The sequence below is a fragment of the Salmo salar genome, chromosome ssa17 (assembly GCF_905237065.1).
Source record: "Salmo salar chromosome ssa17, Ssal_v3.1, whole genome shotgun sequence".
Lineage (NCBI taxonomy): Eukaryota > Metazoa > Chordata > Actinopteri > Salmoniformes > Salmonidae > Salmo > Salmo salar.
This window is the reverse complement of record NC_059458.1, coordinates 33,883,783-33,955,871: the sequence shown is the minus strand read 5'-3', so window position 1 is coordinate 33,955,871 and position 72,089 is coordinate 33,883,783. Positions and strand designations below refer to the sequence as shown.

Genomic DNA, 72,089 nt, shown 5'->3' with positions numbered 1-72,089 from the left:
TGTGCAGTTCTATTATCCGTTTTGTTCTCTGTGACTCCTACTCTTTTAAAACGGCAGAGGAATGGGTCAGTCTCTGGTGTTTTGGATTTTAGTTTAAGTCAAATTCCAGGGGTTGTTGTAGCTTGTCTCCTTCGGTACACTTCATGCGATGAGTCATTCTCAGGATGTGTCCCAAATAGCACCCTATGCCCTACCCTAACCCATAGCGCCCTGGTCAAAAGTAGTGCACTATATAGGGTGTAATTTGGGTGGCACACAGTTCTCTCTCAAACTGTTATTTATTCATCAAGTCAGAGCGGCCTTCTGTGTCACGCACAGAGAAACACTTTAATGTCCCTGCCTGCCTGACAGCTACCATCCAAATTGGCCTGTTGTCTCTCTTCTCTCTCTCTCTCTTTCTCTCTCTCTCTCTCTCTCTCTCTCTCTCTCTCTCTCTGTGTCTCTCTTCTCTCTCTCTCTTTCCCCATCTGTGAGCAGAGAGAGACAGAGCAAATCCACCCTCAAAGATGTCAAACATGACCCCCAGCCAGCATGGTTCCCCCCGGGCGGGCGGCAGCGTGGCAGAGAGTGTGTGCAGACATCACCAGGCTTTTCTCTATGAGGTGGTAATTATGATTAATACTCTGGTCATTTCCCTCAGAGGCAGCTTGGACGCCTGCCACCAATCAGCCACTGCTGTTGTTCTGGAGACAAAAGGAGGGATGAATGGCTAGTTGCCAGGCACTGGTAGGGAGAGAGGGAAGGATCATTTCTTTAAAAGTTCTGTTCTCTCCTCTCTATCTACACTCTGTGACCCTGTCCTCTCCATGTCCTCTCCTCTGGCTGTGACCCCGTCCTCTCCATGTCCTCTCCTCTGGCTGTGACCCCGTCCTCTCCATGTCCTCTCCTCTGGCTGTGACCCCGTCCTCTCCATGTCCTCTCCTCTGGCTGTGACCCTGTCCTCTCCATGTCCTCTCCTCTGGCTGTGACCCCGTCCTCTCCATGTCCTCTCCTCTGGCTGTGACCCCGTCCTCTCCATGTCCTCTCCTCTGGCTGTGACCCTGTCCTCTCCATGTCCTCTCCATGTCCTCTCCTCTGGCTGTGACCCTGTCCTCTCCATGTCCTCTCCATGTCCTCTCCTCTGGCTGTGACCCCGTCCTCTCCATGTCCTCTCCTCTGGCTGTGACCCTGTCCTCTCCATGTCCTCTCCTCTGGCTGTGACCCTGTCCTCTCCATGTCCTCTCCTCTGGCTGTGACCCCGTCCTCTCCTCTGGCTGTGACCCCGTCCTCTCCATGTCCTCTCCATATCCTCTCCTCTGGCTGTGACCCTGTCCTCTCCATGTCCTCTCCATGTCCTCTCCTCTGGCTGTGACCCTGTCCTCTCCATGTCCTCTCCTCTGGCTGTGACCCCGTCCTCTCCTCTGGCTGTGACCCCGTCCTCTCCTCTGGCTGTGACCCCGTCCTCTCCATGTCCTCTCCATGTCCTCTCCTCTGGCTGTGACCCTGTCCTCTCCATGTCCTCTCCTCTGGCTGTGACCCTGTCCTCTCCATGTCCTCTCCTCTGGCTGTGACCCCGTCCTCTCCATGTCCTCTCCTCTGGCTGTGACCCCGTCCTCTCCATGTCCTCTCCTCTGGCTGTGACCCTGTCCTCTCCATGTCCTCTCCTCTGGCTGTGACCCCGTCCTCTCCATGTCCTCTCCTCTGGCTGTGACCCTGTCCTCTCCATGTCCTCTCCTCTGGCTGTGACCCCGTCCTCTCCATGTCCTCTCCTCTGGCTGTGACCCTGTCCTCTCCATGTCCTCTCCTCTGGCTGTGACCCTGTCCTCTCCATGTCCTCTCCTCTGGCTGTGACCCTGTCCTCTCCATGTCCTCTCCTCTGGCTGTGACCCTGTCCTCTCCATGTCCTCTCCTCTGGCTGTGGAGAGAGTGATCTCTGGGATGGAGGTGACATGTTCTGTCCATTAGGGCTGGTATGACAGTCTGTCACAGCATCAAAATTGTCATGACTGTCTTGTGAGGATCCAAATACAGTAGGTCAGATCAGCTTTGCAGAGGGGGATGAGGGAACTGGTTGGGGTTAACACCTCACACCCTGTTGTATATCAAGGACAGAACATTCAGCATCTCCCTCCAATGTTCACCAGACGAATGTGCCTTTGTTTTAAAACCTCTTAAGGATCCGCCACTTTTTTTCCCAATTTTCTCCTAAAATAACATACCCAAATCTAATGGCCTATAGCTCAGGCCCTGAAGCAAGGATATGCATATTCTTGGTATCATTTGAAAGGAAACACTTTGATGTTTGTGGAAATGTGAAAGGAATGTAGGAGAATATAACACAATAGATCTGGTAAAAGACAATACAAAGAAAAAAACAATCTTTCTTTTGTATTTTTTTGAACCATCTTTTAAAGAGAGAGGCCATAATGTTTTATTCCAGCCCAGCTGCAATTTAGATTTTGGCTACTAGATGGCAGCAGTGTAGGTGCAAAGTTTTAGACTGATCCTATGAACCATTGCATTACCGTTCAAAATGTTGTATCAAGACTGCCCAAATGTGCCTAATTTGTTTATTAATAACTGTTCGTTTTCAAAACTGTGCACTGTCTACCATGAAACAATGGAAGAATGTATCTCTCAACAGGAGAATGAGACTGTCTACCATGAAACAATGGAAGAATGTATCTCTCAACAGGAGAATGAGACTGTCTACCATGAAACAATGGAAGAATGTATCTCTCAACAGGAGAATGAGACTGTCTACCATGAAACAATGGAAGAATGTATCTCTCAACAGGATAATGAGACTGTCTACCATGAAACAATGGAAGAATGTATCTCTCAACAGGATAATGAGACTGTCTACCATGAAACAATGGAAGAATTCACCTCTCAACAGGAGAATGAGACTGTCTACCATGAAACAATGGAAGAATGTACCTCTCAACAGGAGAATGAGACTGTCTACCATGAAACAATGGAAGAATGTATCTCTCAACAGGAGAATGAGACTGTCTACCATGAAACAATGGAAGAATGTATCTCTCAACAGGAGAATGAGACTGTCTACCATGAAACAATGGAAGAATGTATCTCTCAACAGGAGAATGAGACTGTCTACCATGAAACAATGGAAGAATGTATCTCTCAACAGGATAATGAGACTGTCTACCATGAAACAATGGAAGAATGTATCTCTCAACAGGATAATGAGACTGTCTACCATGAAACAATGGAAGAATTCACCTCTCAACAGGAGAATGAGACTGTCTACCATGAAACAATGGAAGAATGTATCTCTCAACAGGAGAATGAGACTGTCTACCATGAAACAATGGAAGAATGTATCTCTCAACAGGAGAATGAGACTGTCTACCATGAAACAATGGAAGAATGTATCTCTCAACAGGAGAATGAGACTGTCTACCATGAAACAATGGAAGAATGTATCTCTCAACAGGATAATGAGACTGTCTACCATGAAACAATGGAAGAATGTATCTCTCAACAGGATAATGAGACTGTCTACCATGAAACAATGGAAGAATGTATCTCTCAACAGGAGAATGAGACTGTCTACCATGAAACAATGGAAGAATGTATCTCTCAACAGGAGAATGAGACTGTCTACCATGAAACAATGGAAGAATGTATCTCTCAACAGGAGAATGAGACTGTCTACCATGAAACAATGGAAGAATGTATCTCTCAACAGGAGAATGAGACTGTCTACCATGAAACAATGGAAGAATGTATCTCTCAACAGGAGAATGAGACTGTCTACCATGAAACAATGGAAGAATGTATCTCTCAACAGGAGAATGAGACTGTCTACCATGAAACAATGGAAGAATGTATCTCTCAACAGGAGAATGAGACTGTCTACCATGAAACAATGGAAGAATGTATCTCTCAACAGGATAATGAGACTGTCTACCATGAAACAATGGAAGAATGTATCTCTCAACAGGATAATGAGACTGTCTACCATGAAACAATGGAAGAATTCACCTCTCAACAGGAGAATGAGACTGTCTACCATGAAACAATGGAAGAATGTATCTCTCAACAGGAGAATGAGACTGTCTACCATGAAACAATGGAAGAATGTATCTCTCAACAGGAGAATGAGACTGTCTACCATGAAACAATGGAAGAATGTATCTCTCAACAGGAGAATGAGACTGTCTACCATGAAACAATGGAAGAATGTATCTCTCAACAGGATAATGAGACTGTCTACCATGAAACAATGGAAGAATGTATCTCTCAACAGGATAATGAGACTGTCTACCATGAAACAATGGAAGAATGTATCTCTCAACAGGAGAATGAGACTGTCTACCATGAAACAATGGAAGAATGTATCTCTCAACAGGAGAATGAGACTGTCTACCATGAAACAATGGAAGAATGTATCTCTCAACAGGAGAATGAGACTCTCTACCATGAAACAATGGAAGAATGTATCTCTCAACAGGAGAATGAGACTGTCTACCATGAAACAATGGAAGAATGTATCTCTCAACAGGAGAATGAGACTGTCTACCATGAAGCAATGGAAGAATTCACCTCTTAACAGGAGAATGCTCAGTGTTTAGAAACAGGCTTGAAGTGGTATGAGGTGGCTGGTTGAGTGGAGTGGTGTCAGGTAAATGATACTTGTCTGTCTGGAGTAGTCTGAGTGGTTTGTGGATTGATTGCTTAAAAGCATTTTTTCCGGGGGAATAATGCTATGCATTATATGGAACAATACCCCATCCCTCTAAAGGGCAGACAGAATGTGATGCTCAGTGGTTAGAAACAGGATTGCAGTGGTAACTGATGGTGTCAGTGTGTGTGATGGTGTGTGGATGGATAGATAACACTGAAGCCTGCTGGACCCTACTGTCAGGGTGGTGTGTGGATGGATAGATAACACTGAAGCCTGCTGGACCCTACTGTCAGGGTGGTGTGTGGATGGATAGATAACACTGAAGCCTGCTGGACCCTACTGTCAGGGTGGTGTGTGGATGGATAGATAACACTGAAGCCTGCTGGACCCTACTGTCAGGGTGGTGTGTGGATGGATAGATAACACTGAAGCCTGCTGGACCCTACTGTCAGGGTGGTGTGTGGATGGATAGATAACACTGAAGCCTGCTGGACCCTACTGTCAGGGTGGTGTGTGGATGGATAGATAACACTGAAGCCTGCTGGACCCTACTGTCAGGGTGGTGTGTGGATGGATAGATAACACTGAAGCCTGCTGGACTCTACTGTCAGGGTGGTGTGTGGATGGATAGATAACACTGAAGCCTGCTGGACCCTACTGTCAGGGTGGTGTGTGGATGGATAGATAAGAGCTAAACACTGTATTGAACTGGATAGATCTCTGTCTGAGTGTATGGAACTAAACACTGTATTGAACTGGATAGATCTCTGTCTGAGTGTATGGAACTAAACACTGTATTGAACTGGATAGATCTATTTCTGAGTCTATGGAACTAAACACTGTATTGAACTGGATAGATCTCTGTCTGAGTGTATGGAACTAAACACTGTATTGAACTGGATAGATCTCTCTGTCTGAGTGTATGGAACTAAACACTGTATTGAACTGGATAGATCTCTCTGTCTGAGTGTATGGAACTAAACACTGTATTGAACTGGATAGATCTCTGTCTGAGTGTATGGAACTAAACACTGTATTGAACTGGATAGATCTCTCTGTCTGAGTGTATGGAACTAAACACTGTATTGAACTGGATAGATCTCTGTCTGAGTGTATGGAACTAAACACTGTATTGAACTGGATAGATCTCTCTGTCTGAGTGTATGGAACTAAACACTATTGAACTGGATAGATCTCTCTGTCTGAGTGTATGGAACTAAACACTGTATTGAACTGGATAGATCTCTGTCTGAGTGTATGGAACTAAACACTGTATTGAACTGGATAGATCTCTCTGTCTGAGTGTATGGAACTAAACACTGTATTGAACTGGATAGATCTCTCTGTCTGAGTGTATGGAACTAAACACTGTATTGAACTGGATAGATCTCTGTCTGAGTGTATGGAACTAAACACTGTATTGAACTGGATAGATCTCTGTCTGAGTGTATGGAACTAAACACTGTATTGAACTGGATAGATCTCTCTGTCTGAGTGTATGGAACTAAACACTGTATTGAACTGGATAGATCTCTCTGTCTGAGTGTATGGAACTAAACACTGTATTGAACTGGATAGATCTCTCTGTCTGAGTGTATGGAACTAAACACTGTATTGAACTGGATAGATCTCTCTGTCTGAGTGTATGGAACTAAACACTGTATTGAACTGGATAGATCTCTCTGTCTGAGTGTATGGAACTAAACACTGTATTGAACTGGATAGATCTCTCTGTCTGAGTGTATGGAACTAAACACTGTATTGAACTGGATAGATCTCTCTGTCTGAGTGTATGGAACTAAACACTGTTTAGTTCCATACAATGAGAACATTTCCTCTTCTCAAAAGGGTGTTTATTTCTGTAAGTATTTACACATAACTTGACGCAAGTCCTGGATGCAGTGTGTGTGTGTGTGTGTGTGTGTGTGTGTGTGTGTGTGTGTGTGTGTGTGTGTGTGTGTGTGTGTGTGTGTGTGTGTGTGTGTGTGTGTGTGTGTGTGTGTGTGTTTTATTTATATATATATATATATATCCAGAAAAAGAACAAGGTCCAAAGCTAACACAGTTCTTTAGAAGGGCATCTGGTTTGTTTTTCCAAATGTGTTATTCTGCCTAAAGGAGAGCCAGGATGAAAGAGGGAGAGAGAGATATACAGTGAAGAGAGAGATAGAGTAAAGAGAGAGCAAACAGAGAGATATACTGTAAAGAGAGAGGGGGAAAGAGAGAGAAAACAGAGAGAGATACAGTAAAGAGAGAGAAAACAGAGAGATACAGTAAAGAGAGAGAAAACAGAGAGAGATACAGTAAAGTGAGATATACTGTAAAGAGAGAGGGGGAAAGAGAGAGAAAACAGAGAGATATACAGTAAAGAGAGAGAAAACAGAGAGAGATACAGTAAAGAGAGAGAAAACAGAGAGATACAGTAAAGAGAGAGAAAACAGAGAGAGATACAGTAAAGTGAGATATACTGTAAAGAGAGAGAGGGAAAGAGAGAGAAAACAGAGAGATATACAGTAAAGAGAGAGAAAACAGAGAGAGAAACAGTAAAGAGAGAGAAAACAGAGAGATATACAGTAAAGAGAGAGAAAACAGAGAGATATACAGTAAAGAGAGAGAAAACAGAGAGAGATACAGTAAAGAGAGAGAAAACAGAGAGATACAGTAAAGAGAGAGAAAACAGAGAGAGATACAGTAAAGAGAGAGAAAACAGAGAGAGATACAGTAAAGAGAGATATACTTTAAAGAGAGAGGGGGAAAGAGAGAGAAAACAGAGAGAGATACAGTAAAGAGAGAGAAAACAGAGAGAGATACAGTAAAGAGAGAGAAAACAGAGAGAGATACAGTAAAGAGAGAGAAAACAGAGAGATACAGTAAAGAGATAGAAAACAGAGAGAGATACAGTAAAGAGAGAGAAAACAGAGAGAGATACAGTAAAGTGAGAGAAAACAGAGCGAGATACAGTAAAGTGAGAGAAAACAGAGAGAGATACAGTAAAGAGAGATATACTGTAAAGAGAGAGGGGGAAAGAGAGAGAAAACAGAGAGAGATACAGTAAAGAGAGATATACTGTAAAGAGAGAGGGGGAAAGAGAGAGAAAACAGAGAGAGATACAGTAAAGAGAGAGAAAACAGAGAGAGATACAGTAAAGAGAGAGAAAACAGAGAGAGATACAGTAAAGAGAGAGAAAACAGAGAGATACAGTAAAGAGAGAGAAAACAGAGAGAGATACAGTAAAGAGAGAGAAAACAGAGAGAGATACAGTAAAGAGAGAGAAAACAGAGAGATACAGTAAAGAGAGAGAAAACAGAGAGAGATACAGTAAAGTGAGAGAAAACAGAGAGAGATACAGTAAAGAGAGAGAAAACAGAGAGATATACAGTAAAGAGAGAGAAAACAGAGAGAGATACAGTAAAGAGAGAGAAAACAGAGAGAGATACAGTAAAGAGAGAGAAAACAGAGAGAGATACAGTAAAGAGAGAGAAAACAGAGAGATACAGTAAAGAGAGAGGGGGAAAGAGAGAGAAAACAGAGAGAGATACAGTAAAGAGAGAGAAAACAGAGAGAGATACAGTAAAGAGAGAGAAAACAGAGAGATACAGTAAAGAGAGAGAAAACAGAGAGATATACAGTAAAGTGAGAGAAAACAGAGAGAGATACAGTAAAGAGAGAGAAAACAGAGAGATATACAGTAAAGAGAGAGAAAACAGAGAGAGATACAGTAAAGAGAGAGAAAACAGAGAGAGATACAGTAAAGAGAGAGAAAACAGAGAGAGATACAGTAAAGAGAGAGAAAACAGAGAGATACAGTAAAGAGAGAGGGGGAAAGAGAGAGAAAACAGAGAGAGATACAGTAAAGAGAGAGAAAACAGAGAGAGATACAGTAAAGAGAGAGAAAACAGAGAGATACAGTAAAGAGAGAGAAAACAGAGAGATATACAGTAAAGTGAGAGAAAACAGAGAGAGATACAGTAAAGAGAGATATACTGTAAAGAGAGAGGGGGAAAGAGAGAGAAAACAGAGAGAGATACAGTAAAGAGAGATATACTGTAAAGAGAGAGGGGGAAAGAGAGAGAAAACAGAGAGAGATACAGTAAAGAGAGAGAAAACAGAGAGAGATACAGTAAAGAGAGAGAAAACAGAGAGAGATACAGTAAAGAGAGAGAAAACAGAGAGATACAGTAAAGAGATAGAAAACAGAGAGAGATACAGTAAAGAGAGAGAAAACAGAGAGAGATACAGTAAAGAGAGAGAAAACAGAGAGAGATACAGTAAAGAGAGAGAAAACAGAGAGATACAGTAAAGAGAGAGAAAACAGAGAGAGATACAGTAAAGTGAGAGAAAACAGAGAGAGATACAGTAAAGAGAGAGAAAACAGAGAGATATACAGTAAAGAGAGAGAAAACAGAGAGATACAGTAAAGAGAGAGGGGGAAAGAGAGAGAAAACAGAGAGAGATACAGTAAAGAGAGATATACTGTAAAGAGAGAGGGGGAAAGAGAGAGAAAACAGAGAGAGATACAGTAAAGTGAGAGAAAACAGAGAGAGATACAGTAAAGTGAGAGAAAACAGAGAGAGATACAGTAAAGAGAGAGAAAACAGAGAGATATACAGTAAAGAGAGAGAAAACAGAGAGAGATACAGTAAAGAGAGAGAAAACAGAGAGAGATACAGTAAAGAGAGAGAAAACAGAGAGAGATACAGTAAAGAGAGAGAAAACAGAGAGATACAGTAAAGAGAGAGAAAACAGAGAGATATACAGTAAAGTGAGAGAAAACAGAGGGAGATACAGTAAAGAGAGATATACTGTAAAGAGAGAGGGGGAAAGAGAGAGAAAACAGAGAGAGATACAGTAAAGAGAGAGAAAACAGAGAGAGATACAGTAAAGAGAGAGAAAACAGAGAGAGATACAGTAAAGAGAGAGAAAACAGAGAGATACAGTAAAGAGAGAGAAAACAGAGAGATACAGTAAAGAGAGATATACTTTAAAGAGAGAGGGGGAAAGAGAGAGAAAACAGAGAGAGATACAGTAAAGAGAGAGAAAACAGAGAGAGATACAGTAAAGAGAGATATACTGTAAAGAGAGAGGGGGAAAGAGAGAGAAAACAGAGAGAGATACAGTAAAGTGAGAGAAAACAGAGAGAGATACAGTAAAGAGAGATATACTGTAAAGAGAGAGGGGGAAAGAGAGAGAAAACAGAGAGAGATACAGTAAAGTGAGAGAAAACAGAGAGATATACAGTAAAGAGAGATAAAACAGAGAGAGATACAGTAAAGAGAGAGAAAACAGAGAGATACACTAAAGAGAGAGAAAACAGAGAGATACAGTAAAGAGAGAGAAAACAGAGAGATACAGTAAAGAGAGAGAAAACAGAGAGAGATACAGTAAAGTGAGAGAAAACAGAGAGATACAGTAAAGAGAGAGAAAACAGAGAGAGATACAGTAAAGAGAGAGAAAACAGAGAGAGATACAGTAAAGAGAGAGAAAACAGAGAGAGATACAGTAAAGAGAGAGAAAACAGAGAGATACAGTAAAGAGAGAGAAAACAGAGAGATATACAGTAAAGTGAGAGAAAACAGAGAGAGATACAGTAAAGAGAGAGAAAACAGAGAGATACAGTAAAGAGAGAGAAAACAGAGAGAGATACAGTAAAGAGAGAGGAAACAGAGAGATACAGTAAAGAGAGAGAAAACAGAGAGATATACAGTAAAGAGAGAGAAAACAGAGAGATACAGTAAAGAGAGAGAAAACAGAGAGAGATACAGTAAAGAGAGAGAAAACAGAGAGATACAGTAAAGACAGAGAAAACAGAGAGAGATACAGTAAAGAGAGAGAAAACAGAGAGATACAGTAAAGAGAGAGAAAACAGAGAGATACAGTAAAGAGAGAGAAAACAGAGAGAGATACAGTAAAGAGAGAGAAAACAGAGAGATATACACTCCCCGAGGCTTTCCATGCAGGAGGCTGCTACTGTAACATTGGGGGGGGGGGGTGCGTGCGTGCATCTGTTGATCATTATATTCCTTCCCCCTCTCCTCCTCCCTCCATCATCAGCATCTTTCCCTCTTACCTCCAGACAATCCACCACACACACACAGAGAGAGAACCACTTCATTTCACTTCCATTAGGGAGAATATTCATGAGCACATTAACAATTACTGTTTCCTTATTTTTCTCTCATTTTCCCCGCCTGAGGTAGATTTTGATAGGTTGAGAAAACCGGGAAAATAATGTATTTCATTCTCCTGTGTGCGAAGCGTGTCGGCGGACCAATTAAATGGAAATCGGTTGAAATAATTGTTGTGGGTTTGAGTTGGGAAGCAGGAGTCTGATAACAGGGTGTTTTTCTGGGTGTTTCACCAAGCCTTCTGGACTGACACCATTTGGGCACCTATTATGATTGACAAGTGATGTGAATGGCTTTCTCCCCTCTAGGGAGAAACTCTATCTCTCTCCTGTCTCCCAGGCACTCTCTCTCTCATTCTATTTCTCCCTCTCGTTCTTTCTCTCCAGAAGATAAAAGGAGAGAGGTGTCTTTTGAGAGAGAGGTCACACAAGTGATAAGAGGATAGAATATGATGGAAATGTTTTGTGCTGTTCTAATAACCAATTTCTGTGTTCATGCAAGTTACTGATTGAAGGAATCCTCACTTATCACTATCTGCAATTTGGCAGTACGCACAGACCTTGTTTTGAGAAGGAAAGATATCTCTGTTTATAATCTCACTGCAGAGTTACAGGTCAGAGAGTCAGAGGGCTAATCCTCAGGGAGAAATCCCAGCATCCAGCAGACCCAATCTGGGGACATTTGTTATTGAAGCAGGACAAAAACAAAGACAAGAAAACAACAGCAATACACATCTATCACTGGAGGTGGGAAAACTTCAATTCATTTGGAATAATTGTCATCCATTACCAGCATATTTTATTCCTTTTACTGGCAGGCATGTGAAGAAAACAATTAGCATATTTACCAAAGGGCCCCAGGGGACCGGTAATTCCCCCTTTGGACACATGATTCACATCATGATGGGTGGAGAGAGAGAGAGAGATAGAAAGAGAGGTGTCTTTGTAGAGCAGATGTCTCTATCGCCTATCTCCTGGTGGTTCTGGCTGCTATCTCCTGGTAGTTCTGGCTGATATCTCCTGGTGGTTCTGGCTGCTATCTCCTGGTGGTTCTGGCTCCTATCTCCTGGTGGTTCTGGCTCCTATCTCCTGGTGGTTCTGGCTGCTATCTCCTGGTGGTTCTGGCTGCTATCTCCTGGTGGTTCTGGCTGCTATCTCCTGGTGGTTCTGGCTGCTATCTCCTGGTAGTTCTGGCTGCTATCTCCTGGTGGTTCTGGCTGCTATCTCCTGGTGGTTCTGGCTGCTATCTCCTGGTGGTTCTGGCTGCTATCTCCTGATGGTTCTGGCTCCTATCTCCTGTATGGTGGTTCTGGCTGATATCTCCTGTATGGTGGTTCTAGCTGCTATCTCCTGGTGGTTCTGGCTGCTATCTCCTGGTAGTTCTGGCTGCTATCTCCTGGTGGTTCTGGCTGCTATCTCCTGGTGGTTCTGGCTGCTATCTCCTGGTGGTTCTGGCTCCTATCTCCTGGTAGTTCTGGCTGATATCTCCTGTATGGTGGTTCTGGCTGCTATCTCCTGGTGGTTCTGGCTCCTATCTCCTGGTGGTTCTGGCTGCTATCTCCTGGTGGTTCTGGCTCCTATCTCCTTGTGGTTCTGGCTGCTATCTCCTGGTGGTTCTGGCTCCTATCTCCTGGTAGTTCTGGCTGATATCTCCTGTATGGTGGTTCTGGCTGCTATCTCCTGGTGGTTCTGGCTCCTATCTCCTGGTGGTTCTGGCTGCTATCTCCTGGTGGTTCTGGCTGCTATCTCCTGGTGGTTCTGGCTGCTATCTCCTGGTAGTTCTGGCTGCTATCTCCTGGTGGTTCTGGCTGCTATCTCCTGGTGGTTCTGGCTCCTATCTCCTGGTAGTTCTGGCTGATATCTCCTGTATGGTGGTTCTGGCTGCTATCTCATGGTGGTTCTGGCTCCTATCTCCTGGTGGTTCTGGCTGCTATCTCCTGGTGGTTCTGGCTGCTATCTCCTGGTGGTTCTGGCTGCTATCTCCTGGTAGTTCTGGCTGCTATCTCCTGGTGGTTCTGGCTGCTATCTCCTGGTGGTTCTGGCTGCTACCCCCTTGGTGGTTCTTGCTCCTTTCTCCTGGTAGTTCTGGCTGATATCTCCTGTATGGTGGTTCTGGCTGCTATCTCCTGGTGGTTCTGGCTCCTATCTCCTGGTGGTTCTGGCTGCTATCTCCTGGTGGTTCTGGCTGCTATCTCCTGGTGGTTCTGGCTGCTATCTCCTGGTGGTTCTGGCTCCAATCTCCTGGTAGTTCTGGCTGATATCTCCTGTATGGTGGTTCTGGCTGCTATCTCCTGGTGGTTCTGGCTCCTATCTCCTGGTGGTTCTGGCTGCTATCTCCTGGTGGTTCTGGCTGCTATCTCCTGGTGGTTCTGGCTGCTATCTCCTGGTGGTTCTGGCTGCTATCTCCTGTATGGTGGTTCTGGCTGCTATCTCCTGGTGGTTCTGGCTGCCATCTCATTCATGGTGGTGAGAAACACACTAGAGTGGAAAGGATGAATGCTTCATGGGAGCAGAGAGGAAAACAGAGAGAGATACAGTAAAGTGAGAGAAAAGTAAAGAGAGAGAAAACAGAGGGAGGGAGGGGGAGTAGAGGGGAAGGAGGGGGGAATAGAGGGCAAGGAGGGGGGAGGGGAGTAGAGGGCAAGGAGGGGGAGGGGAGTAGAGGGCAAGGAGGGACGGGAGTAGAGGGGAAGGAGGGAGGGGAGTAGAGGGGAAGGAGGGAGGGGGAGGGGAGTAGAGGGGAGGGGGGAGTAGAGGGGAAGGAGGTAGGGGAGTGGAGGGGGAGGGGAGTAGAGAGGAAGGAGGGAGGGGAGTAGAGGGGAAAGGGGAGGGGAGTAGAGGGGGGAGGGGAGTAGAGGGGAAGGAGGGAGGGGAGGGGCATAGAGGAGAAGGAGGGAGGGAGGGGGAGGGGAGTAGAGTAGAGTAGAGGGGAAGGAGGGAGGGGAGGGGAGTAGAGGGGAAGGAGGTAGGGGAGTGGAGGGGAGGGGAGTAGAGAGGAAGGAGGGAGGGGAGTAGAGGGGAAAGGGGAGGGGAGTAGAGGGGGGAGGGGAGTAGAGGGGAAGGAGGGAGGGGAGGGGCATAGAGGAGAAGGAGGGAGGGAGGGGGAGGGGAGTAGAGTAGAGTAGAGGGGATGGAGGGAGGGGGAGGGGAGTAGAGGGGAAGGAGGGAGGGAGGGGGAGGGGAGTAGAGTAGGGGGGAGGGGAGTAGAGGGGAAGGAGGGAGGGAGGGGGAGTAGAGTAGAGAGGAAGGATGGAGGGGGAGGGGAGTAGAGTAGAGAGGGAGGAGGGAGGGGGAGCGGAGTAGAGGGGAAGGAAGAGAAGAGAGGTGTGAATGGGGAAAAGGCGGGAAGGGGAGTGGAGAGAGAGGGTGAGGGAAGGAGGAAGTGGTGGATGGGAGGGAAGAGAGAGGGGTGGCAAGGTCACTCTACTGTTGACAGTGAGGGAATATTGTACTGTATTAATCCTATGTCTACTGTTAACAGTAAGGTAATATTGTACTGTATTAATCCTGTCTACTGTTGACAGTGAGGGAATATTGTACTGTATTAATCCTATGTCTACTGTTGACAGTGTGGGAATATTGTACTGTATTAATCCTGTCTACTGTTGACAGTGAGGGAATATTGTACTGTATTAATCCTATGTCTACTGTTGACAGTGTGGGAATATTGTACTGTATTAATCCTGTCTACTGTTGACAGTGAGGTAATATTGTACTGTATTAATCCTATGTCTACTGTTGACAGTGAGGTAATATTGTACTGTATTAATCCTATGTCTACTGTTGACAGTGAGGTAATATTGTACTGTATTAATCCTATGTCTACTGTTGACAGTGAGGTAATATTGTACTGTATTAATCCTATGTCTACTGTTGACAGTGAGGTAATATTGTACTGTATTAATCCTATGTCTACTGTTGACAGTGAGGTAATATTGTACTGTATTAATCCTATGTCTCTACTGTAGCTGATGGATGTATTGTAATGCTGTTTTAGAGATAGATACCGTTTCTAATGCTGATAGAAATGTTAATATTACAAACTCACTTCTTGGGACTCAATCACCACACAAAACAGTCTCTTTTTAGTGAAATCCTTTATTCAAAAAATCAGAATAGCAACAATATACTGAAGACATCAGAAAACAATGGTGTGCTTTATATACCCTCTATAATATGTGATCATTTGACTGTACGTGTACAGATGTAGGATCTTCATTTGAGCCAGTTTGCTACAGTATGAAATGAACCCTGCATCAACAGGAAATGTGAATTATTATGTGGATTATAATGAATTGACATTTTTGTAGGGGTTGATAGATGTTTTGTAAGGGAAAATCAAGTCTGAAATTTCAAAGTGGAAATTACAAACTTCAGAAGCCTTTTTAAACCTCAAATACACTACAAGTTGTACATTTCCTGCATTGCAGGAAAGTTGTCCTGCAACAGGGTGATCAAATTAAGATCTTACATCTGTATTTACAGTGATGTTTTAAAGCGTATATATTTTTTTATCCCTGATGTTACAATTCTCTTTCAATCAGAGAGGAATAGAAATTCACCCACAAAGCGTGTGTGTGTGTGTGTGTGTGTGTGTGTGTGTGTGTGTGTGTGTGTGTGTGTGTGTGTGTGTGTGTGTGTGTGTGTGTGTGTGTGTATGCGTGTTTGTGTGTGTGTGTGTATGCGTGTTTGTGTGTGTGTCTATAGTTTCTGTGTGTTAATAGATCAGAAAGGTGTGCTTTGTTCAAGACCCTCAACATGTGATTGGAGCAATCATTTAGAGACAGACAAGACAGTCTTCTTCTCCTTGTTGTTTTGTGGTGGTCAGAACAATGTCCTCGAGCCACTGCTACTGCTCTGCATTGTGTGTAATACACTGAGACCCCTGTCCTGGGCTGTGACTCCTCAAGCTCTGAAGCTCCATGTACAGGGCTATGTTCACATTTCAGCTGGGTGATTGTAGTCAGATGATTGTCAGAAAGCCTTGGCAGGACCCTGGGTGTGTCTGTACGCTGTAACGCTCCATCCACCTGTGTAGATAAGTCCTGTAACAGGTCATCCATGTTGTCTGGGTTGTTTGTGGGCGTGGCCTGTAAACATGTGCAGTGTTGTAAAAGACTTCAGATGTTAATATGCTCATGATGTCACAGATTCATCACACATGTCCCCTTCCTCCTCTCTCCTCTCCTCTCCTCTCCTCTCCTCTCTCCTCTCCTCTCCTCTCCTCTCCTCTCCTCTCCTCTCCTCTCCTCTCTCTCCTCTCCTCTCCTCTCCTCTCCTCTCCTCTCCTCTCCTCTCCTCTCCTCTCCTCTCCTCTCCTCTCCTGTGTTTGTGATGTAAGCTTGTGAAGATACTTCTTAGTACACTAGTGATGTAACACGTGGAATGTGGGCCAAATGGCACCCTTTTTTCTACATATTCCCTACTATCCCCTATGGGCCATAGTCAAAAGTAGTGCACAATCCCCTATGGCCCTGGTCTAAAGTAGTGCACTATCCCCTATGGGCCCTGGTCTAAACTAGTGCACTATCCCCTATGGGCCCTGGTCAAAAGTAGTGCACTATCCCCGATGGGCCATAGTCAAAAGTAGCGCACTATCCCCTATGGGCCCTGGTCTAAAGTAGTGCACTACATAGGGAATAGGGTGCCATTTGGGTTTGGCCCTGGATTGTTATAAAAAGTAGTAGCCTCATGATGTAGAATCTGTTTGGTCACATCGTGCTCTTCTGTCTTTAAGTGTGTTGGGTCATGGACTAGATTAGATTCACTTATTCCTACATTTGTGCTCTTGTTCATTTGTGGGTTCTTTCAGCTGACTACTGGTTTGGAAAGATAAGTGAAATCCCTCCAGAGTAGAGTAGAATGGGGTAGGTACACCATGCTATAAAAGGGTGAAAGGTCATAGGTAACCATGCTATAACAGGGTGAAAGGTGGTAGGTAACCATGCTATAACAGGGTGAAAGGTCAAAGTTCATAGGTAACAGGTCACTGTTTTGGCGTTAGAAGATTAGTATACTGTAGTTAGAGGAACGTTGACAGGCTAGTGTGTGTGTGTGTGGCTCTAAGATGAACCGGCTAGGTCGCTGTCTCAACGTGACACTGCAAGTTGTCTCACACAGTTGTCTCTATCTTCTCGATAATCTCCACCATAGACTTGGACGGAGAGAGCAGAGAACACTCATCTTGAGTCCACATACTTATTGGACTAGACTCTCCATCACTACTTAACTCTTCTTCCACTTCCTCCTCCTCCTCCTCGTCTTCCTCCTCTTCCTCAGAACCCTCGTCACATGACTCCATGTAATGGCCGCCCAGTGCATTTATCCCAGAATCCTCAGAGCTGGACGGGGAGGAGCAGTGGTCTATTTTGGGGGTGGTGACCTTGTCCCCCAGGGCACTGGGCTTGGTGCCCTGGGGGTGTGGGTGGTGTCTGGGGGTCCGTTGGGGATGGGGGTTACGGGGGTGAGGAGCATGTGATTGAGGCGGGCTGGGCATGGTCGAAGGTTGAGGTCTCTGAACATAGCACATCTTCCCATTGATGCGTTTGACCATGTAGTCGTCCACAAAGAGGTCTGAGATGATGCAGAACTTGGGCGACTCCAGGCAGGGCGGGGCTTGGAAGGCGGGGGCGGTCATGAGGAAACGTTCGGCCAATGAGACTGTCAGGTCCATGGTGTGGGTGTGGTCTGTGGGCGTGGCAGGCACTGGGGTGCTGGGGAGGCGGCACACGTTGGTCATCGGCTGGTACACGTATTTACCTAGAGAAGGAGACAGAGAAGGAGAGACAGGTACAGAGACAGGGTTACTTTATGTAACCCAACAAATACATTACTGAAATACATGGGTATTCAATCACAAAGATAGAAGGCATTACAAGGGAAACGGTTAGAATGACAAGCAAGATACACTATATATACAGCAGTATGTGGACACCCCTTCAAATGAATGGATTCGATCATTTCAGCCACACCCGTTGCTTACAGGTGTATAAAATCAAGCACACAGCCATGCAATCTCCATAGACAATCAGTGGCAGTAGAAAGGCTTTACTGAACAGCTTAGTGACTTTCAACGTGGCACCGTCATAGGATGCCACCTTTCCAACAAGTCAGTTTGTCAAATTTCTGCTCTGCTAGAGCTGCCCCGGTCAACTGTAAGTGCTGTTATTATGAAAACATCTAGGAGCAAGAACGGCTCAGCCACGAAGTGGTAGGCCGCTGAAGCGTGTAGCGCATAAAAATTGTCTGTCCTCGGTTGCAACACTCACTACCAAGTTCCAAACTGCCTCTGGAAGCAACATCAGCACAAGAACTGTTCGTCGGGAGCTTAATGAAATGGGTTTCCATGGCCGAGCAGCCGCACACAAGCCTAACGATCATCATACGCAATGCCAAGCGTTGGCTGCAGTGGTGTAAAGCTCGCCACCACTGGACTCTGGAGCAGTGGAAACGCGTTCTCTGCAGTGATGAATCACGCTTCATCATCTGGAAGTCCGACGGACAAATCTGGGTTTGGCAGATGCAAGGATAACGCTACCTGCCCCAATGCATAATGCCAACTGTAAAGTTTGGTGGAGGAGGTCTGGGGCTGTTGTTCATGGTTCGGGCTACGCTCCCCCTTTAGTTCCAGTGAAGGGAAATCTTAATGCTACAGCATACAATGACATTCTAGATGATTCTGTGCTTCCAACTTTGTTGCAACAGCTTGGGGAAGGCCTTTTCCTGTTTCAGCATGACAATGCCCAAATGGGGAAGGCCCTTTCCGGTTTCAGCATGACAATGCAGAAATGGGGAAGGCACTTTCCTGTTTCAGCATGACAATGCCCCTGTGCACAAAGTGGAAGAACTTGACTGGCCTGCAAAGAGCCCTGACCTCAACCCCATCGAACACCTTTGGGATGAATTGGAACGCCGACTGCGAGCCAGGTCTAATCGCCCAACATCAGTGCTCGACCACACTAATACTCTTGTGGTTGAATGGAAGCAAGTCCCTGCAGCAATGTTCCAACATCTAGTGGAAAGCCTTCCCAGAAGAGTGGAGGCTGTTCTAGCAGCAAAGGGGGGACCAACTCCATATTAATGCCCATGATTTTGGAATGAGATGTTCGATGAGCAGGTGTCCACATACTTTTGGTCATGTAGTGTATGTATACTTAAGCAATAAGGCCCGAGGAGGTGTGGTATATGGTCAATATACCACGGCTAAGGGTTGTCCTTAGGCACGACGCAACGCAGAGTGGAACCATGTAAAGGGTTTCAGTGCAGAAATACTCACTCTATCGCTCTCTCTCACTGTCAGCTGTGGGACCTTATATTGACAGGTGTGTGTCTTTCCAAATCATGTCCAATCAATTGAATTTACCACAGGTGGACTCCAATCAAGTTGTAGAAACATCTCAAAGATGATCAATGGAAACAGGATGCACCTGAGCTCAATTTTGAGTCTCATAGCAAAGTGTCTGAATACTTATGTAAATAAGGTATTTCTGTTTTTGTCATTATGGGGTATTGTGTGTAGATTGATGAGGATTTTTTTCATTTATTTAATCCATTTTAGAATAAGGCTGTAAAATATCAAAATGTGGAAAAAGTGAAGGGGTCTGAATACTTTCAGAATATCTCTCTCCCTCATTCGTTCCACCCTACTGTGTGTTACCATGGGCATCTCCAGTATAACATGTTCTCTTCTCTCTCTCTCTCTCTCTCTCTCTCTCTCTCTCTCTCTCTCTCTCTCTCTCTCTCTCTCTCTCTCTCTCTCTCTCTCTCTCTCTCTCTCTCTCTCTCTCTCTCTCCCCACCTCCACTGAGAACTGGAGCATCACAAACACACAAGAGGGTGAGATGTTTGGTAGAATGACTTTGTGCTTTCTCTCTCTCTCGTGCTCTCTCTCTCTCTCTCTCTCTCTCTCTCTCTCTCTCTGGAGCAAGATATTCTACAAGAGGAGGATATTCTACAGGAGGAGGAGGAGATTCTACAGGAGGAGGAGGAGATTCTACAGGAGGAGGAGGAGGGGATTCTACAGGAGGAGGAGGGGATTCTAACAGGAGGAGGAGGGGATTCTACAGGAGGAGGAGGGGATTCTAACAGGAGGAGGAGGAGATTCTACAGGAGGAGGGGGGGATTCTAACAGGAGGAGGAGGAGATTCTACAGGAGGAGGAGGAGATTCTACAGGAGGAGGAGGAGATTCTACAGGAGGAGGAGGGGATTCTACAGGAGGAGGGGGGGATTCTACAGGAGGAGGAGGATATTCTACAGGAGGAGGAGGGGATTCTACAGGAGGAGGAGGGGGGGATTCTACAGGAGGAGGAGGAGATTCTACAGGAGGAGGGGGGGATTCTACAGGAGGAGGAGGAGATTCTACAGGAGGAGGAGGGGATTCTACAGGAGGAGGAGGGGATTCTACAGGAGGAGGAGGAGATTCTACAGGAGGAGGAGGAGATTCTACAGGAGGAGGAGGAGATTCTACAGGAGGAGGAGGGGATTCTACAGGAGGAGGGGGGGATTCTACAGGAGGAGGAGGATATTCTACAGGAGGAGGAGGGGATTCTACAGGAGGAGGAGGGGGGATTCTACAGGAGGAGGAGGAGATTCTACAGGAGGAGGGGGGGATTCTACAGGAGGAGGAGGAGATTCTACAGGAGGAGGAGGGGATTCTACAGGAGGAGGAGGGGATTCTACAGGAGGAGGAGGGGATTCTACAGGAGGAGGAGGGGATTCTACAGGAGGAGGAGGGGATTCTACAGGAGGAGGAGGATGATTCTACAGGAGGAGGAGGATTTCTACAGGAGGAGGAGGGGATTCTACAGGAGGAGGAGGGGATTCTACAGGAGGAGGAGGGGATTCTACAGGAGGAGGAGGAGATTCTACAGGAGGAGGAGGGGATTCTAACAGGAGGAGGAGGGGATTCTACAGGAGGAGGAGGGGATTCTAACAGGAGGAGGAGGAGATTCTACAGGAGGAGGAGGAGATTCTACAGGAGGAGGAGGAGATTCTACAGGAGGAGGAGGGGATTCTACAGGAGGAGGGGGGGGATTCTACAGGAGGAGGAGGATATTCTACAGGAGGAGGAGGGGATTCTACAGGAGGAGGAGGGGGGATTCTACAGGAGGAGGAGGAGATTCTACAGGAGGAGGGGGGGATTCTACAGGAGGAGGAGGAGATTCTACAGGAGGAGGAGGGGATTCTACAGGAGGAGGAGGGGATTCTACAGGAGGAGGAGGGGATTCTACAGGAGGAGGAGGGGATTCTACAGGAGGAGGAGGGGATTCTACAGGAGGAGGAGGGGATTCTACAGGAGGAGGAGGGGATTCTAACAGGAGGAGGAGGGGGATTCTAACAGGAGGAGGAGGGGGGATTCTACAGGAGGAGGAGGGGGGGATTCTACAGGAGGAGGAGGAGATTCTACAGGAGGAGGGGGGGATTCTACAGGAGGAGGAGGAGATTCTACAGGAGGAGGAGGGGATTCTACAGGAGGAGGAGGGGATTCTACAGGAGGAGGAGGGGATTCTACAGGAGGAGGAGGGGATTCTACAGGAGGAGGAGGGGATTCTACAGGAGGAGGAGGATATTCTACAGGAGGAGGAGGGGATTCTACAGGAGGAGGAGGGGATTCTACAGGAGGAGGAGGGGATTCTACAGGAGGAGGGGGGGATTCTACAGGAGGAGGAGGAGATTCTACAGGAGGAGGAGGGGATTCTAACAGGAGGAGGAGGGGATTCTACAGGAGGAGGAGGGGATTCTAACAGGAGGAGGAGGAGATTCTACAGGAGGAGGAGGAGATTCTACAGGAGGAGGAGGAGATTCTACAGGAGGAGGAGGGGATTCTACAGGAGGAGGAGGGGGATTCTACAGGAGGAGGAGGATATTCTACAGGAGGAGGAGGGGATTCTACAGGAGGAGGAGGGGGGGATTCTACAGGAGGAGGAGGAGATTCTACAGGAGGAGGGAGGGGGGATTCTACAGGAGGAGGAGGGGATTCTACAGGAGGAGGAGGGGATTCTACAGGAGGAGGAGGGGATTCTACAGGAGGAGGAGGGGATTCTACAGGAGGAGGAGGGGGATTCTACAGGAGGAGGAGGGGATTCTACAGGAGGAGGAGGGGATTCTAACAGGAGGAGGAGGGGATTCTACAGGAGGAGGAGGGGGGGATTCTACAGGAGGAGGAGGAGATTCTACAGGAGGAGGAGGGGGGGATTCTACAGGAGGAGAAGGAGATTCTACAGGAGGAGGAGGAGGGGATTCTAACAGGAGGAGGAGGGGATTCTACAGGAGGAGGAGGGGGGGATTCTACAGGAGGAGGAGGGGATAAAAGAGGGTAGAAAATATAGACTATATCCAAGATCAAGGTCACTGTGATGTAGTTGGTACAGAAATGAAATGAAACATGGGTACAGAGAACAGACAGGGGAAGTGGTGAAATGAAGGTTACAACATGACATAATGACTCTTTCTCTCAGTATTTTCTTTAGTTATGTGGCACTCCTGGAGAGCTGTGCCTGTTTCAAGATTTATGTCCTTAAGAGAGATCAGACTAGAAAAGAGAGGGGAGGAGAGGAGGGGAGGATAAGGGGAGAGGGGCAGTGGGTAAGATTCTGCCTTCTAAAGATGTCAGGATAAGAACATTTGAGAGCTTTAGCTTTTAGTCTCTGTAGCTAGAGAGAGAGAGAGGGCGAGAGAGAGACCGAGAGAGAGATAGAGACACAGAGAGAGAGACAGAGAGTTGGAGACAGAGAAAGATACAGAGCTTTGTCCTTTAGTCTCTGTAGCTAGAGAGAGAGAGACAGAGAGTTGGAGACAGAGAGAGAGAGACAGAGAGAGATTTGGAGACACAGAGAGACAGAGCTTTGTCCTTTAGTCTCTGTAGCTAGAGAGAGAGAGAGAGAGAGACAGAGAGTTGGAGACAGAGACAGAGAGAGATTTGGAGACACAGAGAGACAGAGCTTTGTCCTTTTGTCTCTGTAGCTAGTGCCTGGTGGAGGGAATGCAGTTCATCCCTGCATCATCATGGTGAAGGGAGAGTGTGATTTTATCTAGTGTAATTTTGATTCCACTAGGAGAGATAGATAGAGCTTTGTAGTTACTGTATCTTAGTAGTTACTGTATTTTTGCAATATTAAATCGGTATTTTTTAAATATTTTTTTATCAGTTATCAGTTAGCATGTGGGACATTCAGGGCCTACACTAGTGAACCTTTGGACTGGAGAGTTTAGCACTGTAGTTGTAAATGTCATCATTCTGCAGGAGACATGGTGTAAGACATTGTTACTCACTGTCCCACAGGCTACAGAGAGGTAATCATGCTGTCACCGTTCCACAGGCTACAGAGAGGTAATCATGCTGTCACTGTCCCACAGGCTACAGAGAGGTAATCATGCTGTCACTGTCACACAGGCTACAGAGAGGTAATCATGCTGTCACTGTCCCACAGGCTACAGAGAGGTAATCATGCTGTCACTGTCCCACAGGCTACAGAGAGGTAATCATGCTGTCACTGTCCCACAGGCTACAGAGAAGTAATCATGCTGTCACTGTCCCACAGGCTACAGAGAGGTAATCATGCTGTCACTGTCCCACAGGCTACAGAGAGGTAATCATGATGTCACTGTCCCACAGGCTACAGAGAGTTAATCATGCTGTCACCGTTCCACAGGCTACAGAGCGGTAATCATGCTGTCACTGTCCCACAGGCTACAGAGAGGTAATCATGCTGTCACTGTTCCACAGGCTACAGAGAGGTAATCATGCTGTCACTGATCCACAGGTTACAGAGAGGTAATCATGCTGTCACTGTTCCACAGGCTACAGAGAGTTAATCATGCTGTCACTGTCCCACAGGCTACAGAGAGGTAATCATGCAGTCACTGTCCCACAGGCTACAGAGAGGTAATCATGCTGTCACCGTCCCACAGGCTACAGAGAGGTAATCATGCTGTCACCGTCCCACAGGCTACAGAGAGGTAATCATGCTGTCACCGTCCCACAGGCTACAGAGAGGTAATCATGCTGTCACCGTTCCACAGGCTACAGAGAGGTAATCCTGCTGTCACTGTCCCACAGGCTACAGAGAGGTAATCATGCTGTCACCGTCCCACAGGCTACAGAGGTAATCATGCTGTCACCGTCCCACAGGCTACAGAAAGGGATTTATGCTGTCACCGTCCCACAGGCTACAGAGAGGTAATCATGCTGTCACTGTCCCACAGGCTACAGAGAGGTAATCATGCTGTCACTGTCCCACAGGCTACAGAGAGGTAATCATGCTGTCACTGTCCCACAGGCTACAGAGAAGTAATCATGCTGTCACTGTCCCACAGGCTACAGAGAGGTAATCATGCTGTCACTGTCCGACAGGCTACAGAGAGGTAATCATGATGTCACTGTCCCACAGGCTACAGAGAGTTAATCATGCTGTCACCGTTCCACAGGCTACAGAGCGGTAATCATGCTGTCACTGTCCCACAGGCTACAGAGAGGTAATCATGCAGTCACTGTCCCACAGGCTACAGAGAGGTAATCATGCTGTCACCGTCCCACAGGCTACAGAGAGGTAATCATGCTGTCACCGTCCCACAGGCTACAGAGAGGTAATCATGCTGTCACCGTCCCACAGGCTACAGAGAGGTAATCATGCTGTCACCGTTCCACAGGCTACAGAGAGGTAATCCTGTTGTCACCGTTCCACAGGCTACAGAGGTAATCATGCTGTCACCGTCCCACAGGCTACAGAAAGGGATTTATGCTGTCACCGTCCCACAGGCTACAGAGAGGTAATCATGCTGTCACTGTTCCACAGGCTACAGAGAGGTAATCATGCTGTCACTGTCCCACAGGCTACAGAGAGGTAATCATGCTGTCACTGTTCCACAGGCTACAGAGAGGTAATCATTCTGTCACTGTCCCACAGGCTACAGAGAGGTAATCATGCTGTCACTGTTCCACAGGCTACAGAGAGGTAATCATTCTGTCACTGTCCCACAGGCTACAGAGAGGTAATCATGCTGTCACCGTCCCACAGGCTACAGAAAGGGATTTATGCTGTCACCGTCCCACAGGCTACAGAGAGGTAATCATGCTGTCACTGTTCCACAGGCTACAGAGAGGTAATCATGCTGTCACTGTCCCACAGGCTACAGAGAGGTAATCATGCTGTCACCGTCCCACAGGCTACAGAAAGGGATTTATGCTGTCACCGTCCCACAGGCTACAGAGAGTTAATCATGCTGTCACCGTTCCACAGGCTACAGATGGGTAATCATGCTGTCACTGTCCCACAGGCTACAGAGAGGTAATCATGCTGTCACCGTTCCACAGGCTACAGAGAGGTAATCATGCTGTCACCGTCCCACAGGCTACAGATGGGTAATCATGCTGTCACTGTTCCACAGGCTACAGAGAGGTAATCATGCTGTCACCGTCCCACAGGCTACAGAGAGGTAATCATGCTGTCACCGTCCCACAGGCTACAGAGAGGTAATCATGCTGTCACTGTTCCACAGGTTACAGAGAGGTAATCATGCTGTCACCGTCCCACAGGCTACAGAAAGGGATTTATGCTGTCACCGTCCCACAGGCTACAGAGAGGTAATCATGCTGTCACTGTCCCACAGGCTACAGAGAGGTAATCCTGTTGTCACCGTTCCACAGGCTACAGAGAGGTAATCATGCTGTCACTGTCCCACAGGCTACAGAGAGGTAATCATGCTGTCACCGTCCCACAGGCTACAGAAAGGGATTTATGCTGTCACCGTCCCACAGGCTACAGAGAGGTAATCATGCTGTCACTGTTCCACAGGCTACAGAGAGGTAATCATGCTGTCACTGTCCCACAGGCTACAGAGAGGTAATCATGCTGTCACCGTCCCACAGGCTACAGAAAGGGATTTATGCTGTCACCGTCCCACAGGCTACAGAGAGTTAATCATGCTGTCACCGTTCCACAGGCTACAGATGGGTAATCATGCTGTCACTGTCCCACAGGCTACAGAGAGGTAATCATGCTGTCACCGTTCCACAGGCTACAGAGAGGTAATCATGCTGTCACCGTCCCACAGGCTACAGATGGGTAATCATGCTGTCACTGTTCCACAGGCTACAGTGAGGTAATCATGCTGTCACCGTCCCACAGGCTACAGAGAGGTAATCATGCTGTCACCGTCCCACAGGCTACAGAGAGGTAATCATGATGTCACTGTTCCACAGGTTACAGAGAGGTAATCATGCTGTCACTGTTCCACAGGCTACAGAGAGGTAATCATGCTGTCACTGATCCACAGGTTACAGAGAGGTAATCATGCTGTCACTGTTCCACAGGCTACAGAGAGGTAATCATGCTGTCACTGATCCACAGGCTACAGAGAGGTAATCATGCTGTCACTGTCCCACAGGCTACAGAGAGGTAATCATGCTGTCACTGTCCCACAGGCTACAGAGAGGTAATCATGCTGTCACTGTCCCACAGGCTACAGAGAGGTAATCATGCTGTCACTGTCCCACAGGCTACAGATGGGTAATAATAAGTTTGGCATACAGAACTGTTCTACAAAGTTATTGAAAGCAGTGTAGGGAGTAAAACATTACATAAGTAAATCAATGCATTAAAAAAGTATTCAGACCCCTTGACTTTTTCCACATTTTGTTACGTTACAGTCTTATTCTAAAATTGTTTACGTACATTTTTTTCCCTTATGAATCTACACACAACCGATTTTTTTGTGCAAATGAAATACCTTATTTGCATAAGTATTCAGACCATTCGCTATGAGAAATTGATCTCAGTTGTATCCTGTTTCCATTGATCATCCTTGAGATGTTTCTACAACTTGATTGGAGTCCACCTGTGGTAAATTCAATTGATTGGACATGATTTGGATAGGCACACAACTGTCTATATAAGGTCCCACAGTTGACAGTGCATGTCAGAGCAAAAACCAAGCCAAGAGGTTGAAGGAATTGTCCGTAGAGCTCTGAGACAGCATTGTGTCAAGGCACAGATCTGGGGAAGGGTACCAAAACATGTCTGCAGCATCGAAGGTCCCTAAGAACACAGTGGCCTCTATCATTCTTTAATGGAAGAAGTTTGGAACCACCAAGACTCTTCCTAGAGCTGGCTGCTCAGTCAAACTGAGCAATAGGGGGAGAAGGGCCATGGTCAGGGAGGTGACCAAGAACTCAATGGTCACTCTGACAGAGCTCCAGAGTTCCTCTGAAGGAGATGGGAGAACGTTCCAGAAGGACAACCATCTCTGCAGCACTCCAACAGTCCTTTATAGTAGAGTGGCCGGACGGAAGCCACTCCTCAGTAAAAGGCACATGACAGCCCGCTTGGAGTTTGCCAAAGCACCTAAAGGCCTCTCAGACCATGAGAAACAACACTCCCCATCTAACCTGACAGAGCTTGAGAGGATCTGTAGAGAAGGGTGGGAGAAACTCCCCGAATACAGGTGTGCCAAGCTTGTAGAATCATACCCAAGAGGACTCGAGGCTGTAATTGCTGCCAAAGGTTCTTCAACAAAGTACAGAGTAAATGGTCTGAATGTTCATGTAAATTTGAATATATTTTCTTAACACATTTGCTCAAATTTCTAAAAACCTGTTTATGCTTTGTCATTATGGGGTATTTTGTATAGATTGATGAGAAAAAACGATTTAATCAATTTTAGAATAAGTCTGTAACCTAACAAATTGTGGAAAAGGTCAAGGGGCCTGGATACTTTCCGAAGGCACTGTACATAATGAATTGGCCACTATTCTAGTAGAATCCTCAGCCCCTGGTGTTAGTCTCTGCAATTCAGAGATGAAATACCTGCTCTACCCAGATGACCTGTACCTGCTGTCACCCACAGCACATGTCCTACAGCAGATCCTGGACCTGTCAGACCAGGGCCCTGGTCGTACATACCCACACACTACAATTACTCAGCTTTAAAAAGAAGCTCAACTGGAAACCTAAATCAGGCACTAAATGAACTGAGAGAGAAAGCAAGCAGGGTATTCTACGCCATTAAAAAACAAATACAAATGAATATACTTATACAAATGTGGCTAAAACTAATTGATTGTGTCATTGAACCAATTGCACTTTATGGCAGCGAGGTGTGGAGTCCACTTGCAAAACAAGATTTCACCCAATGGGACAAACACCCCATTGAAACCCTGCATGCAGAGTTCTGTAAGATTCTCCTACATCTCCAGAGAACAACTACAAACAATGCATGCAGGGCAGATTTAGGCCAATATCCACTAATAATAAAAACTCAAAAAAGAGCAATTACGTTTTGGAAACATCATTACATCAATTGCAGTCGCAAAAACCATCAAGCGCTATGATGAAACTGCCTCTCGCCACAGGAAAGGAAGACCCAGAGTTCCCTCTGCTGCAGAGAACAAGTTCATTAGAGTTACCAGCCTCAGAAATTGCAGCCCAAATAAATGCTTCACAGAGTTCAAGTAACAAACACATCTCAACATCAACTGTTCAGAGGAGACTGCATGAATCAGGCTTCATGGTCAAATTGCTGCAAAGACAGTACTAAAGGACACCAATAATAAGAAGAGACTTGCTTGGGCCAAGAAACACGAGCAATGGACATTAGACTGGTGGAAATCTGTCCTTTGGTCTGAGATTTTTTTGATTTTTGGTTCCAACCCCCGTGTGTAGGTGAGCAGATAATCTCTGCATGTGTGGTTCCCACCATGAAGCATGGAGGAGGAGGTGTGATGGTGTTTTGCTGGTGACACTGTCAGCGATTTATTTAGAATTCAAGACACACTTAACCAGCATGGCTACCACAGCATTCTGCAGCGATACACCATCCCATCTGGTTTGCGCTTAGTGGGACTATCATTTGTTTTTCAGTAGGACAATGACCCAACACACCTCCAGGCTGTGTAAGGGCTATTTGACCAAGAAGGAGAGTGATGGAGTGCTGCATCAGATGACCTGGCCTCCATAATCACCCAAACTCCATCCAATTGAGATGGTTTGGGATGAGTTGGACTGCAGAGTGAAGGAAAAGCAGTGCTCAGCATATGTGGGAACTCCATTCCAGGTGAAGCTGGCTGAGAGAATGCAAAGTGTGTGCAAAGCTGTCATCAAGGCAAAGGGTGGCTACTTTGAAGAATCTAAAATATATTTAGATTTGTTTAACACTTTTTTGGTTACTACTTAATTCCATGTGTGTTATTTCATAGATTTGATGTCTTCACTATTATTCTACAATGTAGAAAATAGTAAGAATTAAGAAAATCCCTTGAATGAGTAGGTGTGTCCAAACATTTGACTGGTACTGTACATTGTTACATCATGCCAATAAAACAATTTAAATTGAAAAGAAAATTGAGCGAGAGCGCTCATGTCTGTCAGCACGACTGTCCACCATGTTACGTACTGTACCATTACCTCATGCACAGTCACACTCACTGTCCACCATGTTACGTACTGTACCAGTACCTCATGCACAGTCACACTCACTGTCCACCATGTTACGTACTGTACCAGTACCTCATGCACAGTCACACTCACTGTCCACCATGTTACGTACTGTACCAGTACCTCATGCACAGTCACACTCACTGTCCACCATGTTACGTACTGTACCAGTACCTCATGCACAGTCACACTCACTGTCCACCATGTTACGTACTGTACCAGTACCTCATGCACAGTCACACTCACTGTCCACCATGTTACGTACTGTACCAGTACCTCATGCACAGTCACACTCACTGTCCACCATGTTACGTACTGTACCAGTACCTCATGCACAGTCACACTCACTGCCCACCATGTTACGTACTGTACCAGTACCTCATGCACAGTCACACTCACTGCCCACCATGTTACGTACTGTACCGGTACCTCATGCACAGTCACACTCACTGTCCACCATGTTACGTTCTGTACCGGTACCTCATGCACAGTCACACTCACTGTCCACCATGTTACGTACTGTACCGGTACCTCATGCACAGTCACACTCACTGCCCACCATGTTACGTACTGTACCGGTACTTCATGCACAGTTACACTCACTGCCCACCATGTTACGTACTGTACCGGTACCTCATGCACAGTCACACTCACTGCCCACCATGTTACGTACTGTACCGGTACGTCATGCACAGTCACACTCACTGTCCACCATGTTACGTACTGTACCGGTACCTCATGCACAGTCACACTCACTGTCCACCATGTTACGTACTGTACCGGTACCTCATGCACAGTCACACTCACTGTCCACCATGTTACGTACTGTACCAGTACCTCATGCACAGTCACACTCACTGTCCACCATGTTACGTACTGTACCAGTACCTCATGCACAGTCACACTCACTGCCCACCATGTTAACATTATGTGAGAGCAGCACACCTCTGGCTGACTGGCTGGCTGACTGGCTGATTGGCTGGCTGATTGGCTGGCTAACTGACTGGCTGGCTGACTGGCTGATTGGCTGGCTAACTGACTGGCTGGCTGATTGGCGGGATGACTGGCTGATTGGCTGGCTGACTGGCTGGCTGGCTGACTGGCTGGCTGGCTGATTGGCTGGCTGATTGGCTGGCTGACTGGCTGGCTGACTGACTGACTGGCTAATTGGCTGGCTGGCTGGCTGGCTGGCAGATTGGCTGACTGACTGGCTGACAGATTGGCTGGCTGACTGACTAGCAGCACAGTGATACAATCACACCCACCCTTCTCTAGCCTGATCTATTGTCAAAAAGAAATCAGATTCAAATGAAATGAAATAAAAAGTATTTCAAGGACTGAATCCCCACAATAATGTATTTCTCATCCATCCATGCACTCGGTGTGAAGATGGCCCTCTCAGGGATTTTCCTCTGACAGGATTTCCAAGGCTGGGACTGTTTCCTGACAACCACTGTTTTATTGTGTTGAAGGACAAGGCATGGAGATGTTTGCCTGTTAATATACTGTATAGTGTGGAAGGTTGTTATTGTACTGTATAGTGTAGATCTGTGTGGAAGGTTGTTATTGTACTGTATAGTGTGGATCTGTGTGGAAGGTTGTTATTGTACTGTATAGTGTGGATCTGTGTGGAAGGTTGTTATTGTACTGTATAGTGTGGATCTGTGTGGAAGGTTGTTATTGTACTGTATAGTGTGGATCTGTGTGGAAGGTTGTTATTGTACTGTATAGTGTGGATGGTTGAAGACTTTGGATTTTCGCTCCACTTTGCTAATGTCCTTTTCTGGGCTGAATGTGCTGCGATGTTTGTGTGTGTGCGTGTGCGTGTGCGTGTGCGTGTGTGTGTGTGTGTGTGTGTGTGCATGTGCCTGTGTGTGTGTGTGCATGTGCGTGTGTGTGTGTGTGTGTGTGTGTGCGTGTTTTTTTTTTTCTTCTTCAGGGCTGCCGAGGAGCTGTAAGATTGATGAGAGGCTGGGAAAACACTAGTCCTCTAGTTTACCAGGATCAGAGTCAGTCACACACAGAGAGACCAGGAAGGCAGGCAGCATTCCAGGGTCTTAGCCTCTCAATTCATACAAGTTGATGGGATGTAAAGGTTGGATATGAAGTTTTGGTTTCAGCACTATAGGAAGACTCATAGCCTGCTAAAGAAGCATTTCAGATGGTTCACTGAAGACTTCCTGGGGCTGTTTCAGGGTTGTTAGCTTAGCTACACTTTAGCCTTCAAAAGGGGTTTTAACCCACATAAAGGGGTGCAGGGCTAGCGATGTAATACATGCTATAACATGCTAATGTCATACTATAGACACTACATACAGAGACAGTTCCCCTAAACAGGGAGTTTCCTGGTCCTCAACCTCCCTCCCAACTGGTTGGATGTTATGTCATGAATAATGAATTCACAGAGATGCATCATAGGGACTGATGGTATTTACAGACATTTACAGATGATTAGGCTGAGCTCTCAAGTACAGCTGGGAATCGACCTCGGCTAATCACATGCACACGCCAATAAACTTTGATTTGACACATACATGCGCACTCTCTAATGAGAGATAACATACATTATTGGCTCTGGCAGCAACATTAAACAGATAAGTCCCAGTAATATGCAGATCTGGCAGCGACATTAAACAGATAAGTCCCAGTAATATGCAGATCTGGCAGCAACATTAAACAGATAAGTCACAGTAATATGCAGATCTGGCAGCGACATTAAACAGATAAGTCCCAGTAATATGCAGATCTGGCAGCGACATTAAACAGATAAGTCCCAGTAATATGCAGATCTGGCAGCGACATTAAACAGATAAGTCCCAGTAATATGCAGATCTGGCAGCGACATTAAACAGATAAGTCCCAGTAATATGCAGATCTGGCAGCGACATTAAACAGATAAGTCCCAGTAATATGCAGATCTGGCAGCGACATTAAACAGATAAGTCCCAGTAATATGCAGATCTGGCAGCAACATTAAACAGATAAGTCACAGTAATATGCAGATCTGGCAGCAACATTAAACAGATAAGTCCCAGTAATATGCAGATCTGGCAGCGAAATTAAACAGATAAGTCCCAGTAATATGCAGATCTGGCAGCGACATTAAACAGATAAGTCCCAGTAATATGCAGATCTGGCAGCGACATTAAACAGATAAGTCCCAGTAATATGCAGATCTGGCAGCGACATTAAACAGATAAGTCACAGTAATATGCAGATCTGGCAGCGACATTAAACAGATAAGTCCCAGTAATATGCAGATCTGGCAGCGAAATTAAACAGATAAGTCCCAGTAATATGCAGATCTGGCAGCGACATTAAACAGATAAGTCCCAGTAATATGCAGATCTGGCAGCGACATTAAACAGATAAGTCCCAGTAATATGCAGATCTGGCAGCGACATTAAACAGATAAGTCCCAGTAATATGCAGATCTGGCAGCGACATTAAACAGATAAGTCCCAGTAATATGCAGATCTGGCAGCGACATTAAACAGATAAGTCCCAGTAATATGCAGATCTGGCAGCGACATTAAACAGATAAGTCCCAGTAATATGCAGATCTGGCAGCGACATTAAACAGATAAGTCCCAGTAATATGCAGATCTGGCAGCGACATTAAACAGATAAGTCCCAGTAATATGCAGATCTGGCAGCGACATTAAACAGATAAGTCCCAGTAATATGCAGATCTGGCAGCGACATTAAACAGATAAGTCCCAGTAATATGCAGATCTGGCAGCGACATTAAACAGATAAGTCCCAGTAATATGCAGATCTGGCAGCGACATTAAACAGATAAGTCCCAGTAATATGCAGATCTGGCAGCGACATTAAACAGATAAGTCCCAGTAATATGCAGATCTGGCAGCGACATTAAACAGATAAGTCCCAGTAATATGCAGATCTGGCAGCGACATTAAACAGATAAGTCCCAGTAATATGCAGATCTGGCAGCGACATTAAACAGATAAGTCCCAGTAATATGCAGATCTGGCAGCGACATTAAACAGATAAGTCCCAGTAATATGCAGATCTGGCAGCGACATTAAACAGATAAGTCCCAGTAATATGCAGATCTGGCAGCGACATTAAACAGATAAGTCCCAGTAATATGCAGATCTGGCAGCGACATTAAACAGATAAGTCCCAGTAATATGCAGATCTGGCAGCGACATTAAACAGATAAGTCCCAGTAATATGCAGATCTGGCAGCGACATTAAACAGATAAGTCCCAGTAATATGCAGATCTGGCAGCGACATTAAACAGATAAGTCCCAGTAATATGCAGATCTGGTGACATGACTAACATCACTAGCTGTGACTGATTGTCCATCACCGACGGTCTCTTTCTATCTAACATCACTAGCTGTGACTGATTGTCCATCACCGACGGTCTCTTTCTATCTAACATCACTAGCTGTGACTGATTGTCCATCACCGACGGTCTCTTTCTATCTAACATCACTAGCTGTGACTGATTGTCCATCACCGACGGTCTCTTTCTATCTAACATCACTAGCTGTGACTGATTGTCCATCACCGACGGTCTCTTTCTATCTAACATCACTAGCTGTGACTGATTGTCCATCACCGACGGTCTCTTTCTATCTAACATCACTAGCTGTGACTGATTGTCCATCACCGACGGTCTCTTTCTATCTAACATCACTAGCTGTGACTGATTGTCCATCACCGACGGTCTCTTTCTATCTAACATCACTAGCTGTGACTGATTGTCCATCACCGACGGTCTCTTTCTATCTAACATCACTAGCTGTGACTGATTGTCCATCACCGACGGTCTCTTTCTATCTAACATCACTAGCTGTGACTGATTGTCCATCACCGACGGTCTCTTTCTATCTAACATCACTAGCTGTGACTGATTGTCCATCACCGACGGTCTCTTTCTATCTAACATCACTAGCTGTGACTGATTGTCCATCACCGACGGTCTCTTTCTATCTAACATCACTAGCTGTGACTGATTGTCCATCACCGACGGTCTCTTTCTATCTAACATCACTAGCTGTGACTGATTGTCCATCTCAGCAACAGTCATGAACATTTCACAACATATTAAGATGTGGAGGAAACAACTGGAGCGCATGTAGAGACAAAACCTATTTTATGTCATATTGTGTAGTACAAACAGTCCCGAATTGTTGCATCTTACAGGTTTCATAAAACTACAGTTGTGTAGTGACTGTTTTCAGAATGAAACATTTCAGCCACTCTAATGTAAAATGAGGCCAATGGTTTGAAGAGGGGTAGAAAAACTGTTTTCAGAATGAAACATTTAAGCCACTCTAATGTAAAATGAGGCCACTGTTTTTTTTATTTTTAATAAAAAATATTCACAAAAACCATGAGTGCCAAATCCATTCCTATTTTCAGCCCTAGTTTCACTTCCTGTCGCTCTGAGTAATCACAGAGGAGAACATGCATAGTACCACTCCAACCCAGCCTCCAGGGACGAATAAGGAAACAGACATACACACTGTATGAATAGATTTCTATTTGATCATACAGTAGTAGCTCTCAGGGTGTAGCTCTCAGGGTGTAGCTCACAGGGTGTAGCTCACAGGGTGTAGTTCTCAGGGTGTAGCTCTCAGGGTGTAGCTCTCAGGGTGTAGCTCTCAGGGTGTAGCTCACAGGGTGTAGCTCTCAGGGTGTAGCTCTCAGGGTGTAGCTCTCAGGGTGTAGCTCTCAGGTTGAGTTCAAGCCCACCTCTGAAGTGGTGTCAACCATTTCCCCCATCCCTAGCGAACACAGCTGATTAAACTAATTGCATTCTAAACTGAAGATCATGATGAGGTGATTATGGAGTCAGGTGTGTTGGCTGGGGCTGGGACACTAATCAGGCCCTGGAGGACTGGAGTTGCCCATCCCTGTCCTAGGTTCTCTGGGTAATTCCCTTGGTAATCCCTTGGTTCTGGGTCAGTGTGGACAGTGCAGTCTCTCTGTCTGTTCAATAATGCATACTTCCTAGACTAGCAGTCATGTAGCTAGCTCCTCTCCTCTCAAGACAGAGCATCTAGAACGACTGTTAAAACAGTGTCTACTCAGACTAGATTACATACAGTATCTACCAGGACTAGACTACATACATTATCTACCAGGACTAGACTACATACAGTATCTACCAGGACTAGACTACATACAGTATCTACCAGGACTAGACTACATACATTATCTACCAGGACTAGACTACATACAGTATCTACCAGGACTAGACTACATACAGTATCTACCAGGACTAGACTACATACAGTATTTACCAGGACTAGACTACATACAGTATTTACCAGGACTAGACTACATACAGTATCTACCAGGACTAGACTACATACAGTATCTACCAGGACTAGACTACATACAGTATCTACCAGGACTAGATTACATAGAGTATCTACCAGGACTAGACTACATAGAGTATCTACCAGGACTAGACTACATAGAGTATCTACCAGGACTAGACTACATAGAGTATCTACCAGGACTAGACTACATAGAGTATCTACCAGGACTAGACTACATAGAGTATCTACCAGGACTAGACTACATACAGTATCTACCAGGACTAGACTACATACAGTATCTACCAGGACTAGACTACATACAGTATCTACCAGCACTAGACTACATACAGTATCTACCAGGACTAGACTACATACAGTATCTACCAGGACTAGACTACATACAGTATCTACCAGGACTAGACTAAATACAGTATCTACCAGGACTAGACTACATACAGTATCTACCAGGACTATATTACATACAGTACAGTATCTACCAGGACTATATTACATACAGTACAGTATCTACCAGGACTAGACTACATACAGTACAGTATCTACCAGGACTAGACTACATACAGTATCTACCAGGACTAGACTACATACAGTATCTACCAGGACTAGACTACATACAGTACAGTATCTACCAGGACTAGACTACATACAGGATCTACCAGGACTAGACTACATACAGTACAGTATCTACCAGGACTAGACTATATACAGTATCTACGAGGACTATATTACATACAGTACAGTATCTACCAGGACTAGACTACATACAGTACAGTATCTACCAGGACTAGACTACATACAGTATCTACCAGAACTAGACTATATACAGCATCTACCAGGACTATATTACATACAGTACAGTATCTACCAGGACTAGACTACATACAGTATCTACCAGGTCTAGACTACATACAGTATCTACCAGGGCTAGACTACATACAGTATCTACCAGGACTAGACTGCATACAGTATCTACCAGGACTAGACTACATACAGTACAGTATCTACCAGGACTAGACTACATACAGTACAGTATCTACCAGGACTAGACTACATACAGTATCTACCAGGACTGGACTACATACAGTATCTACCAGGTCTAGACTACATACAGTATCTACCAGGACTAGACTACATACAGTATCTACCAGGACTAGACTACATACAGTATCTACCAGGACTAGACTACATACATTATCTACCAGGACTAGACTACATACAGTATCTACCAGGTCTAGACTACATACAGTATCTACCAGGACTAGACTACATACAGTATCTACCAGGACTAGACTACATACAGTATTTACCAGGACTAGACTACATACAGTATCTACCAGGACTAGACTACATACAGTACAGTATCTACCAGGACTAGACTACATACAGTATCTACCAGGACTAGACTACATACAGTACAGTATCTACCAGGACTAGACTACATACAGTATCTACCAGGACTAGACTACATACAGTATCTACCAGGACTAGACTATATACAGTATCTACCAGGACTAGACTACATCAGTATCTACCAGGACTAGACTACATACAGTATTTACCAGGACTAGATTATATACAGTATCTACCAGGACTAGACTATATACAGTATCTACCAGGACTTGACTACATACAGTATCTACCAGGACTAGACTACATACAGTATCTACCAGGACTAGACTACATACAGTACAGTATCTACCAGGACTAGACTACATACAGTATCTACCAGGACTAGACTACATACAGTATCTACCAGAACTAGACTACATACAGTACAGCATCTACCAGGACTAGACTACATACAGTATCTACCAGGACTAGACTACATACAGTATCTACCAGAACTAGACTACATACAGTATGGCACGTAGAGTAGGCCAGAAGGCTAAACTGAAAAACCTAACCTCTATCAAATAAAAAGATGGCGGAGCTGCAAAAGTGCTTCTGGGTGTTTATTTACATAGTGAATCCTGAAGAAAAACAACAGTACTGCCATCCAAAGTATACATTATGGGGACAGCTTAAAAACAATGGTGCCCCATCAACAGCTCAATTCAAAATGGTTCCCCCCTTGAACTGAAAGAGAGGCTCCTTTTGTAGGGGAAGCCCCTCCCATCAGAACATACCCAGCACTAATTCATTAAGCAATTACCTTCATCAAAGCCTACATTTTTCACTCAGCTAAACATAATGAATTATATACCTTGCAACACATTTCTCATGATACAATATACCAATATAACACATTTATAAAATCCCATCCCTACTTCCAATATGCCCATTCACATGAACGAGCCATTCAGGACAGGCACTACAAAGCCAGCCCGATTACCGTAGCTCTGGTCCTTATCCCAGCATACCCAGAAGCTACAGAGATGGAGAGAGAGGAACAGAACCAAACAAACAAAGCGCTCATCCATAACATTGACAAGTACAATAAACGTTGCTTAAATTAAACATGAAGGCTTGTCTTTATATTCTTTATACCAGAAACTGTTACTGACAGGAGGTAAGAATAAAGTGTAAAATGTATGTACGTCGACATTGTTAACGGAGCTGATAACGGAGCAGGGAGGCGCGATGAATGTGTGTGTTAGTGTACCAAACGCTGCCCGCGGCCAGTGACTGACTTCTCCGTCACACAGTATCTACCAGGACTAGATTACATACAGTATCTACCAGGACTAGACTATATACAGTATCTACCAGGACTAGACTATATACAGTATCTACCAGGACTAGACTATATACAGTATCTACCAGGACTAGACTACATACAGTATCTACCAGGACTAGACTACATACAGTATCTACCAGGACTAGACTATATACAGTATCTACCAGGACTAGACTATATACAGTATCTACCAGGACTAGACTATATACAGTATCTACCAGGACTAGACTACATACAGTATCTACCAGGACTAGACTACAAACAGTATCTACCAGGACTAGACTACATACAGTATCTACCAGGACTAGACTACATACAGTATCTACCAGGACTAGACTACATACAGTATCTACCAGGACTAGACTATATACAGTATCTACCAGGACTAGACTATATACAGTATCTACCAGGACTAGACTACATACAGTATCTACCAGGACTAGACTACATACAGTATCTACCAGGACTAGACTACATACAGTATCTACCAGGACTAGACTACATACAGTATCTACCAGGACTAGACTACATACAGTATCTACCAGGACTAGACTACATACAGTATCTACCAGGACTAGACTACATACAGTATCTACCAGGACTAGACTACATACAGTATCTACCCGGACTAGACTACATACAGTATCTACCAGGACTAGACTATATACAGTATCTACCAGGACTAGACTACACACAGTATCTACCAGGACTAGACTACACACAGTATCTACCAGGACTAGACTACATACAGTATCTACCAGGACTAGACTACATACATGATGACAGGTACATGTAGAGTAGAGGATCACAGCTACATGTAGAGTAGAGGATGACAGGTACATGTAGAGTAGAGGATGACAGCTACATGTAGAGTAGAGGATGACAGCTACATGTAGAGGATGACAGCTACATGTAGAGGATGACAGGTACATGTAGAGTAGAGGATGACAGGTACATGTAGAGTAGAGGATGACAGCTACATGTAGAGTAGAGGATGACAGCTACATGTAGAGGATGACAGCTACATGTAGAGTAGAGGATGACAGGTACATGTAGAGTAGAGGATGACAGGTACATGTAGAGTAGAGGATGACAGCTACATGTAGAGGATGACAGCTACATGTAGAGTAGAGGATGACAGCTACATGTAGAGTATGACAGGTACATGTAGAGTAGAGGATGACAGGTACATGTAGAGTAGAGGATGACAGGTACATGTAGAGTAGAGGATGACAGCTACATGTAGAGTATGACAGGTACATGTAGAGGATGACAGGTACATGTAGAGGATGACAGGTACATGTAGAGGATGACAGCTACATGTAGAGTAGAGGAAGACAGCTACATGTAGAGGATGACAGCTACATGTAGGGGATGACAGCTACATGTAGAGGATGACAGGTACATGTAGAGTAGAGGATGACAGCTACATGTAGAGGATGACAGGTACATGTAGAGGATGACAGCTACATGTAGAGTAGAGGATGACAGCTACATGTAGAGTAGAGGAAGACAGCTACATGTAGAGTAGAGGAAGACAGCTACATGTAGAGTAGAGGATGACAGCTACATGTAGAGGATGACAGCTACATGTAGAGGATGACAGCTACATGTAGAGTAGAGGATGACAGCTACATGTAGAGTAGAGGATGACAGCTACATGTAGAGTAGAGGATGACAGCTACATGTAGAGTAGAGGATGACAGCTACATGTAGAGTAGAGGATGACAGCTACATGTAGAGTAGAGGATGACAGCTACATGTAGAGGATGACAGCTACATGTAGAGTAGAGGAAGACAGCTACATGTAGAGTAGAGGAAGACAGCTACATGTAGAGTAGAGGATGACAGCTACATGTAGAGTAGAGGATGACAGCTACATGTAGAGTAGAGGAAGACAGCTACATTTAGAGTAGAGGAAGACAGCTACATGTAGAGGATGACAGGTACATGTAGAGGATGACAGGTACATGTAGAGGATGACAGGTACATGTAGAGTAGAGGATGACAGGTACATGTAGAGTAGAGGATGACAGGTACATGTAAAGGAAGACAGCTACATGTAGAGGAAGACAGCTACATGTAGAGTAGAGGAAGACAGCTACATGTAGAGGAAGACAGCTACATGTAGAGTAGAGGAAGACAGCTACATGTAGAGTAGAGGAAGACAGCTACATGTAGAGTAGAGGATGACAGCTACATGTAGAGGATGACAGGTACATGTAGAGTAGAGGATGACAGGTACATGTAGAGGATGACAGCTACATGTAGAGTAGAGGATGACAGCTACATATAGAGGATGACAGCTACATGTAGAGGATGACAGGTACATGTAGAGGCTGACAGCTACATGTAGAGTAGAGGATGACAGCTACATGTAGAGTAGAGGATGACAGGTACATGTAGAGGATGACAGCTACATGTAGAGTAGAGGATGACAGCTACACGTAGAGAATGACAGGTACCCCCCACTCCACACACATACACTCCCCCCCACTTTTGACCAGAGTCCTATGGGGTAGTGCACTAAATAGGTAATAGGGTGCCATTTGGGATGACGACATACAGACAGACGGTGGTTTTAAGCCTGTAGACGCAAGCAGGAAGTAGTACACAACTACACACGTGTAATTTCCTGCTCCCCTAGAGGACATCATGTCTCTTCCTGTTTATTATCACATTACTTCTCAGACTGTTAATTCACTATTTATTATTCATGAACTATGTTAACTATAACCCCTGTCTAATTTACACTTGCTGTTTATTATTCATGACCTATATTAACTATAACACCTGTCTAATTTACACTTCCTGTTTATTATTACTGACCTATATTAACTATAACCCCTGTCTAATTTACACTTCCTGTTTATTATTCCCCATTTATTATTAATGACCTATATTAACTATAACCCCTGTCTAATTTACACTTCCTGTTTATTATTCACAATTTATTATTCATGACCTATATTAACTAAAACCCCTGTCTAATTTACACTTCCTGTTTATTATTCACAATTTATTATTCATGACCTATATTAACTAAAACCCCTGTCTAATTTACACTTTCTGTTTATTATTCACAATTTATTATTCATGACCTATATTAACTATAACCCCGGTCTAATTTACACTTCCTGTTTATTATTCACAATTTATTATTCATGACCTATATTAACTGTAACCCCTGTCTAATTTACACTTCCTGTTTATTATTCACAATTTATTATTCATGACCTATATTAACTAAAACCCCTGTCTAATTTACACTTCCTGTTTATTATTCACAATTTATTATTCATGACCTATATTAACTATAACCCCTGTCTAATTTACACTTCCTGTTTATTATTCACAATTTATTATTCATGACCTATATTAACTAAAACCCCTGTCTAATTTACACTTCCTGTTTATTATTCACAATTTATTATTCATGACCTATATTAACTAAAACCCCTGTCTAATTTACACTTCCTGTTTATTATTCACAATTTATTATTCATGACCTATATTAACTAAAACCCCTTCATATAATATTATGTATAACAACGGCGTCGTCGGTGGGAGAACTATAGACACTCTTCATATAATATGCAGAGTGGAGGTGATGGAAACATGGCTGTAACAGCCTCTGCACTGTTTGTTTCCATAGGAGGAGGAGGAGGAGGAGGAAGAGGAGGAAGAGAGAAAGAGAGAGAGAGAGAGAGAGAGAGAGAGAGAGAGAGAGAGAGAGAGATGTTGCCATCCCTCCTTCCCACCAGTGGGATACCTCTGTTAATGCTGACAGCAGGGTCTGAATCATCTAGGATGGGAGGAGAGGGACGTTGGGTGTGGAGGGATCACAAATGGCAACGGGCCGGATGGTTTGATAGGGCTTGACGGACCAGAGAGGTCAAGTGGCAGCTGACCTATAACCTCTGAGGCTGACCCCTCTCTGCCTGTCCTCTCAGTGATCACTCAGCCCAGAGACTGTCCTGTCAGTAATCACTCAGCCCAGAGACAGTCAGCCCAGAGACAGTCAGCCCAGAGTCAGTCAGCCCAGAGAGAGCTGTGTGTTGGTGTTCTGTGTATAACATTAGTGTGTTCAGGCTATAGAATACAGTTTGACTGTGAGATACTTTTTGAAATGCCATCCTCTGTCACTTCAGCTTGACACAAATTCAATGTTGTTTTGGCGGCCGGCCCGGAGATACAGGACTGCTTGACTTTACCCATCACAATAACAATGCAGCAAAAGGAGAATGGAGGAGCATTACAGAGGATGGAGACTGACAGCCACGCAGCAACCAGTTACTGAGCAGTACTGTGAAGTCAACAGCCAGGACAGATGGCTGTGTTACTGATACAGAAAAGGAAACTGACTGACAACACATTTTACAGGCTTTTCTAGGGTCTCACTACTCCAAAACGTACATACATATGGAAAAAGACGCACGGGCACGGACGCAGATACGCACACAAACACACACGTCAAACCCTTGGTCCCTGGGTAAACACAGGGCTTTATGATCCATGGTTAAACACAGGGCTTTGTGGTCCCTGGTTAAACACAGGGCTTTATGGTCCCTGGTTAAACACAGGGCTTTGTGGTCCCTGGTTAAACATTCCCTCCCCTCTTCCTCTCTTCCTCCCTCCCCTCTTCCTTCCTCCCTCCCTCACGTCCTCCCTCCCTCACTTCCTCCCCTATCCCTCCCTTCCTCACTCCCTCCCCCTTTTCCTCCCTCTTCCATTTCCCCTCTCTCTCCCTTCTCCCTCCCTCCTCTCCCTCCCTCCCTCCCCTCTCCCTCCCTCTTCCATTTCCCCTCTCTCTCCCTTCTCCCTCCCTCCTCTCCCTCCCTCCCTCCCCTCTCCCTCCCTCTTCCATTTCCCCTCTCTCTCCCTTCTCCCTCCCTCCTCTCCCTCCCTCCCTCCCCCTCTCCCTCCCTCTTCCATTTCCCCTCTCTCTCCCTTCTCCCTCCCTCCTCTCCCTCCCTCCCTCCCCTCTCCCTCCCTCCTTAGTTGACTGAGGAAGACTTAAACTAACTCTCTCTGGGACTCAGTCTCCATGCTAATCTAATGGGTGCTAGTCTAGACAGATACAGTTCCAGACACTCCTTTGAAAGTGTAATATTTACTCCAAACACTTTGCTGCTGAAGGTACAGTAGACACTTGATAAATGCAGTGTGTCTGATGATTAGGTGTAGTGGGGATGTTGGGCACGCGCACACACGCACACACGCACACACACACACACACACACACACACACACACACACACACACACACACACACACACACACACACACACACACACAACCACACACACACAACCGCATACCACACACACAACCACACACACACACACACACACACACACACAACCGCACACACACACAACCGCATACCACACACAACCGCATACCACACACACAACCGCATACCACACACACACACACTCTCTCTATCCCTCAGTATTGGCTTGGTCTTCTATCACCTGTTTTTACCACGTGTAACCTGGTCTTTCAGACAGTGAGGAAGTGAACCTGCCCTCTACTGGTGGCTGAGTGTAACTTCACTCAGTTTCACTTCTTGGTGACGTAGTGTTGTAATACATTATTAACAATGTAATAATACCTTCATCATAACCCAGCTGTTGTAGTACAGAGAAACAAGATAATACCTTCATCATACACCAGCTGTTATAGTGCAGAGAAACAAGATAATACCTTCATCATACACCAGCTGTTGTAGTGCAGAGAAACAATATAATACATTCATCATACACCAGCTGTTGTAGTGCAGAGAAACAAGATAATACCATCATCATACACCAGCTGTTGTAGTGCAGAGAAACAATATAATACATTCATCATACACCAGCTGTTGTAGTGCAGAGAAACAAGATAATACCTTCATCATACACCAGCTGTTGTAGTGCAGAGAAACAAGATAATACCTTCATCATACACCAGCTGTTGTAGTGGAGAGAAACAAGATAATACCTTCATCATACACCAGCTGTTGTAGTGCAGAGAAACAAGATAATACATTCATCATACACCAGCTGTTGTAGTGCAGAGAAACAAGATAATACCTTCATCATACACCAGCTGTTGTAGTGCAGAGAAACAAGATAATACCTTCATCATACACCAGCTGTTGTAGTGGAGAGAAACAAGATAATACCTTCATCATACACCAGCTGTTGTAGTGCAGAGAAACAAGATAATACCTTCATCATACACCAGCTGTTATAGTGCAGAGAAACAAGATAATACCTTCATCATACACCAGCTGTTGTAGTGTAGAGAAACAATATAATACATTCATCATACACCAGCTGTTGTAGTGCAGAGAAACAATATAATACCTTCATCACACACCAGCTGTTGTAGTGCAGAGAAACAATATAATACCTTCATCATACACCAGCTGTTGTAGTGCAGAGAAACAAGATAATACCTTCATCATACACCAGCTGTTGTAGTGCAGAGAAACAAGATAATACCTTCATCATACACCAGCTGTTGTAGTGCAGAGAAACAATATAATACCTTCATCATACACCAGCTGTTGTAGTGCAGAGAAACAAGATAATACCTTCATCATACACCAGCTGTTGTAGTGCAGAGAAACAAGATAATACCTTCATCATACACCAGCTGTTATAGTGCAGAGAAACAAGATAATACCTTCATCATACACCAGCTGTTGTAGTGTAGAGAAACAATATAATACCTTCATCATACACCAGCTGTTATAGTGCAGAGAAACAATATAATACCTTCATCATACACCAGCTTTTATAGTGCAGAGAAACAAGATAATACCTTCATCATACACCAGCTGTTGTAGTGCAGAGAAACAAGATAATACCTTCATCATACACCAGCTGTTATAGTGCAGAGAAACAATATAATACCTTCATCATACACCAGCTGTTATAGTGCAGAGAAACAAGCTTGTTGCCCAAAAACATCCTTTGGTGCAGAGAGAGCCAACTGTAGTTTATAACATCAAGGTCCAGACAGTGATCCTCAGTACTCTAGTCTGGCAGTCCTGTCTGGATTCTTGGAGACGTGGTCATGAGATTCTTATAAATTGTAAGACAGTGTAGTCTATTTAGTCATCTCAGTAGCCAACTGCTGAGGCTGAGCTGCAAGACAGACATGGTCTGTTGATGAATAAGAGGTTGAATGAGTTCAGTATCTTTAACATCATTCATTCGCTCTCTATCAGCAGCTTCCAGCTGTGAGGGTGACAGTCCATGAATGGTACACTGTCTGTCTGTCTGTCTGTCTGTCTGTCTGTCTGTCTGTCTGTCTGTCTGTCTGTCTGTCTGTCTGTCTGTCTGTCTGTCTGTCTGTCTGTCTGTCTGTCTGCCTGCCTGCCTGTCTGTCTGTCTGTCTGCCTGTCTGAACCACTGAGCCAACATTGAATAACTAGGAACAATATTCTAGCCTGCTACAGGTTTAATCAGCTGAATTTAGGCTGTGCATTTAAATATGTAGTCTAACCAATCAGAATGTCTGTGTTGACTTGTCCCATCCAGCTAAGGGGATGGATGTCTGGTTTCCAACAAGCCAACAAAAACGGACGAGGGCTACACTGCCCTACCAAGCAAAAAGGCAGTAACTGCTCATTTGGTCGAAAATGCTACATTAAATACATGTTAATCATGTGAACAAGTATCCTGCCTCTATTGTATTGTGTTTTGGAGAAAATAGGGGTCATGTTAGCAGTAACTGCATAAAGTTACTGTGAAACCAAGGTAAATAAAAGCAATTTTTCTCAGTTTCACGCTATGAGCAGTGTCTTTTTGCTTGGCAGGGCAGTATAATTGTCTGAAGTCAAACAATAGGCTGCTATTCTTGTAAACATTCACATATAACAGGCTATTTATAGACATTGATGTTCTCCTTCCAACCAGGGAGTGAGGGGAGAGCACAGCTAAGCACATGGACAACCCAGAGAATGGTGAGACATCGACGGGCTTTAAGCAAGGCTACTTACAGTGACACCATCCCAAGTGGCAGCACCAGTGGAGCTTGAAGCACTTCCCATGGCTGTGTGTTGCGCAGATGGACAGTCCGTCGCACGGGAGAAAGTCCGGTCTCCCCGCGCAGCTCCGGGCCAACGCCTGTGCCTCGTCCAACTTCTCGCTCTTCCGTCCGCCCGACGCGGCCATCGCGCAGCGCACACCCCAGGATCAAACGCACGCCATGTAACCCATCAGAGAACGCAGCTTTGGAATTTCGGTTTTGGTCCCAAAACCTCAGCAAACGCCAAATGTCTATCCAGGGAGGAAACTCCAAAGCGTGACGCAAACGAGTTAAATGTGGCACGGTTGTAGCCAACCCCCCAATCAGCACAGAGAGAATCAAAATGCGATGAAAGTTCCAGTTCCAAGAATAAGATTGACAGCTGTTTTACGTAAACATCTGGATCTCCAGCCGCTGGAATTATTTTCTGTAAACGTCGACTGCGTTATCTCAGCCAGAGAGATTTCCGTGGCGTATCCCGTGTCAGGCTTTCATTTCGTCTATCAGCCTGACAAGAGACTCCTCTGTCTGTTGATGAAGCCCTCGCCGTTTCCTTCCTCTTAGGCTATCCCCTCCTCCTCTCTCTTTCTTTCTCTCCAGTTCGGTTCAGCCATAAAGGAAGTCCGATATTTGGTCTATTGTCCTCATTTTTGGCTGTAATAGCCTTTCCTCCGAAATCACAACTGATTCAGATGAAAGTAATCATGTAAACAAAGCCTATAATTTGAATCAGAAGCAACCTTTCTGAAGATATATATAGGTCATTCTGTTAACGGAGCCTTCATTTTTTGACATTTTATTTTATTCATGTGACCTTTATTTAACTAGGCCAATCAGTAAAGAAAAAAATCTTATTTACAATGACGGCCTAACATAAGGCGAAAAGAAAATAGGACAAAACACACATCATGACCAGAGAGAAACCACAATCCTACATAAAGAGAGACCTCAGACAACAGCACAGCATGGCAGCAACACATGACAACACAGCATGGTAGCAACACAACATGACAAGAACATGGTAGCAACACAACATGACAACAACATGGTAGCAACACAACATGACAACAACATGGTAGCAACACAACATGACAACACAGCATGGTAGCAACACAACATGACAACAACATGGTAGCAGCACAAAACATGGAACAAACATTATTGGGCACAGACAACAGCACAAAGGGCAAGAAGGTAGAGACAACAATAAATCACGTGAAGCAGCCACAACTGTCAGTAAGAGTGTCCATGATTGAGTCTTTGAATGAAGAGATGGAGATAAAACTGTCCTGTTTGAGTGTTTGTTGCAGCTCGTTACAGTCACTAGAGGAGCGACCCAGAGATGTGTGTGCTGGCAGAACGGATGTTGTATGTGGAGGATGAGGGCTGCAGTAGGGGGGAGTGAGGCCTACAGTAAGAGGGTTTTATAAATAGTATCAACCAGTGGATCTTGCAACGGGTATACAGAGATGACCCGTTTACAGAAGAGTATAGTTTACAGGGCTCCCGAGTGGCGCAGCGGTCTAAGGCACTGCACCTCAGTGCTTGACGCGTCACTACAGACACCCTTGTTCGAATCCAGGCTGTATCACAAACAGCCGGGATTGGGAGTCCCATAGAGCGGCAGACAATTGGTCCAGCGTCGTCCGGGTTTGGTTGGTGTAGGCCATCATTGTAAATAAGAATTTGTTCTTGCCTAGTTAAATAAAGGTTCAATTTAATATATATATAGTGCAGTGATGTGTCCTTTAAGGAGCATTGGTGGCAAATCTGATGGCCGAATGGTGAAGAACATCCAGCCGCTCGAGAGCAGCCTTATTCATTTGAACCTGAAATTCCAGGTAATAAGAACTCCTATACAGAATAATATTGTCACGTCCTGGCCAGTATAAGGGTTAATTGTTATTGTAGTTTGGTCAGGACGTGGCAGAGGGTATTTGTTTTATGTGGTTCAGGGTGGTTTGTTAGTTAGGAGGGCGTTTGATTTATTATTTCCGGGTTTTGAGTTATGGTCTATGTTTATGTATTTCTATGTGTAGTCTAGTGAGTGTGTTTCTATGTTGAGTTAATTGGGGTGGACTTCCAATTGAAGGCAGCTGTTTGGTGTTGCCTTTGATTGGAAGTCCTATATTAGTTGGGTGTGTTTGTCTTGTATTTGTGGGAGATTGTTTTTGCATTGCGTGTTTTTGTGAGCATGCAAAACTGTCATTGGTCGTGCTTATTTTTTTCTTGTTTTTCGTGTTCAACGCTCTTTAATAAATTAAGAAAATGAACACCAACTCTGCTGCATATTGGTCCACCTTTTCAGACGACGATTTCGCTATATCGTCCTCCGACGAAGAAAGCCGTGACAAATAGATATACCAGTCAACAGTTTGGACACATCTACTAATTCCAGGGTTTTTCTTTGTTTTTACTATTTTCTACATTGTAAAATAAAAAGATATATCCAAGTGTGTGCAAAGCTGTCAAGGCAAAGGGTGGCTACTTTGAAGAATCTCAAATAGAAAATATATTTTGATTTGTTTAACACTTTTTTGGTTACTACATGATTCCATATGTGTTATTTCATAGTTTTGATGTCTTCACTATTATTCTACAATATAGAAAATAGTAAAAATAAAGAAAAACCCTGGAATGAGTAGGTGTGTCTAAACTTGACTGGTACTGTATATATCTTTTTTACTATGTCATTTCATTGAGAGTAGTTAAATGCTGAAATCCTTGACTTCCAGGAATAATGAAAAATACTACTGCACACACACACACATAGCATAGAGTGAGCCATTAATTCATTAAAGGGCCATTTATAATAACAGGAATAAAAAGTAGCAACAGAAATGCTGTGTTCAAGCCAGCATGATTTAAGAAACATGAAAGAGACCAGTGATATGGAAGAAATCCTCAAAGGAATAGAAAGGAAATCTGGCCAATATTCTGATTCTGCTCTGTGCTTCTGGTACACTGTATCACATTCACATCACATGATTTCCCTGTGTGTGTTGTGTGTGTGTGTGTGTGTGTGTGTGTTTGTGTGTGTTGTTCGTGTCTGTGTGTTGTTTGTGTGTGTGTGTTGTTTGTACATGTTGTATGGTCTAGGATTTTTTTCCCCCCTGGTTGCACATGTGACATGCTGGTAAATATTTGGTAAAACTGATGTAAGTTTCTCTGCATTAAAGTCCTCGGCCACTAGGAGCGCCGCTTCTGGGTGAGCATTTTTTTCTTTGCTTATGGCCTTAAACATTTTCCTCTCGGCGTAAGTTGGTTTTGTGAACGGAGAATTTGTCGTATATATTTATTACAACAAGATCTCTCAAGTAAGACCACGCCTTCCAATCTGAGTTCTGGATAAGCTTTGTGATCATTACCAAAGCTAAGATGAGTTTTCATTAGTGTCGTTAGACCACTGGGAACGGCTTTGATCACAGAAATAAACTCTCTGAAAGGTATTGGAAACTCTTTCAATGTTATAAATTGTTCATACGTGAGAATATTACCCCTGTTGTCAAAAACATCAAGAACAAAGTCAATATTCCTCTAATGCCAGCTGGGGTAGAACAATGACTTATTCCTTATAGTTATGTTTGAATTATTCCACAAAAGAGCTTTATGTGGGGAACAATTGTGCAGGAAACATATTTTCCAGGCCATTAATGCTTGTTGGTGAAACCTAGCCAATTTAGCGGGTAATCTTTCAGAAATATATTTACATTTCAGTAAAAATGTAAGACCTCCCAACGTATTAAACACATTATTTGGAATGAAATACCATATTGAATCAGTATAGATCAAACATCTTTTCAACCAGTTGATCTTGAAAGTGTTATTTATGTCAACATAATCCAACACTTCCAGACCTCCTTCAGCACTTTTATTAGAGAGGACTGACTCTTTCAGTTTGTGAGACTTCTTTTTACAGATGAAGTCAAGAAATGTCTTGTTGATCTCTTTACAAGTAGAGGGATTTACAAATAAATATAATGAGGGGTACACACAGTCCCTCTGCCTTGGACAGAATCACTCTCCCAAGTATAGAAAGATCCCTTTGTAGCCAATTATTAAATATATTTTTTGTTTTCTTAATTTTAGGAGAGAAATTCATATGTTGTCTGACAGATGTATTCCTAAATATTTAACACATTCCTTTACAGAACATTTAGAAACGTTCAGTTTTAATCCTGATGCAATAGAGAATGCAGTGATAGCATTAAGGGCGACCTGGTCTTTGTCTCTTAAATAAAGAGTAGTATCATCAGCCATTTGGGGCATGTTGATTTCTCTGTTAAAAATTGTTAAATCATACAGATTTGCATTATTCAGAATATCTAGAGATAGAAGTTCCACAACCAAAATTAATAAAAATGGCGAAATTGGGCATCCCTGTCGTACACTTCTGTTGATACTGAATCTTTTCGATGTATTAAGGTTTAGTAACACAGAACTATTTATATCTTTGTAAAACAAGCGAATGACTTTGATAAAATTTTCACCAAAGTCAGACAGTTTAAGTGACCTAAAGACAAATTCATGTTTAATTGTGTGAAAGGCTTTACAGAAGTCCAAAAATAAGACAACCGCATCTGAGTCAATTGCATCTGAATAATCTAGAAGGTCCAAGACTAAACGAATGTTAGAGCTTATATGTGACGGCCCTTCATAAATCCTGTTGGATTCTCATTTATAATGGTATCTATTCCTTTCATTAACATTTTGGCATAAACCAGAGCAATCAATTTGTAATCAATATTTAATAAAGTAATTGATCTCCAATTGTCAATGAGAGAAGGGTCTTTATCGGGCTTCTGGATCAGTGAAAAAAAGCCCTGTTTCATAGTGGAGACCATTTCACCATTTTTAATGCAATCTTGAAACATATTAAAAATAGGGTCTTCTAGTAACTCCCAAAACTGTCTATAGAAGTCACGTCCTGACCAGTAAAGGGGTCATTTTGTTATTGTAGTTGGTCAGGACGGGGCAGGGGTGTGTTTGTTTTGTGTGTTTCGGGGTTTTTGGTTTATGTTCTATGTTTTCTATTTCTCTGTGGGTTTTCTAGTTTGTCTATTTCTATGTTAGTTTTGGGAATGACCTCCAATTAGAAACAGCTGGTTGTCGTTGCTTCTAATTGGAGGCCATATTTAAGTGGGTTTATGTTCTCTTGTGTTTGTGGGTGGTTGTTTCTATGTATAGCTGTGTAGACTTACATGGCTGTCGTTGGTTTTCTTGTTTTGTTTAGTGTTCACGTTTAAAAAGTATAAGTATGGACACTTACCATGCTGCGTATTGGTCTGATATTTCTTACTCCTCAGAAGACGAAGATTATGACAATAGAATTCAACTTGTTCTCAGCTTGCCTACCTGGTAAAATAAAGGTGAAATAAATAAAAAACTGACAGGCCATCAGGGCCAGGTGATTTCCCTTTTTTCATTGAATTCAGAGCCTCTCTAATTTCTTCAATTGACACAGGTGAATCGCAAACTGAGTGGAAATCATCCTCAATTACAGGGACATAACTGAATGTGGCAAATGTAGCTTTCACAACCATCTTCCTGAAATTGTGAGTTGTAAAGGTTTTCATAAAAGGAATTGACAAATGTTGACATTGCAATGGGATCTTTGCATAACACATTAATTTTGAGTGCAGTTATAGATTTTCTTTTGTAGTTTCTCTTTTCAAGTGCAAAAAAGTAACTAGTGTTTCTTTCCCCCTCTTCAATCCATTTTGCTCTTGACCTTACAAAGGCACCCTTTGATCTGTGTAAAGCTGTTCTAATTCTAGTTGTAAAGACTTAAATACAGACTCTTCTTCTTTCTAATTCTAGTTGTAAAGACTTAAATACAGACTCTTCTTCTTTCTAATTCTAGTTGTAAAGACTTAAATACAGACTCTTCTTCTTTCTAATTCTAGTTGTAAAGACTTAAATACAGACTCTTCTTCTTTCTAATTCTAGTTGTAAAGACTTAAATACAGACTCTTCTTCTTTCTAATTCTAGTTGTAAAGACTTAAATACAGACTCTTCTTCTTTCTAATTCTAGTTGTAAAGACTTAAATACAGACTCTTCTTCTTTCTAATTCTAGTGGTAAAGACTTAAATACAGACTCTTCTTCTTTCTAATTCTAGTTGTAAAGACTTGAACACAGACTCTTCTTCTTGAGATAGATTATCTTTCTTTAGAAAACTGTCAAGCTTGCTCATCAACTCTTTTTCTCTAAGGTTCATTAAATGCATCAGCTCTTTGGCACATTTAATGGCTCTGACTTTATATTTGAAAAATTCCATGACCCAAGTCTTCTACTTCCATGACCCAAGTCTTTTCTTGCAAAAATATCTTTGGCTAATGATTTGATGTTTCCAATGACAATAGGATCTTTAAGAAGTGTGTTGTTTAATTTCCAATATCCTCAAGTACCTTTAGATTTTTTTAGTAGCTTGTAAAACCAGGGGAATCATGTGATGATCAGAAAAGGGAGCCAACTGATGATCTACATCTATAACTAATTGTAACAAAACGGGTGAATTAGGAATACATCTATTCTAGATTTACGTGACATAGTTTTGTTGGTCCAGGTATAACCCTTTGCATCTGGATTGAAATAATGCCAGGCATCATCAACAGAGAGATCCTTGCATAATGTAGTGATGATATTGCTATTTTGAAGGTTTTGACTCATTGTAGGAGGAAAACGATCAAGATGCATCAGGTGTTTCATTAAAATCCCCTGAAATAATTAGAAAAGGCCTCTGAGTTGCTTAAATCCTGTATTTTCCTGGTAAATTGGGTAAAAGGGGTCTTATTTGGAGCATGTGAGTTATGTCCATATACATTACAGATGATGAAAATATCATTGTCAAGTTTAACAGTTACTATGACCCATCTCCCATCCTGTGAAGATGTTGATTCTAGAATGTTGCCTTTAAACTTGTGAATAAGTGTCAAAACACCAGCAGAATGTGTCACGTCCTGACCATAGAAAGCTGTTATTTTCTATGGTAGAGTAGGTCAGGGCGTGACAGTTTTTTTCTAGTTTAGATTTTCTATGTTATGTTCTAGTTTTGTATTTCTATGTTGGGCTTTTTTGGGGATGATCTCCAATTAGAGGCAAGCTGGTCATCATTGTCTAATTGGGGATCATACTTAAGTAGTTGTTTTTCCCCACCTGGGTTTGTGGGAGATTGTTTTTGAGTAAGTGTATGTTGTAACTCTTCGTCACGGATTGTTGTTTTGGTCATTCAGTTTATTTGTATGTATTGCATTAGTTTTATAGTTAAAAAAAATGTGGAACGATACACACACACTACGCTTTGATTCGCTCCTTCATCCTACGACAACCGTGACAGAATGGTTTGATCCATGACTGAAATAGGCCATGTCTCCCCATTGTGATTTCCAAAATTTCAAATCACTTTCACACGAATGAGTTTCCTGAAAAATGACAAAAACTGTGTTACTGCATTTACAAGATAAAAATAAGGCTTTCCTTTGTGTATGTCACAATTGTGTGTAGGAATGGACCAAGGCGCAGCGTGTGTATCGTTCCACATCTTTATTTATCTGTGAAATTATGCAAGACATACAATAAACTAATAAACAAAAACAACAAACCGTGACGAAGCGGTGCAACATACACTAACTCAAAATAATCTCCCACAAAACCTAGTGGGAAAAACAATAACTTAAATATGATCCCCAATTAGAGACAATGATGACCAGCTGCCTCTAATTGGGAATCATACAAAAACCCCAACATAGAAAAAATTAACTATAACCAACATAGAAATAAATAAACTAGACAAAACCCCCAACATAGAAAAATAAACTAGAACCAACATAGAAATAAATAAACTAGACAAAACCCCCCCAGTCACGCCCTGACCTACTCTACCATAGAAAAATACAAGTTCTCTATGGTCAGGACGTGACACTGTAAGATCTCTGAAACCCCTAGCATTCAGACTAACGATACTGAGTGAGTTGAAAACGAACTCCTGCATTAAAAAAGAAAGAACACAAACTAGATAACAGAAGTAGTAATGTGAACAATAAAACAAACGTTGAGAGGGTTACTCTGAGGGAAACTACCCTCAGCTGAGGTAGCGGTGGTTAACAGTATAACAAATCTCTTTTTCCCCCCTTTTTTTAGTTGGCAAGTGTTCATAAATTGTAGTTCGCACGGTGCGTTAACTCGTGGCAGTACATTAAATGTATTTTTGGCAGTACTCACAGTTCCAGTATGATTCATGTCAACCGAGTTACCCAGTAATCATTCTTCCTTTGATAAACGCGTGTGGGCCCTTGAACCTAGCCTTCTTTCCCTCTTGTTGTTCCTTCTGTATAAGTGGCCACAGTTTGTCCCTGGCAGTCTGATCCTGCGGTATCAGAGCCTCTTTGATGCGGAGCTTCTTCTCGCCCAGAAACTTGTTCCCCTTGGCCATTCTCCAGATGATGTCCCTGTAATGGCGCATAGTTAAGAGCAAGATGACATTGCGAGGGGGTCCATCAGATCTTCGTTTCCCAAGTCGATGTACCACGTCGATCAAGTCTCTTAGCCTGTCTTTGATGCACGGAGCCACCTTTCCCAGGATATTAATGACTGCTTCCCTAATATCCTCTCCCTCTACCTCTTTTACAAATTTGGATTTTCAGATTCCACCTGCGAGAGTACCTTTGAAGTTCAGCTACATTCTCTCACAGCTCATTATATTGGGGTTGCAGTTTCTTCAACTCATTCTCGAGGAACGGTGTCTTTTCCTTGTTCTCGCTCACAATTTTGTGAAGCTGATTGACAGTTTCTGACAAATGATCGATCTTCTTTGATGTTTCTTCGGTAGCCCGCTTTATAATGGACACGTTGGAGAACGTGGCGTCTTGTTTAGTAAACAGGGACTGGATTGCAGAGAAAAGTTCAAACATAGAAATGTTCTCTTTCACTTTTTTCACTGGTGGATTTTTAATTGGGGTCTGAGGTAAATAGTTTGCAAGGATTTCATCCTGGTCAGTTTTGTTCTTTCTCTTGCTTGAGCTCGTGGCATCTTGTGTATCCATGCTGCTCTCGTCATAGCTAGCTAGCATGCCTGCCATCTTCTGTGAGGCTTGGATATTCCATCTACTGTTGTCTACCTGTCATGTTCTTTTCCATTCAACTTGACAAAAAAAGTTTGGTGTTGATCTATGGAGACACAGGAGAGTCAGGTTGGACTAGGCTACATTATCTAGTTTGGTGTTGATCTATGGAGACACAGGAGAGTCAGGTTGGACTAGACTACATTATCTAGTTTGGTGTTGATCTATGGAGACACAGGAGAGTCAGGTTGGACTAGGCTACATTATCTAGTTTGGTGTTGATCTATGGAGACACAGGAGAGTCAGGTTGGACTAGACTACATTATCTAGTTTGGTGTTGATCTATGGAGACACAGGAGAGTCAGGTTGGACTAGACTACATTATCTAGTTTGGTGTTGATCTATGGAGACACAGGAGAGTGAGGTTGGACTAGGCTACATTATCTAGTTTGGTGTTGATCTATGGAGACACAGGAGAGTGAGGTTGGACTAGGCTACATTATCTAGTTTGGTGTTGATCTATGGAGACACAGGAGAGTGAGGTTGGACTAGGCTACATTATCTAGTTTGGTGTTGATCTATGGAGACACAGGAGAGTCAGGTTGGACTAGGCTACATTATCTAGTTTGGTGTTGATCTATGGAGACACAGGAGAGTCAGGTTGGACTAGGCTACATTATCTAGTTTGGTGTTGATCTATGGAGACACAGGAGAGTCAGGTTGGACTAGGCTACATTATCTAGTTTGGTGTTGATCTATGGAGACACAGGAGAGTCAGGTTGGACTAGACTACATTATCTAGTTTGGTGTTGATCTATGGAGACACAGGAGAGTCAGGTTGGACTAGGCTACATTATCTAGTTTGGTGTTGATCTATGGAGACACAGGAGTGTGAGGTTGGACTAGGCTACATTATCTAGTTTGGTGTTGATCTATGGAGACACAGGAGAGTCAGGTTGGACTAGGCTACATTATCTAGTTTGGTGTTGATCTATGGAGACACAGGAGAGTCAGGTTGGACTAGGCTACATTATCTAGTTTGGTGTTGATCTATGGAGACACAGGAGAGTCAGGTTGGACTAGGCTACATTATCTAGTTTGGTGTTGATCTATGGAGACACAGGAGAGTCAGGTTGGACTAGGCTACATTATCTAGTTTGGTGTTGATCTATGGAGACACAGGAGAGTCAGGTTGGACTAGGCTACATTATCTAGTTTGGTGTTGATCTATGGAGACACAGGAGAGTCAGGTTGGACTAGACTACATTATCTAGTTTGGTGTTGATCTATGGAGACACAGGAGAGTCAGGTTGGACTAGGCTACATTATCTAGTTTGGTGTTGATCTATGGAGACACAGGAGAGTCAGGTTGGACTAGGCTACATTATCTAGTTTGGTGTCGATCTATGGAGACACAGGAGAGTCAGGTTGGACTAGGCTACATTATCTAGTTTGGTGTCGATCTATGGAGACACAGGAGAGTCAGGTTGGACTAGGCTACATTATCTAGTTTGGTGTTGATCTATGGAGACACAGGAGAGTCAGGTTGGACTAGGCTACATTATCTAGTTTGGTGTTGATCTATGGAGACACAGGAGAGTCAGGTTGGACTAGGCTACATTATCTAGTTTGGTGTTGATCTATGGAGACACAGGAGAGTCAGGTTGGACTAGACTACATTATCTAGTTTGGTGTTGATCTATGGAGACACAGGAGAGTCAGGTTGGACTAGACTACATTATCTAGTTTGGTGTTGATCTATGGAGACACAGGAGAGTCAGGTTGGACTAGGCTACATTATCTAGTTTGGTGTTGATCTATGGAGACACAGGAGAGTCAGGTTGGACTAGGCTACATTATCTAGTTTGGTGTTGATCTATGGAGACACAGGAGAGTCAGGTTGGACTAGGCTACATTATCTAGTTTGGTGTTGATCTATGGAGACACAGGAGAGTCAGGTTGGACTAGACTACATTATCTAGTTTGGTGTTGATCTATGGAGACACAGGAGAGTCAGGTTGGACTAGGCTACATTATCTAGTTTGGTGTTGATCTATGGAGACACAGGAGAGTCAGGTTGGACTAGGCTACATTATCTAGTTTGGTGTTGATCTATGGAGACACAGGAGAGTCAGGTTGGACTAGGCTACATTATCTAGTTTGGTGTTGATCTATGGAGACACAGGAGAGTCAGGTTGGACTAGGCTACATTATCTAGTTTGGTGTTGATCTATTGGAGACACAGGAGAGTCAGGTTGGACTAGACTACATTATCTAGTTTGGTGTTGATCTATGGAGACACAGGAGAGTCAGGTTGGACTAGACTACATTATCTAGTTTGGTGTTGATCTATGGAGACACAGGAGAGTCAGGTTGGACTAGGCTACATTATCTAGTTTGGTGTTGATCTATGGAGACACAGGAGAGTCAGGTTGGACTAGACTACATTATCTAGTTTGGTGTTGATCTATGGAGACACAGGAGAGTCAGGTTGGACTAGGCTACATTATCTAGTTTGGTGTTGATCTATGGAGACACAGGAGAGTCAGGTTGGACTAGGCTACATTATCTAGTTTGGTGTTGATCTATGGAGACACAGGAGAGTCAGGTTGGACTAGACTACATTATCTAGTTTGGTGTTGATCTATGGAGACACAGGAGAGTCAGGTTGGACTAGACTACATTATCTAGTTTGGTGTTGATCTATGGAGACACAGGAGAGTCAGGTTGGACTAGGCTACATTATCTAGTTTGGTGTTGATCTATGGAGACACAGGAGAGTCAGGTTGGACTAGACTACATTATCTAGTTTGGTGTTGATCTATGGAGACACAGGAGAGTCAGGTTGGACTAGGCTACATTATCTAGTTTGGTGTTGATCTATGGAGACACAGGAGAGTCAGGTTGGACTAGACTACATTATCTAGTTTGGTGTTGATCTATGGAGACACAGGAGAGTCAGGTTGGACTAGACTACATTATCTAGTTTGGTGTTGATCTATGGAGACACAGGAGATTCAGGTTGGACTAGACTACATTATCTAGTTTGGTGTTGATCTATGGAGACACAGGAGAGTCAGGTTGGACTAGGCTACATTATCTAGTTTGGTGTTGATCTATGGAGACACAGGAGAGTCAGGTTGGACTAGACTACATTATCTAGTTTGGTGTTGATCTATGGAGACACAGGAGAGTCAGGTTGGACTAGGCTACATTATCTAGTTTGGTGTTGATCTATGGAGACACAGGAGAGTCAGGTTGGACTAGACTACATTATCTAGTTTGGTGTTGATCTATGGAGACACAGGAGAGTCAGGTTGGACTAGGCTACATTATCTAGTTTGGTGTTGATCTATGGAGACACAGGAGAGTCAGGTTGGACTAGGCTACATTATCTAGTTTGGTGTTGATCTATGGAGACACAGTAGAGTCAGGTTGGACTAGGCTACATTATCTAGTTTGGTGTTGATCTATGGAGACACAGGAGAGTCAGGTTGGACTAGGCTACATTATCTAGTTTGGTGTTGATCTATGGAGACACAGGAGAGTCAGGTTGGACTAGGCTACATTATCTAGTTTGGTGTTGATCTATGGAGACACAGGAGAGTCAGGTTGGACTAGACTACATTATCTAGTTTGGTGTTGATCTATGGAGACACAGGAGAGTCAGGTTGGACTAGGCTACATTATCTAGTTTGGTGTTGATCTATGGAGACACAGGAGAGTCAGGTTGGACTAGGCTACATTATCTAGTTTGGTGTTGATCTATGGAGACACAGGAGAGTGAGGTTGGACTAGACTACATTATCTAGTTTGGTGTTGATCTATGGAGACACAGGAGAGTGAGGTTGGACTAGGCTACATTATCTAGTTTGGTGTTGATCTATGGAGACACAGAGAGTCAGGTTGGACTAGACTACATTATCTAGTTTGCTGTTGATCTATGGAGACACAGAGAGTCAGGTTGGACTAGACTACATTATCTAGTTTGGTGTTGATCTATGGAGACACAGGAGAGTGAGGTTGGACTAGACTACATTATCTAGTTTGGTGTTGATCTATGGAGACACAGGAGAGTGAGGTTGGACTAGGCAACATTATCTAGTTTGGTGTTGATCTATGGAGACACAGAGAGTCAGGTTGGACTAGACTACATTATCTAGTTTGGTGTTGATCTATGGAGACACAGAGAGTCAGGTTGGACTAGACTACATTATCTAGTTTGGTGTTGATCTATGGAGACACAGGAGAGTCAGGTTGGACTAGACTACATTATCTAGTTTGGTGTTGATCTATGGATACACAGGAGAGTCAGGTTGGACTAGACTACATTATCTAGTTTGGTGTTGATCTATGGAGACACAGGAGAGTCAGGTTGGACTAGGCTACATTATCTAGTTTGGTGTTGATCTATGGAGACACAGGAGAGTCAGGTTGGACTAGACTACATTATCTAGTTTGGTGTTGATCTATGGAGACACAGGAGAGTCAGGTTGGACTAGGCTACATTATCTAGTTTGGTGTTGATCGATGGAGACACAGGAGAGTCAGGTTGGACTAGGCTACATTATCTAGTTTGGTGTTGATCTATGGAGACACAGGAGAGTCAGGTTGGACTAGACTACATTATCTAGTTTGGTGTTGATCTATGGAGACACAGGAGAGTCAGGTTGGACTAGACTACATTATCTAGTTTGGTGTTGATCTATGGAGACACAGGAGAGTCAGGTTGGACTAGACTACATTATCTAGTTTGGTGTTGATCTATGGAGACACAGGAGAGTCAGGTTGGACTAGGCTACATTATCTAGTTTGGTGTTGATCTATGGAGACACAGGAGAGTCAGGTTGGACTAGACTACATTATCTAGTTTGGTGTTGATCTATGGAGACACAGGAGAGTGAGGTTGGACTAGGCTACATTATCTAGTTTGGTGTTGATCTATGGAGACACAGGAGAGTGAGGTTGGACTAGGCTACATTATCTAGTTTGGTGTTGATCTATGGAGACACAGGAGAGTCAGGTTGGACTAGGCTACATTATCTAGTTTGGTGTTGATCTATGGAGACACAGGAGAGTCAGGTTGGACTAGGCTACATTATCTAGTTTGGTGTTGATCTATGGAGACACAGGAGAGTCAGGTTGGACTAGGCTACATTATCTAGTTTGGTGTTGATCTATGGAGACACAGGAGAGTCAGGTTGGACTGGGCTACATTATCTAGTTTGGTGTTGATCTATGGAGACACAGGAGAGTCAGGTTGGACTAGGCTACATTATCTAGTTTGGTGTTGATCTATGGAGACACAGGAGAGTCAGGTTGGACTAGACTACATTATCTAGTTTGGTGTTGATCTATGGAGACACAGGAGAGTCAGGTTGGACTAGGCTACATTATCTAGTTTGGTGTTGATCTATGGAGACACAGGAGAGTGAGGTTGGACTAGACTACATTGTCTAGTTTGGTGTTGATCTATGGAGACACAGGAGAGTCAGGTTGGACTAGACTACATTATCTAGTTTGGTGTTGATCTATGGAGACACAGGAGAGTCAGGTTGGACTAGGCTACATTATCTAGTTTGGTGTTGATCTATGGAGACACAGGTGAGTCAGGTTGGACTAGGCTACATTATCTAGTTTGGTGTTGATCTATGGAGACACAGGAGAGTGAGGTTGGACTAGACTACATTATCTAGTTTGGTGTTGATCTATGGAGACACAGGAGAGTGAGGTTGGACTAGACTACATTATCTAGTTTGGTGTTGATCTATGGAGACACAGAGAGTCAGGTTGGACTAGACTACATTATCTAGTTTGGTGTTGATCTATGGAGACACAGAGAGTCAGGTTGGACTGGACTACATTATCTAGTTTTGTGTTGATCTATGGAGACACAGGAGAGTCAGGTTGGACTAGACTACATTATCTAGTTTGGTGTTGATCTATGGAGACACAGGAGAGTCAGGTTGGACTAGACTACATTATCTAGTTTGGTGTTGATCTATGGAGACACAGGAGAGTTAGGTTTTACTAGACTACATTATCTTGTTTGGTGTTGATCTATGGAGACACAGGAGAGTCAGGTTGGACTAGGCTACATTATCTAGTTTGGTGTTGATCTATGGAGACACAGGAGAGTCAGGTTGGACTAGGCTACATTATCTAGTTTGGTGTTGATCTATGGAGACACAGGAGAGTCAGGTTGGACTAGACTACATTATCTAGTTTGGTGTTGATCTATGGAGACACAGGAGAGTCAGGTTGGACTAGGCTACATTATCTAGTTTGGTGTTGATCTATGGAGACACAGGTGAGTCAGGTTGGACTAGGCTACATTATCTAGTTTGGTGTTGATCTATGGAGACACAGGAGAGTCAGGTTGGACTAGACTACATTATCTAGTTTGGTGTTGATCTATGGAGACACAGGAGAGTGAGGTTGGACTAGACTACATTATCTAGTTTGGTGTTGATCTATGGAGACACAGAGAGTCAGGTTGGACTAGACTACATTATCTAGTTTGGTGTTGATCTATGGAGACACAGAGAGTCAGGTTGGACTAGACTACATTATCTAGTTTGTGTTGATCTATGGAGACACAGGAGAGTCAGGTTGGACTAGACTACATTATCTAGTTTGGTGTTGATCTATGGAGACACAGGAGAGTCAGGTTGGACTAGACTACATTATCTAGTTTGGTGTTGATCTATGGAGACACAGGAGAGTCAGGTTGGACTAGACTACATTATCTAGTTTGGTGTTGATCTATGGAGACACAGGAGAGTCAGGTTGGACTAGGCTACATTATCTAGTTTGGTGTTGATCTATGGAGACACAGGAGAGTCAGGTTGGACTAGGCTACATTATCTAGTTTGGTGTTGATCTATGGAGACACAGGAGAGTCAGGTTGGACTAGACTACATTATCTAGTTTGGTGTTGATCTATGGAGACACAGGAGAGTCAGGTTGGACTAGGCTACATTATCTAGTTTGGTGTTGATCTATGGAGACACAGGAGTGTGAGGTTGGACTAGGCTACATTATCTAGTTTGGTGTTGATCTATGGAGACACAGGAGAGTGAGGTTGGACTAGGCTACATTATCTAGTTTGGTGTTGATCTATGGAGACACAGGAGAGTCAGGTTGGACTAGGCTACATTATCTAGTTTGGTGTTGATCTATGGAGACACAGGAGAGTCAGGTTGGACTAGGCTACATTATCTAGTTTGGTGTTGATCTATGGAGACACAGGAGAGTCAGGTTGGACTAGACTACATTATCTAGTTTGGTGTTGATCTATGGAGACACAGGAGAGTCAGGTTGGACTAGACTACATTATCTAGTTTGGTGTTGATCTATGGAGACACAGGAGAGTCAGGTTGGACTAGACTACATTATCTAGTTTGGTGTTGATCTATGGAGACACAGGAGAGTGAGGTTGGACTAGGCTACATTATCTAGTTTGGTGTTGATCTATGGAGACACAGGAGAGTGAGGTTGGACTAGGCTACATTATCTAGTTTGGTGTCGATCTATGGAGACACAGGAGAGTGAGGTTGGACTAGGATACATTATCTAGTTTGGTGTCGATCTATGGAGACACAGGAGAGTCAGGTTGGACTAGGCTACATTGTCTAGTTTGGTGTTGATCTATGGAGACACAGGAGAGTCAGGTTGGACTAGGCTACATTATCTAGTTTGGTGTCGATCTATGGAGACACAGGAGAGTCAGGTTGGACTAGGCTACATTATCTAGTTTGGTGTTGATCTATGGAGACACAGGAGAGTCAGGTTGGACTAGACTACATTATCTAGTTTGGTGTTGATCTATGGAGACACAGGAGAGTCAGGTTGGACTAGGCTACATTATCTAGTTTGGTGTTGATCTATGGAGACACAGGAGAGTCAGGTTGGACTAGGCTACATTATCTAGTTTGGTGTTGATCTATGGAGACACAGGAGAGTGAGGTTGGACTAGGCTACATTATCTAGTTTGGTGTTGATCTATGGAGACACAGGAGAGTGAGGTTGGACTAGGCTACATTATCTAGTTTGGTGTTGATCTATGGAGACACAGAGAGTCAGGTTGGACTAGACTACATTATCTAGTTTGGTGTTGATCTATGGAGACACAGGAGAGTCAGGTTGGACTAGACTACATTATCTAGTTTGGTGTTGATCTATGGAGACACAGGAGAGTCAGGTTGGACTAGACTACATTATCTAGTTTGGTGTTGATCTATGGAGACACAGGAGAGTTAGGTTGGACTAGACTACATTATCTTGTTTGGTGTTGATCTATGGAGACACAGGAGAGTCAGGTTGGACTAGGCTACATTATCTAGTTTGGTGTTGATCTATGGAGACACAGGAGAGTCAGGTTGGACTAGACTACATTATCTAGTTTGGTGTTGATCTATGGAGACACAAGAGAGTCAGGTTGGACTAGACTACATTATCTAGTTTGGTGTTGATCTATGGAGACACAGGAGAGTCAGGTTGGACTAGGCTACATTATCTAGTTTGGTGTTGATCTATGGAGACACAGGAGAGTCAGGTTGGACTAGACTACATTATCTAGTTTGGTGTTGATCTATGGAGACACAGGAGAGTGAGGTTGGACTAGGCTACATTATCTAGTTTGGTGTTGATCTATGGAGACACAGGAGAGTCAGGTTGGACTAGGCTACATTATCTAGTTTGGTGTTGATCTATGGAGACACAGGAGAGTCAGGTTGGACTAGGCTACATTATCTAGTTTGGTGTTGATCTATGGAGACACAGGAGAGTCAGGTTGGACTAGACTACATTATCTAGTTTGGTGTTGATCTATGGAGACACAGGAGAGTCAGGTTGGACTAGGCTACATTATCTAGTTTGGTGTTGATCTATGGAGACACAGGAGAGTCAGGTTGGACTAGGCTACATTATCTAGTTTGGTGTTGATCTATGGAGACACAGGAGAGTGAGGTTGGACTAGACTACATTATCTAGTTTGGTGTTGATCTATGGAGACACAGGAGAGTGAGGTTGGACTAGGCTACATTATCTAGTTTGGTGTTGATCTATGGAGACACAGAGAGTCAGGTTGGACTAGACTACATTATCTAGTTTGCTGTTGATCTATGGAGACACAGAGAGTCAGGTTGGACTAGACTACATTATCTAGTTTGGTGTTGATCTATGGAGACACAGGAGAGTGAGGTTGGACTAGACTACATTATCTAGTTTGGTGTTGATCTATGGAGACACAGGAGAGTGAGGTTGGACTAGGCAACATTATCTAGTTTGGTGTTGATCTATGGAGACACAGAGAGTCAGGTTGGACTAGACTACATTATCTAGTTTGGTGTTGATCTATGGAGACACAGAGAGTCAGGTTGGACTAGACTACATTATCTAGTTTGGTGTTGATCTATGGAGACACAGGAGAGTCAGGTTGGACTAGACTACATTATCTAGTTTGGTGTTGATCTATGGATACACAGGAGAGTCAGGTTGGACTAGACTACATTATCTAGTTTGGTGTTGATCTATGGAGACACAGGAGAGTCAGGTTGGACTAGGCTACATTATCTAGTTTGGTGTTGATCTATGGAGACACAGGAGAGTCAGGTTGGACTAGACTACATTATCTAGTTTGGTGTTGATCTATGGAGACACAGGAGAGTCAGGTTGGACTAGGCTACATTATCTAGTTTGGTGTTGATCGATGGAGACACAGGAGAGTCAGGTTGGACTAGGCTACATTATCTAGTTTGGTGTTGATCTGTGGAGACACAGGAGAGTCAGGTTGGACTAGGCTACATTATCTAGTTTGGTGTTGATCTATGGAGACACAGGAGAGTCAGGTTGGACTAGACTACATTATCTAGTTTGGTGTTGATCTATGGAGACACAGGAGAGTCAGGTTGGACTAGACTACATTATCTAGTTTGGTGTTGATCTATGGAGACACAGGAGAGTCAGGTTGGACTAGGCTACATTATCTAGTTTGGTGTTGATCTATGGAGACACAGGAGAGTCAGGTTGGACTAGACTACATTATCTAGTTTGGTGTTGATCTATGGAGACACAGGAGAGTGAGGTTGGACTAGGCTACATTATCTAGTTTGGTGTTGATCTATGGAGACACAGGAGAGTGAGGTTGGACTAGGCTACATTATCTAGTTTGGTGTTGATCTATGGAGACACAGGAGAGTCAGGTTGGACTAGGCTACATTATCTAGTTTGGTGTTGATCTATGGAGACACAGGAGAGTCAGGTTGGACTAGGCTACATTATCTAGTTTGGTGTTGATCTATGGAGACACAGTAGAGTCAGGTTGGACTAGGCTACATTATCTAGTTTGGTGTTGATCTATGGAGACACAGGAGAGTCAGGTTGGACTAGGCTACATTATCTAGTTTGGTGTTGATCTATGGAGACACAGGAGAGTCAGGTTGGACTAGACTACATTATCTAGTTTGGTGTTGATCTATGGAGACACAGGAGAGTCAGGTTGGACTAGACTACATTATCTAGTTTGGTGTTGATCTATGGAGACACAGGAGAGTCAGGTTGGACTAGGCTACATTATCTAGTTTGGTGTTGATCTATGGAGACACAGGAGAGTCAGGTTGGACTAGGCTACATTATCTAGTTTGGTGTTGATCTATGGAGACACAGGAGAGTCAGGTTGGACTAGACTACATTATCTAGTTTGCTGTTGATCTATGGAGACACAGAGAGTCAGGTTGGACTAGACTACATTATCTAGTTTGGTGTTGATCTATGGAGACACAGGAGAGTCAGGTTGGACTAGACTACATTATCTAGTTTGGTGTTGATCTATGGAGACACAGGAGAGTGAGGTTGGACTAGGCTACATTATCTAGTTTGGTGTTGATCTATGGAGACACAGAGAGTCAGGTTGGACTAGACTACATTATCTAGTTTGGTGTTGATCTATGGAGACACAGAGAGTCAGGTTGGACTAGACTACATTATCTAGTTTGGTGTTGATCTATGGAGACACAGGAGAGTCAGGTTGGACTAGACTACATTATCTAGTTTGGTGTTGATCTATGGAGACACAGGAGAGTCAGGTTGGACTAGACTACATTATCTAGTTTGGTGTTGATCTATGGAGACACAGGAGAGTCAGGTTGGACTAGGCTACATTATCTAGTTTGGTGTTGATCTATGGAGACACAGGAGAGTCAGGTTGGACTAGGCTACATTATCTAGTTTGGTGTTGATCTGTGGAGACACAGGAGAGTCAGGTTGGACTAGGCTACATTATCTAGTTTGGTGTTGATCTATGGAGACACAGGAGAGTCAGGTTGGACTAGGCTACATTATCTAGTTTGGTGTTGATCTATGGAGACACAGGAGAGTCAGGTTGGACTAGACTACATTATCTAGTTTGGTGTTGATCTATGGAGACACAGGAGAGTCAGGTTGGACTAGACTACATTATCTAGTTTGGTGTTGATCTATGGAGACACAGGAGAGTCAGGTTGGACTAGACTACATTATCTAGTTTGGTGTTGATCTATGGAGACACACGAGAGTGAGGTTGGACTAGGCTACATTATCTAGTTTGGTGTTGATCTATGGAGACACAGAGAGTCAGGTTGGACTAGACTACATTATCTAGTTTGCTGTTGATCTATGGAGACACAGAGAGTCAGGTTGGACTAGACTACATTATCTAGTTTGGTGTTGATCTATGGAGACACAGGAGAGTGAGGTTGGACTAGACTACATTATCTAGTTTGGTGTTGATCTATGGAGACACAGGAGAGTGAGGTTGGACTAGGCTACATTATCTAGTTTGGTGTTGATCTATGGAGACACAGAGAGTCAGGTTGGACTAGACTACATTATCTAGTTTGGTGTTGATCTATGGAGACACAGAGAGTCAGGTTGGACTAGACTACATTATCTAGTTTGGTGTTGATCTATGGAGACACAGGAGAGTCAGGTTGGACTAGACTACATTATCTAGTTTGGTGTTGATCTATGGAGACACAGGAGAGTCAGGTTGGACTAGACTACATTATCTAGTTTGGTGTTGATCTATGGAGACACAGGAGAGTCAGGTTGGACTAGGCTACATTATCTAGTTTGGTGTTGATCTATGGAGACACAGGAGAGTCAGGTTGGACTAGACTACATTATCTAGTTTGGTGTTGATCTATGGAGACACAGGAGAGTCAGGTTGGACTAGGCTACATTATCTAGTTTGGTGTTGATCGATGGAGACACAGGAGAGTCAGGTTGGACTAGGCTACATTATCTAGTTTGGTGTTGATCTATGGAGACACAGGAGAGTCAGGTTGGACTAGACTACATTATCTAGTTTGGTGTTGATCTATGGAGACACAGGAGAGTCAGGTTGGACTAGACTACATTATCTAGTTTGGTGTTGATCTATGGAGACACAGGAGAGTCAGGTTGGACTAGACTACATTATCTAGTTTGGTGTTGATCTATGGAGACACAGGAGAGTCAGGTTGGACTAGGCTACATTATCTAGTTTGGTGTTGATCTATGGAGACACAGGAGAGTCAGGTTGGACTAGACTACATTATCTAGTTTGGTGTTGATCTATGGAGACACAGGAGAGTGAGGTTGGACTAGGCTACATTATCTAGTTTGGTGTTGATCTATGGAGACACAGGAGAGTGAGGTTGGACTAGGCTACATTATCTAGTTTGGTGTTGATCTATGGAGACACAGGAGAGTCAGGTTGGACTAGACTACATTATCTAGTTTGGTGTTGATCTATGGAGACACAGGAGAGTCAGGTTGGACTAGGCTACATTATCTAGTTTGGTGTTGATCTATGGAGACACAGGAGAGTCAGGTTGGACTAGGCTACATTATCTAGTTTGGTGTTGATCTATGGAGACACAGGAGAGTCAGGTTGGACTAGACTACATTATCTAGTTTGGTGTTGATCTATGGAGACACAGGAGAGTCAGGTTGGACTAGACTACATTATCTAGTTTGGTGTTGATCTATGGAGACACAGGAGAGTCAGGTTGGACTAGGCTACATTATCTAGTTTGGTGTTGATCTATGGAGACACAGGAGAGTCAGGTTGGACTAGGCTACATTATCTAGTTTGGTGTTGATCTATGGAGACACAGGAGAGTGAGGTTGGACTAGACTACATTGTCTAGTTTGGTGTTGATCTATGGAGACACAGGAGAGTGAGGTTGGACTAGACTACATTATCTAGTTTACTGTTGATCTTTGGAGACACAGAGAGTCAGGTTGGACTAGACTACATTATCTAGTTTGGTGTTGATCTATGGAGACACAGGAGAGTCAGGTTGGACTAGACTACATTATCTAGTTTGGTGTTGATCTATGGAGACACAGGAGAGTCAGGTTGGACTAGACTACATTATCTAGTTTGGTGTTGATCTATGGAGACACAGGAGAGTCAGGTTGGACTAGACTACATTATCTAGTTTGGTGTTGATCTATGGAGACACAGGAGAGTTAGGTTGGACTAGACTACATTATCTTGTTTGGTGTTGATCTATGGAGACACAGGAGAGTCAGGTTGGACTAGGCTACATTATCTAGTTTGGTGTTGATCTATGGAGACACAGGAGAGTCAGGTTGGACTAGACTACATTATCTAGTTTGGTGTTGATCTATGGAGACACAGGAGAGTCAGGTTGGACTAGACTACATTATCTAGTTTGGTGTTGATCTATGGAGACACAGGAGAGTCAGGTTGGACTAGGCTACATTATCTAGTTTGGTGTTGATCTATGGAGACACAGGAGAGTCAGGTTGGACTAGGCTACATTATCTAGTTTGGTGTTGATCTATGGAGACACAGGAGAGTCAGGTTGGACTAGACTACATTATCTAGTTTGGTGTTGATCTATGGAGACACAGGAGAGTCAGGTTGGACTAGACTACATTATCTAGTTTGGTGTTGATCTATGGAGACACAGGAGAGTCAGGTTGGACTAGGCTACATTATCTAGTTTGGTGTTGATCTATGGAGACACAGGTGAGTCAGGTTGGACTAGGCTACATTATCTAGTTTGGTGTTGATCTATGGAGACACAGGAGAGTGAGGTTGGACTAGACTACATTATCTAGTTTGGTGTTGATCTATGGAGACACAGGAGAGTCAGGTTGGACTAGACTACATTATCTAGTTTGGTGTTGATCTATGGAGACACAGGAGAGTCAGGTTGGACTAGACTACATTATCTAGTTTGGTGTTGATCTGTGGAGACACAGGAGAGTCAGGTTGGACTAGGCTACATTATCTAGTTTGGTGTTGATCTATGGAGACACAGGAGAGTCAGGTTGGACTAGGCTACATTATCTAGTTTGGTGTTGATCTATGGAGACACAGTAGAGTCAGGTTGGACTAGGCTACATTATCTAGTTTGGTGTTGATCTATGGAGACACAGGAGAGTCAGGTTGGACTAGGCTACATTATCTAGTTTGGTGTTGATCTGTGGAGACACAGGAGAGTCAGGTTGGACTAGACTACATTATCTAGTTTGGTGTTGATCTATGGAGACACAGGAGAGTCAGGTTGGACTAGACTACATTATCTAGTTTGGTGTTGATCTATGGAGACACAGGAGAGTCAGGTTGGACTAGGCTACATTATCTAGTTTGGTGTTGATCTGTGGAGACACAGGAGAGTCAGGTTGGACTAGGCTACATTATCTAGTTTGGTGTTGATCTATGGAGACACAGGAGAGTCAGGTTGGACTAGACTACATTATCTAGTTTGCTGTTGATCTATGGAGACACAGAGAGTCAGGTTGGACTAGACTACATTATCTAGTTTGGTGTTGATCTATGGAGACACAGGAGAGTGAGGTTGGACTAGACTACATTATCTAGTTTGGTGTTGATCTATGGAGACACAGGAGAGTGAGGTTGGACTAGGCAACATTATCTAGTTTGGTGTTGATCTATGGAGACACAGAGAGTCAGGTTGGACTAGACTACATTATCTAGTTTGGTGTTGATCTATGGAGACACAGAGAGTCAGGTTGGACTAGACTACATTATCTAGTTTGGTGTTGATCTATGGAGACACAGGAGAGTCAGGTTGGACTAGACTACATTATCTAGTTTGGTGTTGATCTATGGATACACAGGAGAGTCAGGTTGGACTAGACTACATTATCTAGTTTGGTGTTGATCTATGGAGACACAGGAGAGTCAGGTTGGACTAGGCTACATTATCTAGTTTGGTGTTGATCTATGGAGACACAGGAGAGTCAGGTTGGACTAGACTACATTATCTAGTTTGGTGTTGATCTATGGAGACACAGGAGAGTCAGGTTGGACTAGGCTACATTATCTAGTTTGGTGTTGATCTATGGAGACACAGGAGAGTCAGGTTGGACTAGGCTACATTATCTAGTTTGGTGTTGATCTATGGAGACACAGGAGAGTCAGGTTGGACTAGACTACATTATCTAGTTTGGTGTTGATCTATGGAGACACAGGAGAGTCAGGTTGGACTAGACTACATTATCTAGTTTGGTGTTGATCTATGGAGACACAGGAGAGTCAGGTTGGACTAGACTACATTATCTAGTTTGGTGTTGATCTATGGAGACACAGGAGAGTGAGGTTGGACTAGGCTACATTATCTAGTTTGGTGTTGATCTATGGAGACACAGAGAGTCAGGTTGGACTAGACTACATTATCTAGTTTGCTGTTGATCTATGGAGACACAGAGAGTCAGGTTGGACTAGACTACATTATCTAGTTTGGTGTTGATCTATGGAGACACAGGAGAGTGAGGTTGGACTAGACTACATTATCTAGTTTGGTGTTGATCTATGGAGACACAGGAGAGTGAGGTTGGACTAGGCAACATTATCTAGTTTGGTGTTGATCTATGGAGACACAGAGAGTCAGGTTGGACTAGACTACATTATCTAGTTTGGTGTTGATCTATGGAGACACAGAGAGTCAGGTTGGACTAGACTACATTATCTAGTTTGGTGTTGATCTATGGAGACACAGGAGAGTCAGGTTGGACTAGACTACATTATCTAGTTTGGTGTTGATCTATGGATACACAGGAGAGTCAGGTTGGACTAGACTACATTATCTAGTTTGGTGTTGATCTATGGAGACACAGGAGAGTCAGGTTGGACTAGACTACATTATCTAGTTTGGTGTTGATCTGTGGAGACACAGGAGAGTCAGGTTGGACTAGACTACATTATCTAGTTTGGTGTTGATCTATGGAGACACAGGAGAGTCAGGTTGGACTAGGCTACATTATCTAGTTTGGTGTTGATCTATGGAGACACAGGAGAGTCAGGTTGGACTAGGCTACATTATCTAGTTTGGTGTTGATCTATGGAGACACAGGAGAGTCAGGTTGGACTAGACTACATTATCTAGTTTGGTGTTGATCTGTGGAGACACAGGAGAGTCAGGTTGGACTAGACTACATTATCTAGTTTGGTGTTGATCTATGGAGACACAGGAGAGTCAGGTTGGACTAGACTACATTATCTAGTTTGGTGTTGATCTATGGAGACACAGGAGAGTCAGGTTGGACTAGACTACATTATCTAGTTTGGTGTTGATCTATGGAGACACAGGAGAGTCAGGTTGGACTAGGCTACATTATCTAGTTTGGTGTTGATCTGTGGAGACACAGGAGAGTCAGGTTGGACTAGACTACATTATCTAGTTTGGTGTTGATCTATGGAGACACAGGAGAGTCAGGTTGGACTAGACTACATTATCTAGTTTGGTGTTGATCTATGGAGACACAGGAGAGTCAGGTTGGACTAGGCTACAT

General features: G+C 43.7%; 1 protein-coding gene across 1 annotated transcript; it reads right to left on the bottom strand.

The window, feature by feature from the left end:
• Positions 1–14,839: 14,839 nt before the first annotated feature.
• On the bottom strand, positions 14,840–46,771 carry LOC106596203 (UPF0524 protein C3orf70 homolog A). Its single transcript, XM_045699528.1, has 2 exons — positions 46,184–46,771; positions 14,840–17,516 (listed from the first exon to the last, which is right to left on the bottom strand). The coding sequence occupies exons 1-2, from the start codon at positions 46,356–46,358 to the stop codon at positions 16,870–16,872; spliced, it is 822 nt and encodes a 273-aa protein (XP_045555484.1). The 5' UTR covers positions 46,359–46,771; the 3' UTR covers positions 14,840–16,869.
• Positions 46,772–72,089: the final 25,318 nt, after the last annotated feature.

Coding starts and splice junctions, on each gene's coding strand:
- LOC106596203 (XM_045699528.1), bottom strand. CDS start 46,358: ATGGCCGCGTCGGGCGGACGGAAGAGCGAGAAGTTGGACGAGGCACAG. Junction 17,517..46,183: donor CCACTTGGGATGGTGTCACT/GTAAGTAGCCTT, acceptor CTCCTTCTCTAG/GTAAATACGTGTACCAGCCG.